Consider the following 60,567-nt stretch of genomic DNA (forward strand, 5'->3'; position numbering starts at 1 on the left):
AGAAAAGATAGTTGTTTCCTACACCACCACGGACTACTTCCTCCACTCTTCCATTCTTTTTTCGCCCTTCAGTAATATTTAATTATTGAGATTAATTTTCACCAACATTCCAATACACCTCCACACCCCACCCCACATCCGTCAACAGGTGTCTAGATCCGTTCAACTTTCCCCTCTTTCTTTCCACGGGATCCACCATTAACATTCATCCTACTTAGTCTTTCCACTGCATAGGAAAAACACATGCTCTTCTTCTTAACTACGTACAACCATAGATTTTCTCCCTTAACAAGCACACGTAAACCAAGGTCTTCTCTTTATCTAACATCCATGGCCCCACACAAAGAACACACACCTACTAATTCACAAATTCAATACACATATTGTTTACTACAAACATAATGTATGTCCAACACAATTGACCTCGTTAGTGTTTAAATCTTCAACAATTCAATTAATGCATTCTTATATATGCTTTCATCTCTGACGCACATTTCAACCCCTTCAACGAGAATGAGAGAAAGGGAAAGTGGGGGTGGACCTGCAGAGAAATATCGAAAGGGAGAGTGAGAGGTGGGGGTGTAGTGAAAGAGAGAAAGTGAGAGAAAGAAAGAAAGGGAAAGTGTGTGGGGTGGGGGGTTGGAGAGAAAGAGAGAAAGGAAGGGAGGGGGGTGTGAGAGTATTGTTGCTGAGTAAAGTGAAAATGAGAAGTGGGAAAAGGATTAGGATTTTAACATAAAAAATTAAAAGGGTAAATAGTAAATGTAAAAAAGAGTAATTTTGGAATGAAAGAAAAATTGGAGAGGTGGAGGGATCATTAGGGGTGATGGAGGGAGCAACTCATATAAGAAAAACTAGCTCAAAGAATTAGATATTTCTTCCTGCACCCCATAATTCCTAATTACACTACATATTTTAAAATGATAATTTTAAACTGGCTCGACCCAGTTTTATTAAAAAGGTTCGATTGTTTTATAAAGATTTGTGCAATTCATACACAGATATCTTTCAACAAAGTTTCACGTAAAACACAAGAAAAAATGAAATAATGTAATTATCTTCTCAATAAACTAAAACTAGCTACATAATTAATTTGTAGAAACTATTATATAGCTTTTCCAAATTTTATTTCTAATTCATATGCAAACTAATTTCAACTTACGAAAAAAAAATTAATTTATTTTTTTATCTAGTTCAAGCCTAACAGCTGGGCATTACCGATTCGAGGTTGGGACCTGTTAATTATCCTTGACAAGAGAGATTCTTTTCAAATTTTGATTATTCACAATTTTGTTCTATTTTGGCCTTATTAGCTTTCATCAAATTTGATATTATCCTTGACTAGAGATATTTTGGCCTTGTCTAATGTAGTTAAACTATCAGCTTTCATCAACAACATTGATTATAAGCAGAAACCAAAAACAGAATTAACGCGGGGAAGAAAAAGCTATATTTTATATCATGTGTATGCATTACAAACAGTAATCCTGTGAAGCAATTTACAATACTGACAAAAGTGAAGAGTAATCATCTGATTCTACATGGCAACAGAATCACCTGAGGATAAACTGAACAAGCCTATTGTGCAGAGAGGAGGCACAAACAACATTAAACTTAATGTGGTCTTGCCGATTGTGACAAATATATACCGGCAAAAGAATGTGCATATGAAAAAAGAATATCTCTTACAATGTATATAAATGCTATAAGAATCCAAAGCAGTAAATTAGTGTTAGATGCACAAGGAAAGCCAAGAACCCTGTCTTTGTCAACTTAAGTCCATCGCGTAAAGAAATGCTTCCACCTACCTCTCCAGCATTCACAAATTCACTTCTGCCGGTGCCAGTTGTTGCAGAGACATTCACTGACAAAGAACCTACGTTGTTGAATTCGAAAAGAACAGCATCAGAAGCTAGTCATAAAGACAAACTAAAACAAAGTTGGCTCTTGTTTTTATGCTGGTCCCACACCAGCACAACAAAACCAAAAATATTGGTTGGGTGGAAAAGCAAGAACTCAAGAACAACCTCAATGATGATAAAAGTAAATTATGCCATCTACTATATGCTTTTCTGGTAGTGTGGCTCAAACTTACAGTCAAAGTTAGCCCATCCAATGCGTTGACCAGCCAGATCATAAACAACAATTTTGTCTTTTAACACGAGATCTGCCACGGCAGAAAATTATGTTAGTCGTATTCTTGAAGAAAATATCCTAATAGAGGGAGGATTTGAGGAAGGAAGAAGGTAAAAGAGGAGGGGATTATGATATGACACTTTGCTACAAGTGGTAAAAAAAATCTAACCAATATAACAATTTTTTTTCAAGCTTCAAACTTTTGAGTTGAGCCTAATGAAATGCAAAAGTTGGTAGGAATGTATTATACCTCCTAGAATTGTTACTCCTTGACCCTGGAGTTTTTGAAAACCAATACACCACACTGCTGCACCACCCTGGAACATGCATAGATTCACCATATTATTCAGTAAGATCAGATACATACAGTATATAAAAGTTGGACAATACAAAGCAGTAAGATGTACGTGAAGAACAAATGAATCAAAGCTATCCGCAAAATTGCAACTCACTCTGACTTCAAATGAATATCTTTGGAAATGTTGTTCTTAAGACGCTCAGAAAATCTAAGAAACAGCAATTGAAGTTTGAATACTTACAATAGAATTCTGCTGTATTAGGTAGTCCTGTGGTCTTAAAAGCATAGATGCCCCACCGGCAAAGTTCAGACTTACTTGAGGAAAAACGTCAGTGACACTAAACACAGTACATACAAAAGGATTTAGAGAAAGAAACTATCAAGATGATCCACTTTTTAGAACCCAATTATCAAAAAAGAGAGGCATGAAATACTCAGCCTGACCTAGTGGTGAGTAAGTAACACTGATTTCCCCTGGAAACAACAGTGCGTACAGATTGTGGAATTGTAGCTGTGATCTGCATTAATGAAAAAAAATACATTTTTGCCATCAATAATTGATAAACTGAATCACGTGAAATTACCTAACTGAAACTCACCGCATTGACAAAGGGATCATAAGCCTCTTCAGCAAGATACGCCAAAGTTGTTCCAGAATCAACAATGGTACCTCTGTTGTTTGATGTTGAAAAAACTGAAGAATCAATTTGCAACGTCTGGCCATTGACAGAGATGCTCTGTAGATTTAAGTTGTAATGAGGCCTGAAATATTTGCAAAGGAAGGAGTTAGTCTAAACACTTCTACAAAAGGACGTTCTTTAAAGCCACCTCAGAACAGATACCTAAGCTCAGTAATATGTTTAAACTCCCCACTTCCTTATCCAGATTCTGTACAAAACTTTGAATATAAAATAATGAATCTGCTCACGGTAGAATATATTTCCTTCTGGGTTCTTTCAACTTCTTTCAGGTTTAATCTTTTTTCAGATGGAAAAATGACTAACTAATAAACCACTGACTAAATATTATCAACCTTGCACAAGGTACTATTCGAAGAGCACTCAACAGAGTAGATGACAAAATCCTAACATACCATCCCTAGTTTCATAGCCATAATTTGGTGTCAACTCTATATCTTCGTATAAACATTCCACTCATCACAATCACATTCCGAACCAGTAGACCAGGAAGCGATTGCAACATTCTAGATTGACAGAGGGAAAGTATATTAAATCTTGGTGAGATGGATGATCAGAAGCTTAGTCAATCAGTAGTGCTGAAACTTTTATGCAGACACTTTACAAGAGAATTTGGATTACCCCCACATTGCAAATATTGTTTACCAAACACTAAACACTTGTTTTTTTCCTGATGAAAGGAACTTACTGTGCTGGAACAAGTGAGGTGTAAACTATGTTTGGCTCCACAATCTCACCAAGAACCAATATGCCACCTCCAGTGCTATCTCCTTTCAGACAATGAGAGAATACTCTTGGAGCTATCCCCTGTGAGGAGAGCTGGGAGATGACAGACATTTCCTGTTGCCCAAATCCAAATATTCCATCAACTGCTCTATCAGACTTTGTCAAGTCCCCACTCTGCTGGTTGCTACAGCTGTTCCATTCACAAATCAACACTTCCCAAGATTAAACCAACTGACACAAAAAAAGAGGAATAGTATGAACATTTCAGACTAATGAAACCTCACCCAAAAACTACAGGCGCTGTAGAATTGGTGGTCACAGAACCCTCAAAAATAGTGTTCAAATGCATCATATCTGACACATAATAGCCTGATGTCCCACTGCCATCCCCATACTGGAAAGTGTATGAGCACTGGTTGTTCTGACTGGAACAGCTTGCATCTGATGACTGTATGCCACTGTTGCACCTTTGGTCAGAACAAGCGATCAGTGAAGATGTTGACGAACTCCCCGGGTCAAAAAAATTTAACTGAATCTGTTGCAAAATCCAACAACCACGATATTCAAAACTTGTAGGTGGTGTATTTTGTTGACCTTACTACTCTACAAACATAAATTAGGTCACAGAAAATTTCTCAACAAGTACTCCAAGACGAAAATAAACATGCAAAATGAATTAAATTGCACCACATGTAAAAATTAGTTCATCTAGAAGTTAAAATCAACACAAGAAGCAGGCTAATTTAAAACTTAAGAGAAAATTAATTCGTTTAAGAATCTTATTTTCTTCTTTTGCGAGCGTTTGATAAGAAGTTTATTGAAACCGAATCTCGATAAATGGAAAAAACTGCATTTACCTGAAGCCCACTTGTCTGAGGACAACCACTGCAGGAGTTACAACTAACCCAGAGAACATCACTGCCAGTATCAATCTGCACATAAAATTCCACTGGAGGAGTACCCAACTGTACCTTTGTAAAGTAAAGCCTGCAATAACCCATTAATTCAAAATTTAAAAATCAAACAATTACTACATAATTCAAAGGAAGGCCACAGATTAATCAAAAGTAATAACACATAAATTCGATGTGAAAAGTACTTATTCAGAATCCAACACAAATCCAAAAGCCTCTGAAATTGATTCAACTACACGAAACCAAAGAAAAAAAAAAGAGAAAAGTACAAACAGAAGAACCGACAAAGTTTACCCGACTTGGAAGGGATCGTAGGTGCCTTGGACGGGGAAATCAACGACGCCGTTTGAAGACTGCAACATTCTGCGATGCCTCAGCGCATCGCGAGCTCTCAGCTGACTCAACTCCACTCCGTGATTCGTCGGAAACGCTCTTTCCAGAGGCAGACTCACCGGCGATCCGGCATCAACTGCCGCCAACAACAACAACAACGCGACGGATATTGCAAAATCCGCTGCCGCCATTCGTATCGTAATTAATTTTTCACTGTATGTAGCTTACGTATGTACGTATATATGTATGTGTAATATGTGTCGGAGAGAAGAGTAAAGCGAATTGGAATTAAGACACTAAAGAGAGAAGAGTGTGTGGATTGGAAGATTGAGGAAGACGAGGATGTTTTTGCTTTTGTTCATTGTAATTGAAGAAAGAACGTTCTTTGCAATGAAGTTTGGTTTTGGAACAGAGAAGATAACAGAACAGAGAATTTGGAGTTTTCAACTATGGATTACGTAAAGTTATGATTCTTTGTCTATCATTTGCTTTTATTAATGTTTTGTTCGTTTAATTCAACAGAACATCATCCTCCTTCGTTTTATAAACTAACACTTCATGTTCATGTGCGTCCTTCGCACGCGTTTCTATTTTCATTTTAGGCATTTTTTTTAGTTTTCGAAGTTTCTTTTCTGGTCAAAACAGATGCACTAAAACTCCTTTCACTGCTATCTGAGCATTGGGTTTTAACTAAATTACAAAAAATACAGTTTAGCTTATATATCGTCTTTTTCCGGTAAAACCAAAGATTTTCTATTATGATTTTTATAAAAAAAAATATGTTTATTTCTAATAAATTATTTATTTATTTTATAAAAGTCAATAATTTAAAACAAGCGACACGTGGAAAAAATTTTACGACAAACAAAATTCAACAACTAAAATATAATATCTAACTAAAATATAATATCTACATCTTGTAAGAAGGAAATATTTTATAATAATTTAATTTAAGACTACTAAATATAACTTTTCATTAGAGCTGTCAAAACGGGTCACCCGACCCAACCTAGCTCGGTCCACTACGGGTTGATCATTTAGTGAGTCAACCCAACCCGACTTATTTATTAGTGAGCCAACAAATTTTGAACCCGACCCGACCCACCATGGATTGGTGGGTAAACAGATTGGTTCACTGGCTCACTTAATTACAATTTTTTTTAAATAAAAAAAATTACAAACTTTCAATAATTCAAATTTAAATAAATTAGTTTAATTAATTATGAAAATAAATAACTTAAATAATTTTTTCAAACAAAAACAAAAAAGATAAATATTTTTTTATAAAATTAAAATTAAATTTTAATAAAATAAAATTAGGTATGTGGGTTGATGGGCCAACCCGGCCCATCATGGATTCAACCCGCATGAGCTGGGTTTAAATGAGTCGGGTTGAAATCTGACTCGCATAAAAAACTACATTTTTTTCAAACTCAACCCGGTTCAAACCCGTGGTGAGCCGGATTGGCTCTCGAGTTGTGACCCATTTTGACAGTTCTACTTTTCATATATTTAACTTTTTTCAATATTATATGATACTAATTAATATTTGTGGCACTGACTAATATTTTCAAAATCTAAATAAATGTTATTATTAGCTATCTTAAAACTAATGTGTCGGATAAAAATGATAGTTTCAAAAATTAAAAAAATAATGAAAATAAAAATATATGTTTTATAAAGACTAAAAAAACATGATTTACTTATATTATAAAGAAAATAATCCTAATGACTGCCTTTTAGTTTTTTAAAATATTTGAATTCGATAATCTCTTTTATCACTTGATATCTATTCATGATTTTTAACTTTCATCAAATTAAAAGAGAGATAAGGTTTATATGTGTGTATATGGAAATAAAAAATTAAATTCATTCATTTAAAATAATAGAACCAAAATCTAATTTGGTTAAAGCTATCAATGTTTTCAAAGTTTTAATATAAATAATTACATTTCCACTGTTTTACAAAATCAATTAAATCTCCGTTGACAAGGAAACAACAATTATTCAGTTTCTTCCTCTAAAAAAGTTATTTTGTACCAATAATTTCGCGTTTTTTACTCGATTTTAGACTCAATCGTCAAACACGAACATACTGTTGTCATATTACCGAATCAGAAAAAGCAACAATACAAGTTGGAGCATAATAATACTTAAACTTATATTAAAGTTTATGAACATGCTATCGATGTTAAACTTCCATATTTTAATTATTTAATATCACCATGGAATCTAGAAGGTCATTAATGATAAATTATTCTATATATTACTATTAATATAAAACTAAACATATAAGTAATATTAAAACACAACTAGATAAGAATAACACTAAAATAAAGCACTTTTATTATATCTAATGTTTATTTATTGCAGACAAAAATTAAGTCTGGTAAAGGATAATACTGATTGTGTGAGATCTGAATCTGTGTTACAAACAAAGTTTTTTTATTTTTTATTAATTCATTATTTTAATTATTGTTATTATTATTTTAAATAATTTTCATATAAATTTTACTATTTTATATATAATAAAATATATACTTATAAATATTCAATATTTTCTTTCTAAAAAATATTCTTGTATCACACGAGTCAAATACTAGTATACATACATAAATGGATTTCTTTTGTTTCTATCAAAATATTTGTGATATCATCTACAATTATATAATAATAATCTAATTCTAATATAAATATTATATATAATCAATTATGTTTCAAAAACATAACTTAAATTTCCACACTAAAAACACAAACACAACAATTACTACTTAGATGTAAAAGTTATCAATTGTTGCATTGCAATTATTCAAAGCATTTTGTTATACTTGATATATTAACATATAGTTCATCAAAAACACCAAAACACCATTAGTAAAAAATAAATATTAATTTATTGTATAAGGGTAGTTACTTACGATTTTTCTTCACTTAATATCTCATTTTCACAATTACTTTCTGTGCTTGATAATATAAAAATATCATCATAATTATACATAATCATACATTCACAAAAAAAATCGTAATATAACACTAACTTTATGTACACAACATACATCATAGTGCATATCATACTACGGCATATCATATGCATCCATCAATACATTAGAAATTCTTAATACCATGAAAAACACATCATATTATTACAAATAAGTATATAAACACGAGTTCCTTATTTATAAAACATTGTCTAAGCAAAGATTATCCAAAGAAAATATTTTTTTTTGTCTCTTTCCTGCACGAATTAGGAATCTCTCATCTGAATAAAAGTTATCACATAAGCGAAAATTATTATTTAAAAAAAAAAACTTTAGAAAAAACAGATTTTCATTTGAATAACCAATAATAAAAGAGAGTTTACTGAAATAGTAGTTTAGCTCGTACAAAAAGTATGATATAAACATGTCTTTGAAAAGGATAAAAATAGATCAAATAAATTTATCATCCATAATTTCACAGTAAAATCAAGGATAATAAGAAAATACATTAAATTTATCATCCATATTTTCACAATAAAATCAAGGATAAGAAGAAAACAATTAATACAGTCAAAGATAAAAATGAATACATTACTAAAGTTGCATCTCAAAAAATATTATAAACTACAAAAAAAGGTCATTTATTTAACACAATTAATACAGTCAAACAAGTGTTTTAGCTTATAACAAGTTTGCTAAAAATACTTGTCAATCATATTCGTACACCAAATTATTTTTCAAAATTGTTAAGTCTTTTGAAAGTCATTTTAAAAAATTGGCGGTATTTAATCAACGTGATTTTTTTTTATATTGTGTATTCTGGTCGATTACAGATTTGCTTGATTTAGGATGACAAAAAAACGTGCAAATTTTTCAGATAAAATTTATAACACATAGTAAGTATTTATCGATATTTATTATTTTTAGATAACAGATATTTTAATATTCATTTATAAACAAATTATTGTATCATATTATATGTATTTATGAATATTTATTATTAATAAAAAATTAAAATAAAATTTTAATTGATATTTTATTAAGTTAAATTTAATTAAAATTATAAATATTTTATATTTTATTAAATTAAATTTAATTAAAATTAAATTTTAATTTATATTATACTTATATTTTTTTGTAATTTTATTGAAAAAAATTATAAAATATTTTTTAAAATATTTATAGGTATTTATAGGTAATTGTATATTTTAAAATACTTCCAAATATTTTTTTAAATAAATATTTAACGAATAACAGAAATAATTAATAGATATTGTTCGACATCATTTATCTAATTCTTTTAATAACTAATTTTTGGGATGATTAGTTAAAAAAATTATTTATGATAATGCCATGGTGGCTTATTCAACCAAATTTCAAATACGATTAAAATTAAATACCAAATTTCTCATCACATAATCAAGTTTTGGACGTGTAATCACATCCCCGACACTCTTATTGATAAATATTTGTTCTTCACGTGATTAATTAAAAATGCATTATATTCATTCGACGACAGAAAAATCCTGCGTTCGTTTGTACATTCATGAATGGTGCTTTCCTTAAAAAGCATAGGGAGGAAAATTAAAATACTAAGAAACAGAAGTGCTTTGAGCTTTTGCTTTGCAAATTGCACAACATCAAATCAAAGCTTTAGCTAAACCCAATGCACAATTATTTCAAATCTCACCTTTAGACGATTGATTTTTCAAAGAAAGTGAATGCAGTCCACATCCACAACAACCCAAACTTCTTTTACTTTCAATTTTGTATTGTAGAAACGGAAAGATAAAGTATGACAAAAGCCAAAGTCTCAACTTCTCTATTCCCCATTTCACCCTAATTGCTTTCTTCTGTTTTTTCACTTTTTTGTATAGCTCTCAAGATGGATCACAAATGCGAGTCAATTTGTTCATCATGGATTCGAACCGGATTGGGTTTGAAAAGATTATATTTTTTTTTATATGGGTCAACTTTTAATCTGATTCATTTAAACTTGACTCATGCGGATTGAACTCGTGGTGAACCAGGTTGGTCCACCAATCCACCTAATTTTATTTTATTAAAATTTAATTTTAATTTTAAAAAAAAAATATTATTTTTTTTGCTTGAAAAAATTATTTAAGTTTTTTATTTTCAAAATTAATTAAGTTTTTTATTTTCAAAATTAATTAAACACTCATGTTGAGAGTGAAATTTAGGAGTGAAATTTGTTTAAATTTGAATTATAGAAAGTTTGTAATTTTTTTATTTAAAAAAATTGTAGTTAAGTGAGTCACTGAACTAATCCGTTTACCCACCAACCCGTGGTAGATCGGGCTGGGTTCGAATTTTTCTGGCTTGCTAATAAATAAGCCGGGTTGAATTGGCTCACTAAGTGACCAACCCGTGATGGACCGGATCAGGTCGGATCAGATGACCCATTTTGACAACTACTTTTTTATTATTGCCAACTCACAGGAGAAGGGTAGAACTGGGATTTTCTTGGGTTAGTAGGGCTTTTTTTTTCCATAATTACGTAAATAAATATCAAGCTTTTCATCATTATAAAAAAAGAAAAATTGTTGGAGTTATGATAAATTTATAATATATTATTGAGTTTAAATCTTATTTTACAAATCATCTTATAAAGTTAAATTATTTTAAAATTGATTTTTATTAAAAACTTATTATTTATTCAGTCCATCATATTATTTAAATATTCGGTCAGCTGTCAAAGAAAACCATGTCTAATTTAAATTAAATAAAATAAATAAATTTATATTCCTTTCCACCACCCACATATCAATTGACAATCACTACATTGAATAAACATTAATAATTGATCCACATTTAAGAAAAAACACATTTCTGAACGTCGTATCACATTTTCCCTTACAATTTCGTACAAGTAAATAAATTGCTTTGAATTGATGCACGAAAACGATGTCGTTCTTCTTTTGTTTGGTTATAAATGTGAAAGAAATATTTCAAAAGGATGATGTTATATTCTAGAAGAAAGAGATAGGTACACCTTAACACCGTATACCAACTCCAACTCTTTTGTTGTCAAAACATGAGACCTCGTTGACAAAAACTTTCCCCTACAAAACTCAATCCCAAAACATTGACTTAGTTTATTTCTATTTTTATTAATATAGAAAAAAATACACTTAGAAGCAAGAGTTTAGCTAACGTGTATTCACGTCAAATAATCAAAACAATATTTAATGTAATGATAAAACACTTTTTTTTTTTTTACAAACTTATCTCTTGAATTCAACCCTAAAAAGCAAACATAAAACCGTCGTCACCATTATTTATGAGAAAAGAATGTTGACCACGTTTTGTAGTAAGAAAGTGAATAGGTCTGCGTAATGCTGATATTTTCTTCATTCCTAATTAACAAGATTGACAAAAGGGGTTAGGTTAGAAGATTGAGGTGAATGAAGGTTTATAGAGTAAAGCACATATAACTTGTGCACCAGATATACCGACCTCTTTTCACCAACTCAAATATGCCCAACTTTTCTTGCAAGACATGTGGTTCCAAGTCCATAAACAGTTACATCAATAATAACCTTAAAATCATAAACTCTTTAGGTATTAGCCATGAGTCACATCTAAGTTCTAATTATTTTAAATACTTTCTATTTGTCATATACTTAATATATTAAACACCAACTATTCTCATATATCATTATACTGAGAAGAGTTTGGATGAATTTAGAAAAGAAGATGGGAAACTCTTTTCACTACTAACAACTAACATTATCGATAAAATAACATAAAATCACATATGAGACGTGTCATTATAAAAAAAAAATTATAAATATTTTTTTCTTCCCAACAAAATTCTCAAACCAAAATAACACATTGAGTATTATAAAGAAAAAACAACCAAAACAATACTATGAAAATAAATAATTGTATTTAAAGTTGTTATCATAAGTCACTAAATTACTCGAGTGTATGGATCTATAAAGAATTGTAATTCCGTCTTAACAATAACATTAAATTCATATTTTAGTATGGTATTAAAATTTATCTTAACAAAAACTTTTAGACATATAATATTACCTATTATATAGTTTCGTCCATAATTAATATATATCAAGAACAAATTTTATTTTACATATCAATTTTATTTAGATAAATTAAATTTATATTTACTTTCTAATATTTTAAAATAAAAAAACTATATAAAGATAAATTTCACAACCAAAAATAAAATCAATTTAGAACCTTTAAATAAGAGTAATTTCTCACCTTACAAACTTTGTTAAGATAAAGTAATTAAACTCTTTTTTTCACAAACTTTTTTCGACTTATAACATCATCTAGTTTTATGCATAATAAATATAGGTTTAATTGATTCGGAGGTTCTTATTGGTGCATTTTTGTGTCAATTAGGTCCTTGTATTTTGAAGTAGCTCAATTTGTTCCTATTTATGAAAAATTGAAGCAATACAGTCTCTGCCGTTAAATTATGTAAACAGCGTCCAAATTGTTGCCTGGTGGCTAGCTGAGGTGGCATTTCATTTGAAAAGTACATGGCACGTGTCATTCCTCACCCAAAATTAGGGTTTGCCAAATTGGGGAAAAAGAACTTGCGCCGTTAGGAAGTCTCTGCATGAGAGAAGGAATTCCGCTGATGGAGATAAGGTAGTCACTCACAGTGCTTGGCTGGTTGCAGGTTTGGTTACGCGATTGGGGTTTCTTCTTCATGGCGGGGTGATTCCTGAAGGGTGGTTGTTGGGTCTCTTTGTTGTTTGGTTGTCTTCTTAGGTTTTCCTCTATTTGCAGATGCGAGGCAGAAGCTCGTGGTGGTGGCCTCTTGCGGATGGCGATTCAAAGTTCGAAGGGTTTCTTCGAATTGGGTCTCTGTGTGTGTGATGGTTGTTGGTCCTCTGGTTCTTCTGAGTGCAGGTGGTGAGGATGGCGGAACGAAGCGTCAATGGAAGATGGCCATGGTTGCGCGTGAATGAAGAAGCGGCGCTACTCATGGTGGTGGTCCGATGCGAGCTTGGAGGATGACGAGGTGTTGGTGGTGACCTCGCGATGATGGTCTACGTGAGTGAGGCTCGAAGCTTGCGCGATTTTGGGTCGTGGTGGCGGAGTGATGTGGCAGCGTTGTGGTGGTTTTGCTGGAGAAGATGAAGGTGCGAGATGGTGGTTCTGCGACGGCGGCTTGGGCGTTGATGATGCGTTGGAGAGGACGGCTGCCGGCGAGGATGGCGACGACGACGCTTTGGGCTGCCATGGTTGCCGGATGAAGAAGCTTGCGTGTTGATGGTGATGAGCGTGGTAGTCGCAGCGGCTAGGGTTTTGTTTTTGCGAATTTGTGTGCAGGTTGGGGTGGCTTTGCGACGACGGCTTGGTGGTAGTGCGGTTTGAGTGTGGCGATGCTAGGAATTGTAAAAGGTTATAAAAATATTGTAAAAATATGTGCCACGTGCTTTTCAAATGCTACCTCACCCTAGCTACCTGACAACAATTTTGACGCCGTCCACAGAATTTAAGGACAAGAATTGTATTACATCAATTTTTCATGAATAGGAATTAAATTGAGTTATTTCAAAATACACAAACCTAATTGACGCAAAACTGCAAGACCGTCCGAATCAATTAAACCATAAATATATAATGAAAAACATATATGATCTCGCTGCCGGAATTTATTGAAATAAGCTACATTTACATTTCCTTCCTAGTATTGTAATTAAAAGAAAAAAGAAAACTAAAGTTAAAAGAAGTTATTTTATCTAGCAATCAGATACAAGTGTTGGTCCAACGAAATTACAATTTTTAAAACAAACAATAGCATATAATGTTTGGATTTCGGGTGGTATTATTTTGAATTCAAACAGCCATAGAACGAAACCAACTTTGACCTCTTTTCATGTTAATTCCCTCCTATCATCTTTCAGATTCCTTTTTCTTTCTTTTTCTCAGACACCACCATCCACATCCCTCCCAGTCATAGTCACTGGATCCATGCACATTCATGAATCGGTGAGTGTTCAGTTTTGTTTTGAACTTCGTGGCAATATAAAAAAGAAAAAAGTATTTTTAATTTTTTTACAAATACAAGATGTATGTTATTTTTCATTAATTTATTATTTATTTGTTATTATACTAACATACTTTAAATTTATTAAAAAAATAACACATTTATTAAAATGTTGTAAAAAGAAATCTATATGTTAATATATAATTGCTATATTACAAATTATTTCTTCTCTTTCTGGAGAAAGAGAGTGGGACAATACTTTGGAAATTCCAACAGATTATTTTATTTTATTTTTCCTCTACTCTTTACGTTGGTCTCTCCGAACGTTTTTTTTTTTTCTATTCTACAATGTAACGTAAGAAAGTAATGAACTAATGAACAACAATCAACAGCATCTTCGTGTTCGTATTATAGTTTATACATTATACATCGAAAACATCATCAAAGCAATATTAACAAATATTCTATTATGTTTGTCCCTTCCCCAGAAAGCATGAACCTGTCTAAGTTTTGAAAAACAACGAACAAGAAAGTATGCCGTTGGGTTGAATATGATTATAATGAGTATAGAAGTATTCTTATTTCAAAGCAATTGTTGCCGGCTTAATAGTTTTGGAAATACTTTCTTATAATACCAAATGAAAAAAAATAGTTTATCTATTTCTTGATATCTTGATATTGGTCGATTATTTGAAAACCGATTAGAAATCTTGCTATTAAAATAAAAACCTTTTAAAATAATTTATTTTATAAATTAATTTAGAAATTTAAGTTTAATTAAATGTGTAAAATATCTTAATAGTTTATTTAAATTTAGTATGGAAGCCTTTACGACATGGGCCTTAACGCAGTGTGTAAAATGAAAACAAGGCAATTACGTTTTGCACCCCATGATTTGTTTTTCACTCCATGAGATGTTGAAAATGTCTAAAATGTCTATATCTAAAATATAGCAGTTGGAAAATTTCAGATTGTGTACACTAAAGATTATATAACTTTTAATATAATATCAAATTTGGATTTGAAAAACTAAAAATGTAACTTCTAAATTTTCAAGATCAAAATAAAAGTTTATATTACATGTTTGTTTCTAAGCATGAAAAGATAGTAAAGAAAAATGCAAAAACAAGAAAAACTAAAGTTGAGGATTGAAATATACAAAAATGCGTAAAACGAATTTTTTTTAACAATTTATGTTTTTTCTCACAACCTTCATTTGTTTCTAAGCACGAAATAATATTAAATAAAAATACAAAAAAAAATACTAAAATTGAGGATTAAAAAAACATTAAAATACGTAAAACGAAAGTGTTTTAACAGTTTAATTTTCCCATAATCTTACGATAATTTGCGGATAAACTAAGAGTTTGATGTTGTTCATTATTATTATTATCTACGTTTTCTATTACAATAAAAAATAATAATTTAAATGATAAATGAATTTAATTAAATTAAATTATAAATTATTTTGTAATTATATTAATATATTAAAGTTAATTTTACATATATTGTTTATAATGTTTATTTATTTATTTTATCTTCTTTTAATCTAAATAATTTAACTTTCTATTATATATATTTTTTTATTTTCTTTCCCACTCTCATGTCAATTCAAACAAAGCAACCTCTTTTTCCCATCTTGATATTTGTGTATTTTAATTTAATAAATTGATATTCTAATAAAGACTCATCCAACAGCTAACTACCAAATCGATCTGGTGTCAAACATTTGGAAGTACCAACTTTACCTAAATAAAATGTTTATGTACCAAAATGATTGCCAAAATGAAATATCACTCCAAATAGCGAAATGACAAAACAGTAAACTTACTCAGATCTTCTGAATCTAAGATAAATAACATAATGTTCCTACCTATTAGCAAAAAATAATACTATATGATATATATCTTTTTTAATTTTATTCAAATTTGACAGTGTTACACTTCCATGCAATAGTTATATATATATATATATATATATATATATATATATATATATATATATATATATATATATATATATACTGGAATTTTGTAATAATTATTTTAGAAATTATGATTTCTAATAAATTGACATTTTAAATATTTTTACACTGTATTAACATTTAAAGTGTGTTATTTTTATTGTAACATTTTTGTAGAACTACTAAATAAAAGATAAGCATAAGTAAGATATATAATTACATTATTATATTGTCATCTTTAAAACAGACAGTGAAGTTCATGGTAACCATTGTATTACAACAATCCCAGAGCTCATGGAGAGGGTTATTTGACAAAAGTTCTAATAAGGTTCCATTAATCAACTTCAGTTTGTTAATGAATTTAAGCGCAAGAAATATTATAATTTTTGTCATCCAACAAATAAGAGTCAATAATAAAAATTGGATTTTCATGGTAAATGAAAAAAAAAAAAAGAGATTTTAAGATTTTGTGTAAAAATCACTGTAGACATGAGAAAAGAAAGAATAAAAAAAAGAGAAAGGGAAATCAAACATTTCATATTATTTTAGTCTTTAGACTGTGTAAAAATGATCAATATATTAACATAAATAATATATACACAAAAAAAAATTTATATAAAACTGTGTAACAGAAAAAACTGGTCAAATTGTTATAACTGCAACAAGGAAAACTATCTAATAAGAGCAAATTTTTAGACTATTGAATTTGTAATTTATATCATCTTTCTCACTTTAACATTTTATATCCCATATTAAAAATGTTATTAAATAAGAAAAGTATAAATTTTCTCCAACTTAAAAGTGTTGATAAATAAGAAAATGATAAATTTTCTTAGTCATCTTTAAAAGTTTATCTTTACTAAATATAAAACATTTTTTTTTTAAATTATTTTGTGATATTTGTTATTATTTTCAACAAAATGTCAAATATGGCACTTAGAGATGTAACACTTTTAAAACTTTTCAACTTTTTAAAACAAATACTATTTTTTCATGTAAAATAAATACAAATTGTTAGAATTTTTTTAAATCTCTAATTTTGTGAACTGTTTGTATTAATTAATAAACAAAATGTTAAATTTATATATTTTAAGATATACATTGTAAAGTTTAATAAACTTATCGCATGTAATAATTTATGATTGAGTAGTCTTGTAAAAATGTGTAGTCCTTTACATTATAATTGCATGTTTTTCTTTAAAAAATTGATAGTTTTTTTAAACGACGACTTAATACAAATTTATAAATAATGAAAAAAATGCAAATTATTTAACTGGAGAAATAAACTATAACATCATATGAGATAATAATTTTTTAAACCACATGGTTATCTCTTTTTTTTACAAAATTTGAACTAATAATACTGAATATAAGTAGCTTTACATGTTATTTTTTTAACAAAACTATATTTGTCTATTTTTCCTCGATACTATTACGCAAACAAAAAAAAACACATTTCTTTACGTATTTGTATTTATTAAGCTTAAATTTAATAATCTTAATATTAATGTATCTATTAGTTTTAATTTGAATATAAGTATTGCAATATTTATTCATAGAAATTTTATGTTATTTGTTTAAACTTGATATATTATTTAATATATTTAAAATTTAAATAAAACAATTTCAAATTATTAATTAGAAAAAAAAAACCTTTTATTACCAAGGAAAAAAAATGAGATAATAAGAAACTTGAAAGTTATAAAAAAAAACAACTTTTCATTACATATATTAAATAATATATTAAGATGTAAAATATGTAAAAGAAAAGAACATAAATACTTTAAGTTATTCTTTCTAAAATTTACTTTTTTCAATTTATTTTTAAATTAAATTTTAATATCTTTTAAAATATCAAAACTCAAAATAAAATTTGAATATATTATAAACTGTTTATCATAAATTTATTATTTTATAATATTTAATTGCAATATAATTTATATATTAAAAATATTTATTTACTATAACTTGTAGTTATAAAAAATAAGCATTTATCTTTTATATTTATTTTATTTAAAATGAAAACAACGTAACTTATGTATGAATTCCCTTCTTAGTTCTTATGTTGTTTTCCCGGCAACAACACCAACTCAAAAACCCTAATTTCCCCACATTCACCTTTCACCGAATTCAAGGCCCTCTGTCGCCTCCTTCTCACCCCAATATTTCTCTTCATTGTTCAAATCCATTCATATTCGTTGAAATTTTCCTATTTGTCTTCCTCGATTTTTTTCTTCTTCCGTCGCCGTCTCAGAGCGGGTTTGTGTTTGAAGGTCCTTCAATGGCGGAGGACCGGAGTGAGGTGAGTGATTACAGTTCGGAGGACGAAGGAACTGAAGATTACAGGCGCGGAGGGTACCATGCGGTTCGAATTGGTGACACTTTCAAGAATGGGTGCTATGTGGTACAGAGCAAGCTTGGTTGGGGTCATTTTTCCACTGTGTGGCTCGCTTGGGACACTAACAAATCGGTTCGTGCCCTTTTTGTTTTGTTTCCTCGCAAGATGTCAGAAACGAATGCTTTTGACAATTTACAATTAGTTAAGAGAGTTTAAGTTTTGTTTTTTAGTTTGGGTTGTGAAGAGTGTATGTGGTGAGGAGATTTGGACAAATTTCTGTTTATATTTATCACAATTTTTTGTCTATGAAATGATAAGTTAAGTATAGAAGTTGGTTTTAGCTTCTGGGGATGTTATATAAGAAGAATAAGTTAAGTATAGAAGTTGGTTTTATCTTATAGGAAAAGTTCAATTATTTTTTCTCCTCTTATAAAGGCTTATAAAGAAATTTATTCAAATAGAGTACATGTTATTCTTTATCATTTTAATGCCTAGCTAACATACATGTAGCAATCTATAGTTTGGAACTTTATTAGTGATGGTTTAAATTGTTTTGTTTGTAGCGATATGTTGCCTTAAAAATTCAAAAGAGTGCTCAGCATTACACTGAGGCGGCAATGGACGAGATAAAGATTCTCAAACAAATTGCTGATGGGGATCCAGATGACAAAAAATGTGTTGTAAAGCTTCTGGATAACTTTAAGCATTCAGGGCCTAATGGCCAGCATGTTTGTATGGTTTTTGAATTCCTTGGTGATAATCTTCTTACCCTTATCAAGTATAGTGATTACCGAGGTGTTTCGCTTCCTGTGGTCAAGGAAATTTGTTTCCATATTTTGGTGGGTTTGGATTACTTGCACCGTGAGCTTTCTGTAATACACACTGATTTGAAGCCTGAGAATGTCCTGCTTCTGTCTCCCATAGATCCATCTAAGGATCCTAGAAAATCAGGTGTTCCACTTATCCTTCCAAACACGAAGGATAAGGCTGTGACAAAAAATGGGATAACAATAGCCAATAAGAATGTTAATGGAGATCTAACCAAGAACCAGAAAAAGAAATTACGAAAAAAGGCTAAAAAGTTAGCCCAGGGCTGTGTTGGAAGGGAGCATGCCGAGGAAGCTGAGGAGGATTCTAAAGCACCTGATGAGCAAGATGATTGTAGTACTGATGTGAAGCCAAGTGTAGAATTTGGTGACAATAAACCTAATAGCCCTGGTAGTAAAGATGAATCATCAAAGACTTCTGAAAATAAGGATGTTCCCCAAGGAAGTCATGGGCACAGGAGAGGTAGCCGCTCTACAAGAAAGAAGTTGCTTGCATCTGTCGATCTTAAGTGCAAGCTAGTTGATTTTGGTAATGCTTGTTGGACCTATAAACAATTCACAAATGATATTCAGACAAGGCAGTATAGGTGTCCTGAAGTTCTTCTTGGATCTAAATATTCAACCCCAGCTGACCTTTGGTCCTTTGCTTGCATTTGCTTTGAGCTTGCCAGCGGAGATGTTCTTTTTGATCCTCATAGTGGTGACAACTATGACAGGGATGAGGTAAGTGCACCTGTTTGAACTTTGAAAGAACTGGTTGGCTTCATTTCATGCCATAATTATCTAATACTTGCTGTTACTATTATATTACTATTATTGTTATGACTATTAAAACTGGCTTGCTATCATGTTTGTTCTGAGAATGAAACTTGTCCTTGACCGTTTGGGTTGTTGTTTTTCAGTGTTAAAATTCAATTTTCTACCTTACATTTTTGAATCATATCTGCATTAAAATAACATTTCTGCTAGTTTTGTTCGTTAAATAATTGTTAAAAATTGATAAGAACCTTGGGAGAGTCACACCTTCTATTGCAGAAGGCTATGATACCAATTGATTTTGAATCTTGAGAGGCCCACACCATAAAAGCTAGTTGTATTTGGAGAGCCCAAGGCCTTATAAATGTCTAAGCCATGGATGTGGATACGGCACAAACACTAGGATACGGATAGATTAAAATATATATATGACATGAGAACACAACATGCACACACATATGAATTGTAAGTCTAGTAAGTCGTACTAATCATGCTTCATAATCAAACAAATCAAGAGAAACAATCATAAACAAGTCTTCTAAGTTTGGGTTATCAAGAGATAAGCTAACAATCTCCAAAATCCCATTGCCATCCAATGAGAAGTCATCTCCTGCAATATCCCACAACTTTGTTATAATCTTGTTTGTTCATTCAATTGAACTTTAGAATTGATGCTTCACCATGCTCCTTTAAGACCTTTTTGAAGTTTGGACTTATTGAGGTCAAATAACTTGTTTAAAAATGAAAGGGGCTCTAAGCTCTAAAGCTTCGTTCATTTAAAATAATGTACATTATCGGTGCGTAATACTAACTGAAAATGTCTTCATTTCCTTTTCTTTTTAAACAAATATATAAAATTGTGAAATACTGCTGTGGTTATTTGGACCTGGATTTCAATCTATGGATTGTTGATAATTTGGAATCTACTCTGCAGGATCATCTAGCACTGATGATGGAGCTTCTTGGGATGATGCCTCGCAAGGTAGGCCTGTTTTTCCTTTTTGGATGTTCAACATCAGAGCTGTTCTAATAAACTTGCATGTTGATATGATCAAGAACAAAAATTTTCAACATATTTTAAACACTTTTTTCCTGATGCTATTTTATTCAACCATTTTTCTGTTTCTGTTTCAACAAAAAAAAACAAATATGGTAGTTTACGGCAAAATGTTATTCCAAAATCTATGGATATTTTATCTGTTCTCTTTTATAAAAATTGAACATCTTTACCTTCAGATTGCACTTGGTGGCCGCTATTCCCGTGATTTTTTCAACAGATATGGCGATTTGAGACACATCCGGCGATTGCGTTTCTGGCCTCTTAATAAGGTGATGATGGAGAAGTATGATTTCAGTGAAGAAGATGCTAATGGCATGGCTGAGTTCCTTCTTCCATTACTTGATTTTGTCCCTGAAAAGAGGCCAACCGCTGCACAATGCCTTCAGCATTCATGGTTCAGTGCTGGTCCCCGGACTCTTGAGCCCTCAGTAACTACTTCACAGCATGCTGCAATTGACGGGGAAATATCTGAAAAGATGCAGAGGGAAAAAGAGCAGGAGGGTGTGGAAGTTGGTATGGGGAATATGGCCATAGATGGAAATTCAAAACAACTCTAAGAGTTCCAATTTGGAAAGCCATAAAAACGGAAGTTAAATTTGCTTGTTTAGGTGGGTATGCCATCTGTTTTTGTTTATATGGTAAGCCTTGGTTGTCCCTGCTGCATGATGTTATAGTTAACTGTTACATGCAACAAGGTCATACATGAGGTGGTCGTTTGGGAAGAAACCCTTTATGGGGAAGCTAGTCACACTGATATAACCACTGTTTTATCTTTTTGGAGAATTTGTATGAAGCTTCTCCCTAGGTTAGATTTTCATCTTTTTGGAAGTGCTATATTTGAGGGGTTCGAACTGTACATTTGAACGAGTTATCATCATCATTATTATTTTTTTTCTTATGCTTTATTAGTATCCATATATCAGATTTGTTGCAGTAGACTTTACTTACTGCATCTTTTGTGTCCTAGTTTTGGTTTGTTTTTTATCAGTAATATCACGAGTTTTAACCTAAAACTGAGCTTTGATATGACATGATTATTTAAAAAAGACAATTTGTTATTGTTTAGCAAAGGAAAAGAAAAGGTTTGACGAAGCTATTTTTAAAAAAAAATTAGATTTTTTGATCCAGTCTTCCAAAGTCATACCTGTCACTAAGTTTTAGTAATCATTTTAGTCTCTCAAATATTTAAATCTTCCCATATTTCTCTTCTAAACATTTTGTTATCACATCAGATCTTCAAAGACTTAAATTGCAGGCCGGTCTTTCATAATCGAAACCACTGGATTAAATTGGCGGCAAAGTTTTAAAGGAGTTAACTCGGCAACAAATAAGGACTTTTAAAGACTTAAACTATCTTTATTCACAAATGATAAGATTAGACGTGTTTCTATAAGATCTCTTATCGGAGTACGTTTACACGAGATAAATAAAAAAATGAGATTTCCTAAATAAAAAAAACTTTTCTATCTTGAAATAGACATTTCTATCAATAACTAAATAAAATATGAACAAGAGTATGAATCTTGAAAGATTCAAATAAAAATTGTAAGAGAATCTAAAAAATAATATGATATAGTAAAATTTACAAAAACTAAAGTAGTTATAAACTCGTATTACGTAACTTCATTGATAATTTCAATGATTAAATTTATTGTCTACTTTCTAAAAAGCTTACGATCATAACCTTGGTTGAAGAATTAATTCTTATCTGTCTTTAAAAAAATCTACAAATATAAATGATAGTTTTTGAGAATAGAGGTTTACTAAATATGTTTTAACCAACTCATACTTCCTCGTAGAACTTTAGTAATCAATGCACAATAAATAATTAGGAGTAGAGTTGTCAATTTAATTTATTTATGATCCATAAATCAATCATAACTCACATTTAAGATAAGTTTTCTATTATTGGTCCAAAGAACGAGTAGGTCGAAACACTCCAACCCAAAAAGCCTTTACACAAAATGGATTAGCTATTTCCAGAATTCATTTTATGGAACACATTAAACTAAATTTGGAAAATTTTTTCCTCTAGACCATCATCCCATTTCTATTAAGAAAATATTTTTTGGAAGTTCTATAGTATGATCGTCCGATAAACCTAAAAGTTGAGTTTGTGGTCCCATAAGAACCTGTCGAAAAATCGAGTAATAAGATTTAAAACAAAGTTAATCTTAAGTTAAACCATTACCATTTGGATCATAGTTAGATTAACATTAATTAAAAACTCATTTCGAAATTTATAAATACAAGTTTGTATTATTTAGGTTGTTGGTTACCTTAATTACATATTTATTGATAATACTGTAGAATATTTACCGATTTTAGGATCAAAGTGTCTTCTATAATTAGTATCCGGTTCGACGTAACGGTGACTAACGTGTGAAATGGAGAAAGAATACTGACCTCTGCTTAGAGTTTGGAAAACACTGTGAGAAGTAGACTTCACCTGCACCCCTTAAATCTGATGAGGTGCAGCAAGAAATTTAATAGGGTGCAGAAAGTCCTTGCCAAATGGATTAGGATTACAATAATTTGGCCCACAATATATTTTATAAAAGTCTTAATAATGAAAGAAAGAAGAGGATATTTTGTGTCTTGAAATTCATGAATGTAAATAATACTTAAGAGAACGAAATCAGCGTTCGTGGAGAGATATTTCGTACGAGGTCTTAGAATTACGAATTCATATTTGTATTGTACTGCTTCTACCTATCACTTTTCTTAGTTGATTGATCACATATAGTCTCCCTAACGGCTCAATCTATGGTAAAAGTTTTAATCTGAAGATGCAATGCCTTGAACCTCAAGATAGCATACAGTATTATAAGTTGAATAATGTTTTAGTGTACACAAGACTCACGCCTACATTCACAACAGCCAAACGATGATCGCTTCTGTCATGACAGTCATTGCCATATCCATTATTAATTCAACCAAAAAATATGTCCCCCTCTCCACAACAAGAATGAAAATTAATGCTCATCACAGCTCAGTAATGTGAGTACCATCATGCATACGTTCAAAGTCATTTTGGATGATTGATCCTCGTGCAAATCACTGCATTTGTTGGGTGCTTACAATGTTCACAACCTGACATTACCTTAAAAAGAAATTAGATTCCCTTCAGGTTCAGAGTAGTTAATATAGTTATTTTTAAAATAGACTTAAGGTCCAGGTAGGTGAAGTCCTTGTTTTTACTTCCAAAAAAACAGACCTCAAAATTGTTTTTAGTACTAATTGATGTAGCCTTTCAAGAAAAAACCACCTTAAATTTTTTTTAGTATTAATTGTTTTAAAAGAAAAAAAATGTCTCAAAATTCAATTTTTTTTTAATTATGATAGAAAGATATTATTTTTAAATTTGTTTTAGACTTCCTAAATCCTTCAGTCGCCCCTAGTCATTGGCATGATATCATGGATTATAGGTGTTACATTGGCAATATCATGCTAATAGATTCAATGACGGATGAAAAATGGTTTAGAGATGCATTGTAGGGAGACAGAGACAGGTTAAAATTACCTAAATATATGAAGCTTCTTCCAATCAAAATATTTTTCTCGCCCTGAGGTAGGAATACATTAGAAAGAAAGCAATAATTCCACCAACAATTATCCCCGCTGTTGTCAGCCAAAATGCCAACTGCATCACGTCCAAACACAAGGTTATTAAAGACTGATTCCAATAAGAATCAAGAAAATTATGCAGGGAAAAAGACTTTAGACGCCAATTCACATACCACATGCTCCTCAAGATAGGACTTCAGGTTCATGCCGAATATACCTGAACTCACCAAAATATATCTTAATAAAATAAGGGAACAGTTATAATATCCTCTCAGATAATAAACCAGTCCTTGCAGTTGACATAATTATTGATGCCATAATATGCATTGATTAGAAAAGCGAGTATATCTTTCTATCTCCTTATATTGATGTAATAATTATTAGTTATTTTATCTTAAAATATTTGAAGAAGTCACTTTTTATGATTGTTTATACATTTTTGTTTTGCAAGTTATAGACGACAATCTTATGGATAGACGACATTTTGTCTATTGTAAAAAATGTTCTAAGATTTGTTGAAAGTATTTCAAATATCAAATATCTTGTTTATAAGTCATTATATAGATAATAATATAACTCTTTAAATATATGCTATTAAAAAATAGATTAGCACATCTTAACAATTATATTTTTGTACATTACTCGAATAGTTAATTTATTTTCTTTAATTAAGTTTATTTTTCATAAATATTTTAAAGCAGTAAAATGGAGCCATGATCATAATCGTGCCACATTTATATAGCACACACAGTGACCAGGTGGCTTGATGGTAGAATCATGTATTTGGCCAGACTTCAGAACTAAATTGATAATGATTTATTAAATTCTAAGACATGTTTTGACTGCCCTCTATCACGTGATATGGCCATGCATGGGCTTTCTGTTATATCAGTTTCTATTGTATATCAGTTTCCTATATAAATCTATATTTGTAATATAACAATCATCTATCTCTTCATTCATAATAATAATTCTATCATCTATATTTGTATATCATCTATATTTCTATCTCTTCAACCTCTTCTCTCTCTCTTGCTTGTACATGGTATCAAGAGCTATTCCTTTGCTCAAAGATTCATCATGACTTCTTCCACGTCTTCCTCTGTTGTATCTTAACCCTCTGTTTCACCCTCCCTCCCTCAAACTTTAACAACTCCCATAACTCTAAAATTAGATGATGAAAATTATCTTGTGTGGCAACAAGTGTTGGCCACCCTTCGCGGCTTCAATCTTGAATACTTCTTGGATGCGTCTTTCACTGATATCAACGCCACAACTCATGATCCAGTTCTTCATCGACGCCAAGATCAACTCATAGTTGCTTGGTTATTGGCGTCAATGACGATTCTCACTAAGATGGTTGGGCTCTCCACTACTGCTCAAATATGGGTTCGTCTGCATAGGTACTATGCAACTCAAACGTGCGAAAAGGTGAAGAAACTTAAAGTTCAACTTCGTCAACAGGAAAAGGAAAGATCGGTCACTACATACCTGCTAGATATCAAGAAAATCGTGGATACGTTAGTTGCGATTGGTGCTCCTATATCGACAGAAGATCACATTGAGACCATTGGAGGAATATGATCCTTTTGTAACGTCCATCATCTGACGGAGCCTTACACTGTTGAAGAGATCGAAGTGCTCTTCCTCTTCCAAGAAGAAAGACTCGAGAAATACAGGCTTCTTGATTCTGCAGTCGTTCAAGCAAACATTAACACACCAAATCCTGCTTCAAGAAACAGTTTTCGCAACTCCTCTCAACACAATCGTTGCAGTAGACCATGGTTCTCTACCAATCGCTCTTCCAGAGGATCTGTTTGCACAAAACGATCATCTACTCTTCACTCCAATTCTTCGTATATTCGTATAAAGTACTTCCTGATTATCAATTTTTAAAGGTGTTTGGCTGTGCATGCTATCCTTTGATACGTCCTTATTCATCTCATAAGATGTCTTTGCGTTCTATGTTATGTTTGTTTCTGGGGTATGATCCAAAATTTAAAGGATATGTATGCCTTGCTCCTTCTGGGAGAATTTATATCTCGCATCATGTGATTTTTAATGAGTCTTGTTTTCCATTTAAAATGCTGCCAAACCCCTTTTCTACTAACCATACAGGTGAAGTTACGAATAGTACTCACACTACCCCCTTGTCAATACTACAGCTCCGCTCAACCTCCACCACCAGAAGTGAATGATCTTGCCTCACGAAGTCCAACCCAAGATCTCCCTGAATCACAGAATCAACTCGTCTCAACATCATATCACCTCCAACACCTACACCAGTGAAACACAATGCTCACCCAATGGTCACTCGTAGCAAAGCCAAAATCACCAAACTGAAAATATATCAGTCCATTTTTGTCTCATGATATAACAGAGCCTTTGATAGTCAAAGAAGCTATACAGAACCTTGAGTGGCTTAAAGCGATGCAATCAGAATATGATGCTCTAGTAACCAATGACACCTGGACTCTTACATCACCTCCTCCAAACGCTACAATCATTGGCTACAAGTGAGTGTTTAGAAATAAGTTCAAAGCTGATGGCACTCTTCAACGAAGGAAAGCACGTCTGGTCACTAAAGGGTTCCAGCAAACCTATGGCCCGGATTATACAGAGACCTTTAGTCCTGTCATTAAACACATCATCATACGTGTTATCCTCACAATAGCTCTCTCGTCAGTGGCACATTCGTCAAATCAATGTTAATAAAGCATTCTTCAATGGTGAGCTTGTCATAACCGTATACATTATCAACCTACAGGTTTTGTATCATCTAACTCTACTCTTGTATGCAAACTAAATAAAGCTATCTATGGATTAAAGCAGGCTCCCCGTTCTTGGTTTCTTAAACATAGTTCTACCTTGCTTAATCTTGGTTTTAGTTCCACTTAAGAGTGACACATCTCTGTTTGTTCGTTTTTTATCTAAATGTACTATATTTCTATTAGTGTATGTTGATGATATATTAATCACTGGCAATGATATTAGTGATATTAATAATCACGTTCATATTCTTCATACTAATTTTTCACTCAAAGATCTAGGTGCCCTTCATTTCTTTTTTGGTATAGAAGTAACTCGCACACCCGTTGGCTATCTTCATGTGTCAATCCAAGTATATTCATGAATGTTGGACGCCAAGCCTCAACCAACCCCGACGATGTCATCTCTTCGTCTCACCAAAGATGCTTCTACTGCTGTTGAAGACCCTTCATTTTATAGATCTATTGTTTGAGCTCTTCAATATATTACTGTAACTCGTCCTGAGATCTCATACTCGGTCGATCGTGTATGCCAATTCATGCAAAACCCTCAGGAACATCACTGGAAGGCTGTCAAGAGGATTCTCAAATACCTTGCTGGAACAACAGATAATGGGGTCATTCTACGACCAATATCAACATTCTCCATCGTTGGCTTTTCTGATTCCGACTGGGGCACTGATTTGGATGATCGAAAGTCAACTACAGGTGGCTGTGTTTACTTTGGTTTGAATATAGTGTCATGGACTTCACATAAGTAGAAGGTCGTCTCGAGGAGGAGTATCGGCAAATTTAAGTCATATATTAAAAAAAGAAAAAGTAAACAACATATATAAGAAATCATAAATTCATTATTTTAAACTTTTATCTTATTTGATTCAAATCTAGATAAATTTTTTGCATAATAAAATTAAAAGACTATCTTATATACTTTAAAATTATATTTAACAGTTAAGGATTCAACATTCTTTGTTGTATAAAATATTATATAGTTATTTGACAAATTAAAATCACTTAGATTTGTGACAATAAAGAGTTAACTATATTTTTTCTTATATTCAAAACAAATATTTTTTTCTAAAAAGAAAGTCCATAGATTCAGGGTTTTTATGGATATTTTAGTCCTGTAGACTTTTTCGATGTGAGTTTTTTGGTCATGTGAGTTTTTCTGGTTCAGTCCATATAAAGGACCAAACTATTTGAGGGAGGCCAAATTGACCAGTCTAGTTCTTAAGAACATTATCTGGCTTTCTTCATTAAGTGACCTTAATTAAGGTTCAATATCTTCATCTACTCAGACAATCTTGGAGCCGTGTTACTTGCTGCAAATCCAGTTATACACACTAAGTCAAAGCATTTTGAGCTTGACCTACATTTTGTACGTGATCGCTTTCAATGTAAACTGCTGGTGTCCGCATCTCCCACCATCAGTTCAAGGGGGGATATCACGTGATATGGCCATGCATGGGCTTTCTGTTATATTAGTTTCTGTTGTATAACTCCTTTCTTCAACCTCTTCTCTTTCTCTCGCTCGTAGACCCTCCAAAAAATTGATAACTAACCAAAATTGAGTTCACTTCAATTACTGGTAAGTTTTAATGTAATTGATGTGAAATAAGTTTTGTTTCGCTGGTCGATGAGGCTTTTAGAGTGATTAATTAAATAATTTCTGGTTAAAACTTTGGTTGTCTTCTTTTTTGGCTGTAAAACTATGAGTTGTTGAAGCCCATTGTATATTGCTGTAAGAAAAAAAACCATTGTATATATTGCTGTAAAAAGAAACCATTTTATATATCGCATCCAATAATCACCCAAACTGTGTACCTGCTACAAGGGCACCTACTGCCACACAGAATGTTCCAACCTGGAGAAGGAGTTCTACTCTGCTAACCTCAAGTCTTCGTGAACTGTTGAATGAAATCAATTTTATTAGAAGGTTTCTAATGATAGATAGAGTTAATGACGTAAAAAAATGTTTTTTTCTGAATGGGATTTAAATTTAACCTAATCTATATCATAATGTCTGATTAAATGCACAATGGAAGACTGTTGCGAGAAAGAATTGAGATGGCTCCCTTACGTTTACAATAACAGCATCCAATATTACATGCATTCTTAATTGTGAGATTTGAATTTTGAAATTCTTGATTCATCCCTACATGGTTGGCATATTCATGGCTTCGGAAGAACACTAACTTTCTAACTTCAAATTATGTAGTATATCAACGCAGTTATTTCTAATCAATTATCAAGAGATAAAGATATCCAAACCTCAAATTGACAGCTATAGAATCTTCCATTTCCCTTGCAGAATCAAGAAGCCTTTCAGCTTGACCATGACAGGATTCACATCTGTAAGTGCATTTAGAGAAATCATTTCTGTGATGTAATCATTAGAAATGGTAGACTCACAAGCAAAAAGAAAGCAAAGGGCATTTGCTAGACTAATAAACTAATGATTGAGTTTGAAAACTTTATATTGGAATTAAGGAAGAAAAACAAGTTAGGATAGAAGGAGAAACAAAATATGACAGAATATTTTGAGCTGAAATCAATGAATCTGATATTTTATTGATCAATATCGTTTATATTTATAATAATTGAAAAAGTAAAATATACTGACACATTTATAGATATAGTGATAGGGGTTGGAAAGTATATGAAAGAAGAAAGAAGAATAGAGGGGGATAAGGGAAAAGGGGAGCTGTATCTGGTTAGGAAGCATAACTGTAATAATAGTTAATCGGAGGGAAGAACATATTATAAATAGAATAATTGTCAGTTTGTTAGGATGTGATTAGTCGTACTTGTATAGTCAGGACATATGCCTGAGGAGGGGGATTAGGCTCCCGCAGTTACCTATACTTGTACATTGACTCTTGATACTGTTAGTGTGTAAATAAAGAAATATTCTTCTGTTTTGTGTTCTTGTTGTGAATTGCGAGAGAAGAGAATTAGGTTTCCAATTACAGAAACCTAACATATAGTAATTATACAGACTTGCTCCTGAAGTAAAAGTAGTAACTGACTGATTTGCTGCTCAAGTAAAACTGGCAATAACTTATACGACTATGAAATTATTTAGAAAACTGAAACAGAAAATTAAAGTCACGTGTAATACACAAAGTAAATACTTAACACTACTCCTTGCTCTAAGGATTACAAACTTCAACCGTCTATCTTAAGAACTTGAACTTGTTGATGGTTAGTGGCTTGGTAAAGACACTTGTAACCTGGTTTTCTGTTCTATAATAAATAAGAGTAACAATTTCATCTTTCTGCACTTCTCTTAAGAAAAATAACTTCATGTTTAAAAACTTAATTTTTATATGAAGGATGGTATTGTATAACTATTGCAACTTTTTTTTTTATCAGCAAAAAATAAAATTAATAGAGAACACTTGGGTGCTCTAACCCTTTTACATAAAACACAAAATCTTATAACCTAAAAGACCCGATAAAATGTTCTAAGATGTATGACAACAAACCACATGCAAACAGAATTTTGCCTAGGAAACCTTCAGCACAACCAGACCATTTATGTGGTCATCCAATAAGAGTGGGAGAATAAATACACTGATTTGCAGTAAATACTAAACAAGTCAGCATTTGGTCTGTGATGGATAAACATTAAAATTACTACCACCATAACACAACATCTCTTGTGCTTCGGCCATAGGGTACACTTTATCCTCATAACTTGTTTTAGGAGTATCATCATCCTCATTGCACTGGTACTGTCTAAAATCGTCTTTTGCTTATTCATTTTGTTACCGTCGTTGGTTCAATCCTTGCCCCTCCCTCTTTCTATGTCATTATTTCACTGTTGCCCTCTGCATGGTTTGGTAGACTCATCATTTTCTTTGATAATCAGATTTGTCGTCGTTGCAACTTTGTTGTCAACAAAATTCTTTATGCTTTTCTTCTGCTCTATGTTAAGGTCAATTAAATTTCCTCAACCACAAAGCTTGGCTATCAGTAGTGGTAACATAAACAAACTTCAACTTCAACTTTTTTTGTAGTTTGAGAGACAATTTCTTGTTTTTCCAAGCTTCATACAAAAGAAAACACGATCCAAAGCCAAAATAGTACCCCAAAGTGCTTTTCATATCATTAATTGAGCCACCTAATCACTACCAGAGAAGTCTAGCTTGAAATTTTCAATCTTCTGGTACTTACGGCCAAAATTGCATGTGCCTTCAACATATCTAAACATCCTTTTTGTAGCTTTGAGGTGCATTTCACTTGCACAATGCATAAACTGAGACAATATGCTTACATAATTTATGATGTCAAGCCGAGTGGTTGTAAGATAAATCAAACAAATCATGCTTTTAAAATATGTTTGTCCTATCATCTCTGATCCATCTTCTTCACAAAGTTTTTCCATATGACTCATCGGAGTATTCATTTATTTATACTTTTCAAATTTAAATTTCTTCAAAATCTCCTTAGCATACTTCTATGGACAAATGAAGACTTCTTTTTCTCCTTGTTTGATCTATCATCTCAAACAACATCATCATCTCTTTCTTAAATTTTTCCACAAGGTTTGAGCTGTTTCTTATGACAAGAACATCATCAACATAGAGTGAGATGATAAAAACATCAACTCTATCTATTTTGACGGATTATGTTGACCCTAGCAATTTTATTTCCTTGTCAATTTATTTTGTTGCACTTATTCGTATATTCGTTAGTCTAGATGAGTTACTAATCGTGCAATTATCTAGTGTTACACGAGTCTCTTGAAAAACGATATTTGGTCTTACCATTTTATATTACTTGAACGATTTATTACACTTGCCAATGAGCTAACCCTAATGATATACTTTTTTGTCTAGTTTATCTCACTTGCTACATGAAACGTAAGTAAAACACAAACAACCAAATATTTTAACAAATTTCAAGGATGGTTCTAAACTACACCAGGCTTCAAATGGTGTTTGATTCATCAATGTCTTTATGGGAAGTTCATTTTGAAGAAAAATCGTTATACACATTGTTTTTGCCTAAAATTTCTATACTAAATTCTTCTCATAAAACATGCATCTTAACATCTCCAAAATAGTTTTATCGTCTCACTATCCTCGATTTGTTGTGGGGTATAGGGAGCAGTAAGTTAATAATCACGATTATAATTTCTTAAAGATAAATTTTTTTAGTTGTTTGAGTTCAAAATCTGAAGTTTGAGACCACTGTCATTCTCAACCATTGCCAATTCTGACGTTGGTGAAACTGGTTGACCTCAAATCTCGTAAAAGTCTCATATCAAAGGTCAGTGATTGGGAAAACCACCATCAGTCAACCAAATTTCACTTAAATCACTACACAAGAAACAAGTGGCTATAAACATCCTTTTGCTCTTTATTAGAAGTTTAAGCTCCTTCATCGTGGTGATTTTTGTTTTGGAAAATTACATATTCATGTCCCATCTAGTTGTACTAGTTACATTTTGCAATTGATCTCTTCCAACATTTGAAAGGTGGATGATTTTTTTGGCCATAGTTTTGACAAGGTTGATAGTTTTTCTTTATTTCCTTGTCTTTAATTTGATTGTTTGCTAAATTTTTATTGGTGCTTGATTCTTCTTTATGTTTTTCTTTTTTTTTCAACATCATTATGTTTGGCTCACAAATCTCCTTCAACAACATGATCTAGTCTCATCAATCTTTGTGCTCTTGGACCCATAGGGCATGTAGCACTTCTGCCAAATTGATATTAGACAAATCCTGTACCTCTCTAGACCGTTACTAGAATTTTCTCAGCAATTCTAGGATCAGCAAAATCTTTCTCCAGTAATTTGTTAGATTATTCCTTGACCTCTTCCATCTTTTGTTACTCAAATTCTGTCATTAAATTATGTACTTGAATATTTTGTATTCTTTCCTCTTCAACATACTCCTGCTTTAGATGATTCCAATTTCATTTTACTGATATAAAAGTCACGATTCTTGTAAAGATGGTCTAAAAAACACCAATAAAAAGACATGTTTTTGCATCCCTTGTGCTTTTTATTTGGGGCACTAGTAGGATTATGCATCATAATCCTCTTCCACAACTTCCCAAAGATCAAATATCTCCAAGTAAGGCTTCATTCTTATTGTCCAAAGGTCATAGTTTTCCTCATCAAATAGGAAGAGTTGCTTAGGAGATACCAATTGTTGGAATTATGGTGAAAAAAGAAGATTGGGAGAAAAGGCAAATGGATCATATAGGGATATTTTGAGCTGGAAGCGATGAATATGATTTTTTATTAACATTCATATTTAAAATAATGGAAAGAGCAAAATAGAGTGACAAATTTAGACATATAATTATCGGTAACTTTCATACTCAATCTTCAGGTAAAAGTGGTAACAACTAACTATCTTTCTTCTCAATTAAAAGAGCCAATAATTTACTATTAAGAAATTATTTAGGAAACTGAAACAAAATATAAGTCACAAAATCACACGCAATTACATGCAATACATAAAGCAAATATTTAACACCTTATGAGACTTATTTCTAAATGCATTTTCGCTTTAGATATTCTAATATGGATCAGAGAGTAATAGAAGTATAACGTGTCTCACTCAACTCTAAAACCTGTTTGGGTTGAACAATTATATAAGGACCACTTGGACTACATCCCTTGGCTACGTGGGACAACTTGGAAAAAAAATTTGGGTGTACATGCGATTTGTAACATTGAAGTTTCGTGTAATAATAGTATTAGTGACAGGTGAAGGGTTAGTGTTCTTTCTTTGAATTTGCCTTTTTTCATGTTCATTCAGTGACTGCAGCCTTCTTCTACAAATGTCAGATAAATCCTCAACACGCTAGTGCACACAAAAAATCAACTATGAAATGTATTGCACATATTTGGAATGAGAATAACCTTTGAAGATAATTTTCCAAAAGCATTTCAATTTCCTCCTCCTCCTCTGCATATCAAGAGGAAAAAAGAAATGAGAAGCTATGTTACAGCTCTACTACTGTGGAATGGAGAGATCCATATTGATGTAAGCAACAGAAAACACCTTTATGATTCAAATAGCTTACCCTCAGCATTCTGCTTTTCAAAAGGCACTGAGCATTCCATATTATTGTTTCCTTTATTAAGTGTGCAGTTTCTTCCCATGATGCACATACGGCGTATTTCATGAGGATCCTCCAAAAGGTCAAGCAGCATCTGTCTGAGAGCTCCTGCCTTGGAACCTAACTCAACCTAGCAATTGGGCAGCAAGAAAATAATTTTTTAGTTTTATCGAGAACAACTCAAGATTGGTTAAAAAACATAGAGACAAAAGTACCAAAGTTTGTTTGCTAGTACGAAGCTGCTCCAATATGTCACCAGTTAACCTATTTGGCAAGGCCTCAAGAAGGGCTTGTACCTAGGACCAAAAGGGAGAGGGAGAGAAAATTCCAATCGAGTGAATTCAGAGATAGAGGGAAGCAGTAAATGTACAATCTGTTATGGTCTCCAAAACCAAAAATCCAACATTGTTCATCAAATATTAAAAGAATAAAGAATAAAGTTGTCTGCTTCTGGATACAAGCCATGTTAAAAGTAAAGCATCATGACTTGCACTTTAGGATATGTTTAAAGATCGTGTAGAATGTCTGCTGCATAGAGAGCGGCTGGAACACATTACAGAGAAAAAATAAACTCTTTCCTACCAGTTTTTACTCGGAGGCAGGTTTACAAATAGCCACTTGTGAAAATAATAATCAAACAAAATAGACAAAAGCATCAGCAAGCAAGTATACACATACAAAGAATTAACATAAATATACTCAGTTACTCACTATGTTCCCATACTCACACGAGGTTCTAATTCCATCAATCTTTGCTCCAATCGTTGTATTCTTGAAAGCAATGCTGCTTCAACAACCTGAAAATTTCACCAAATGACTAAGGTGAAGAAAGTTCACAACAGTATGAGTAAGATGGCAGGTCAAATGATGACAAAACTACACCCACGATAACCAACTCATTATATGCATCCTCACCTAAACAGTCATATTGAAATTCCTTATGTTGATTTTGAAGAGGGTATTTACCAAAACGAGCAAGGGCCCAATTACTTGGAAATTGACTGCCGAAAGTTAAAAACAGTTTTTAAGAGTTCCCTATGTGCTTTCTATTTAAGACACACTTTTGCATTCGTAATTGTCATCATGATTAGATCCTGCTGCCTCATATTTACACTTGATACATTTTGTTTTTCTCCTATTTAGTAATCAGGATGCTAAATGAATAAGAAAATTTGAAAGTCCAGACTAACCTCAATTTCAAATGGCATCGATGGTCCTCCATTGCTGTTCTTGGGGTTCAATCGAGGCAGCAATGTCTCTAGAAAAGCTTTCCCCCCTATGCTGATAAATATCAACAAAAGTTTTAGTGTATTCTCTTTAACAAAGAAATAGAGATAGTAATGCATCCCATATAATTTATGAATTATTTCAGAATTAGAATAATACCGATTATTGTCAAATATAAGTACACAATCTTGCATTGCTATTGCTCGTAGTGAACCCAGATTTAGAAGTATAGCATACTCCCGGACCTAATACAGGACAAAATTAATTGATGAAGGCAGCAATCTATACTCAAGTTGTATATTCATCCTTAGCACGTATGGGGTAAAGTTTACAGCATAAAAAGGTTTGTGTATGTGTGTGCATACATACATCCATCCACACACACAATCAACCATAAATGAACTCATTTTGAGGCTGAATTTCTATTAACATTGTAATAATAGCTCTACAACAACTTATCTATTAACTTTCATAATAGGTTGATTAAATTAATATTTCTAAGCGATGTCTCGTAGTTTTTACTCCCATAAATTTTAGGGCAGAAGTCTAGTTTTCCATTTAACCTATCCACACACTTGATTACATTGTAGCTAACTCTTTACCACAATTTGGGGAGGATGAGGATGAAAACCAAGATCAAAATATATTTCTTAAACTAAGTAACGAAACATACAATTTTTCACGAAAAAAAATGTGGAATTCATTGTTGACAATAACATGGTAACGGGGCACTCATCAGTGGATATATTCGTTAACTTGAATTCGTGCGCTCATTCATACAACGAGGTATTAAGAAATGATAGGGGGAAGAAGAAATTTACCAGCAAAGCAGGCATTGAATTTGTCATAAACAATGAAGGATCCACACTTCGAATGTCCCGAGGACGAAGACCTGAATAATTAAACAGAAAATTAAAAAAACGACAAACAATATAAATATATGAACAGTATCATTGCACAAAACGAACAGAACGCGATGCAGATACATTGCACCATTAAAAGACAGTTGTTGCACAAATTCTATTGTAATCATGTTTATAAGCAACTCATTTTAAGTTTAGCTCATCCAAAGTGAAATAAGCGTAGCACGAAGAACAGAATGTGATAAGATACTAGAGGAAAGTATTCTCAACTTCAAATCTTAGGACATAGATGCATTTTACTTACCACTTGACTTCAACAATTGTCTCCTGTTGATTTTTCTAGTTGACACTTTCCCATTAGACTTCACTTCAACTACCTTCGCAATTTATATAAACAAAAAGAGGAAAAGAAGCAAAATAAACTAGTGAGATGAAAGAAAAACTGCTACTAGTTAATAAAACTGGAGAAGGTTCAATCACTTTATTAAGCTGCTAATTTAGTTGCAGGAGTTCCAATAAGATAAATTAGTTAATGTGTTACTTAATCAGAGGGATTATCCCTCTAATGAACTAATCTTTTGGAGTGAACTCTTCTCTTGTATAAAAATTGTAACTATTGGTTTCGATGAGAGTTGAGCTACCAAAATGCCTACTTATAAGCTGGATTAAGTGAAGCCGTCAACGACATAAGACCTGAGGTTTCAGTTCATATAACTGGAACAGGAGAATTGCCTGAATTCAACGAAATCTCAAAATAAAATAAAATAAAAAGAGCTACTAAGAACGAACTTCATAAACCGGTTCTCGAACTCCGAGAGAAAGAGAGTCGCCTGAAAACGTGGTGACAATCCTCTGCGAACCAACACGACCGTTTGCCAGAACGGAAGTTCGGTTCCGGTCATCTGGTTCATCGACAACTTCCTCGGAGTCGGACAGAGTGGTTTCGGTGTCGCTCTGCTTCTCCTCCGTGGATCTGCTGAGACATTTCACCGGTTTCAGCGCTGTTGGAGACTGACAGGAGATCTTGCACCGACGAAGCAGAGCGAGGGAACCAGTGAACGACAGTTCCACAGAACGGGATTCGGTGAGATCGGAGAAGAAGACGAAGTTAGCATGTCCGAGAGAAGGTTGAGAACGAAACTGCAGCACGTGTGGCCAAGTTAACGCCATATCAGTGTGGTCCAATTCAGTTGCTGTTATGGTTATGGTGGTGGTCGTGCATGCCGTTCAGGGAGGGGGGTGAGGTAGGTTGTTGAAGGTGTATGTGACCGTAACTATCAAAACTGAACAGGTGAATAATTTATCCGAATTCAAGTTTTTTATTACTATAACATGTTTCTTTTATTATAAATAATAATAATAAAATATTTAGCTTAACTCTATAATGATAATATTCGGATGATGTTGACGGGAAGAGAAAAGTGATGAACTGATGATGGATATTGGATAAGCACGGAAAAGGACCAAAGGCGAATTTGTCCATAATTCCCGTAAGAAAAAAACACTAAAAAGTTAACCGTGTGTATTTTCTTTATTTAAATTTAAATAAAAAATAAACTAAATACATTAGTTTGTGACGGATAATCTTGTTGCACGTTATGTGTGGTTGATATTCGTGGTCTTCAACATTCTAACAGGAATCTCAGTCTCCTCCTTTAAAATTATTTAATTAATTTGAAACCATGCTCACGGATAGTGATTTAAAAAAAACATTAATTAAAAATTAATATAATTATTATTATATTTTAAAAAATTATTTTCATAATTATATTTAAATAAAGAGTTTTGTAATTATTATATTTACATAATTATTCTATACTAAGTGTAATTATTCGGTATGATTATATGATTAAATTTATAATTAAATTTTTTTAATTATATTATATTAAAATAAAATGTTCATATTTGAGTCGTTAAAGTAAAAAATATTGTGTAATATGATCTCATATAAAATAAATATAATAATGAAATTGATATTGACATTGACCTAAATTAAAATAATAAATTATGAATGGTAGTAATATTTTGATATGAATTTATTTGTATTAAATTATAAAATTGACATAATAATTAATTATTGATATATATTAAAATATGACGATTATACGATTAAAGTTTTCTAATGAAATATGTATTAATATATTACGATTATATGATTAAAGTTTACTATTAAAAAAAATATTTATGTATGAGTTGTTATTAAAATAAAATGTAGATATAATTGATATATATTAAAATATTACTATTATATGATTAAAGTTTTCTAATGAAATATGTATTAAAATATTACGATTATATGATTACAGTTTACTGTATGTATGAGTTGTTATTAAAATAAAATGTAGATATATTATGAGATATGGTAAACATGTGTAAATATCGAAACACAAATATATATTAAAATATATTTACATATATAATCATATATATTATCGTTTTTTTAATAATATATTAAGGTTAGAAAATAACATTGGTTTGTACTAAATTATTGTAAAATTAGTATAATAAATTATTGACTATAGTCATTTGACTAAAATTTTGAATTAAATTTTTTAGTTAAATATTATATTAAATAAAATATTTTAATTTGTCTTTTGTTAGTGTTCTTCGTAAATTACTAATACTAATAATAACGCTAATAAAGTTAAATTTAATGTATGTGTTAATGTTGATATTAATAATAATAATAATAATAATAATAATATCTACAATGTTAATAACTATTATAATAAAATAATAACACTACTATTAAAAATAAAAATAATTATAATACCAGTATTAATAATAATAATAATGAGATTAAAAAATAATATTTGAATATGAATTTAATTGTATTAAATTATAAAATTAACATAATAATTATTTATTGATTTGTAATAAAATGATATAGTTGTATAATTAAAGTTTTTAATTATATATTATATTAAAATAAAATTGCGTGTGTATAGATTTTTGTTAAAGTAAAATATACGTATGTTTTGAAATATGGTTCAATCTAAAATAAATAGAATAACTTAATGTTAAAATTTACAAGTAGAAACACATATAAATATAAACACATAAAGATATATTAAAATGTATAATTACATGTAAGGTTGTTTTTCAATGATAAATATCGAGAGTAAAATATAACATCTAAATGTAAAAAATTGTTTATTTTAAAATATAATATTAATATAATAATTTATTAATAACTTGCAGTAATATGACTAAAATTTTGAACTAGACATATTAAATGAATGTTTTAACTTCTGTTTTGTTGGTATTATTCCTAATGCCAACTTCTAATATTTGATTATACCGATAATAACAACACAAAAACTATTACGTCTTTCTAATAATATTAATACTAATAATAATAAAAATAATACCAAAAATAATAGTAAAACAAAACTTTTAATACTTAACATCCCAAAATATATAGTGTAAACTATATTAAAGAGAAGCAACATGCATGATAAAGTAATACAGTTATCCATCTAAAGCATAAAGTGATATCTTTACAGTCATCCAAAAACAATTATAAATTTAAAACTTTATACATAGACTAAAGTCTACACAAAACTATACACAAGATTCTATTGAACTAAGGCAACTACTCAGCAGCATCACCTCCATCCAAAGCTTGCTCCAGGGAAAACTCTTCCTCCGCTGCTCACATCCAAGGGATGGTCATCGCAGAAGAAAACAACAGAATCATACAAAACACAAGCATACATGAGGGTAAGCTAGTTTAAAACAGAATTAATCATACATCAAATCAATTAAATTCATACAAGCATATTATTCATTCACATCACTTAAATCTTTCACACATAACACCACACTGACTTTGACTGTCCGGACTTAGAATGATTGCCGAGCTATGGCGGGTCGTGCGTTCGTGGTGGCTTCTACTGCTTTGCAAAGCCGTTGTCAATGGGTTTCACCCTACCACACTCACGAGGTTAGTCCGTTATCACTCACCTTGGGTCATACTGGAAGCACCCAAGACTAGGATCTCCTGCTACTCCTCACGACATGGATAGATCCTCTCTACTTGAGAATGAAAGACCATTGGAGTTTCAGGATAACCCCCAAGACTAAGCTCCTGCATCCATTCTAAACTTACATGAATCTCAACTAGAGATTTTACTTTGAATCACAACATAGAGCACCACCATGTCTCCTCTCCTTGAGGATCATGGAATTACGTCCATTAATCATACTTTGAAATACAACATACAACAATAGCCACAGATATTACATGCTACAACTTCACTTTACTTCATACAACCCTCATTGATTCATATACAAACAATATAAGATCACACAAGAACTTGAACTAGAAATGCACCTCTCGCACATCGCACACCTTCGCATAGCGAGACTATAAGCTTCTCGCACAGCGACCTAACTCGCCTTGCGAAAACCTTAGATAGAGACCAACTACTATTGATCTCTCGCATAGCGACTAAACTCGCTATGCGAATAAACTGTAAAATGCAACAGACCTCAACCCCTCGCATAGCGTCCCAACTCGCTATGCGAGAACCTCAGACGGAGACTTGACTTCCCAAACACTCGCAAAGCGAAACCCACTCGTTGTTCGAATAAAAAGAACAATGGTTCCAGATCCCAGTCAATCGCATAGTGATTAGATTCGCTATGCAGATTTACAAACAGAGAGCAACCCTCTCACTTTACTCGCACAGCACACCCATTCGATATGCGAGCCTTGGCAGAGAGCACCTCGCCAAGGTGACTCGCTATGCGAATCCATTCGCACAACGAGTCTGCATAATCTGCAGAACGAAATTCTGCAGAATTATGCAACTCAACCACTCCATACCAATTCCACTCAACTTTCCCAACTTCTAACACTTCTAATTCGTTGTATATACTTATTTAGACTTGATTAAGTGATTCTAGACCTTCCTAACCTCCATCTAAAGTATTTATGCATCAAATCCCACTCTAAAACCTCAATTTCATCAACTTAGATATCCAGATCCTAATTGACCACTTTGAACCTGATTTTAACTAGTTTGTTGATTCAAACAAGTCACAAATAACCTGTCTAAACTACCCCAGCAGCCTCTAACAACACTTGACCTCTAATACTCAAATTCACCACCTCACTTCCTATGAATTGACTTAAAACAAGCATAATTTACTTCACTTCATAATTCATCATTATCACAATAGATTACTCACATCAACTACCTCCAACATACTCAATTACAACATTTAGAATTCATCCAAGACAGTTCATCAACCACACATTACAATTTCATACATTCCACATTCCAATACATAATATTTAATTACTCAGGATACAACCAGGAACACAAAACAACATACCAATTCAGAATTTATCATACATGCATATCATATAATCAATTGAGATAAATTTTCTAGCTCCCCTTACCTCAGAGATAAACAGCCCCAAACACAGAAACACTCCAACCGTACCTTGCACGGCAAGGAAACTCAACAAAAACCTACAACTCACCAATTGGTGATAGAGAACAACACTTAGAACCTAAATTAAGCTAGCAAATGGAAGGAAGAACTGTTAACCACATGCAAAGCTGATACAGTGCATGTTCACAATCCACAGAAAACGTATAACAGTGGAAACCACTTACCAACTGAAGAACACGAAATTGATCGGTCCAAAACGAAGTCCTCAACGCCAGGATCGCCTAGGCACCTCCTGATCGTTGAACAAATAACTCAGTGGAGAGGAATTGTAGAGAGAAGTCAAAGAACTCTGAGGAATAAAGTTCTAGAGAGATGAAGTGTTCTTAGAATAATGAGAAGTGTGTTTATAAAAATTCAATTTATATTGTAAGATTATTTTAAAGTAAAATAATTTATCTCATTATTTTAATTCACCTATCTGCTCTATAACACTCTATTTTTCAGGTCTTTACATATACTACTAATATTAATATTACTATGACTAATAGTAACATTAATTCAAATAATATTACTAAAACTAATACTAACAATCAAACTAATTATAATAATACTATATAATAGTATACTAATAATAATTATAATAATCTAAACAATAATAGTAAAAAAATAATAATAATGTCACCAATAATAATAATTGTAAGGGCCTCAGAATCATTAGGCCATTGGGCCCTATGTGGGGCAGCTGGCCCATCTCTCTAAGTCAATCTGACCTTAGGAAAGAGCTCAATAGATTCTAATTTTCTAAGCTTCTCTCTCTAAAAATTTCAAGCCCTAACTCTCTCTGTCTTCTCTCTAAATTTCCAGCTCTTTGAACCTTTCAATCTTGGTTTGAAGGGTGCTCAGACGTTCATCTCATCGAAGGCTTCCTTTTGAACCGATCGCATTTTCGATTGGATCGGTGAGTCAACTTTTCCCTTCTCTGTCTCTATTCTCAAACCTAGAACATGCAATGCTACTGGTTGTATGTTACTAGGGGGTTTTGTTTATATTTTTTTTGTTTGTTAAATCAAGCTCTAAGAGCTGTTACTGTCACCCCTTGGCAGTTTATAGGGTTTGGTTGAGTTTTCATTTGGTGAGACACCGTAAAGGAGAGTTCTTGTGAGCTTGGTAATTCGACTCTGAGGTAAGGGGAGCTAATTATTTTTGTATGAATTTATTTTATAAAAATATATGCATATGAATGTTGAACTGGTGTGCTCTTGTGAAATTGTTTTATGACTTTTATTGTATTTGGTGTTATAACTGAAACTGTGAAATTGTGCATGTTGTGATGTGATGAATTTAATATGTTTTGAATGAGTTTGTTGGCTGAAATTGATCTTGTTGGAAGGTCTGGAGTAAGGGTTCTGTAATAGCATGTATATGGGTATTAAATAGATGTACAGGTACTGTTTGAGGTTGCTGTGAGAGGAAGTGAAAATATTAAAATTAGGCATTTCAGATTTAGAGCATAAGAGAACAAGGTAGATAATTTAAATAAATTAATTGTTAATTGTTGAGAGCCTTTCTTTGTTGGTAGTACTTGTTAAACTTTTGGCAAGCGTACCAATAGTCAATTGTAGTATAATGATTTTTAAGTAAGGGTGTCGAACCCACGAGGAACAGTTTCGATTAAACAGATAAATTTTTATCTCAAACAGTATATATACAAGGATGTTCAATTTGATTCATGATTGATGTTGATAAATAAAACTACCTTGCGTGAAAGTAAAATAATAACAACAAATAACTTAACGAAGATTAATATGAGAAGTTGGGATTGAATTCGACTATCTCACTCGTCTGAAATCTGGATCAATACAACATATAGCAACTGAAATTACCAATATTGATGCAACACACAAAAGTCATTTATATCGATTCCTCGCATATAAAATTCTTAAGATCAGTTCCTTGAATATTGATTTCTCACATATCCAACAAATTGTCCAGCATTATATTCAAGTGTTATAAGCAATTGATAAACTGAAATCTATCCCTAGCATCACAGAATATCAAGTATTCTTGCTCAAATCAGGGTTTTAGAAATACTTTCCAGTCAAGTCTAAAATCCACATTCATGAAACTATTGATCAGGTAGAATCAAGCATTAAGAGCAAAACAAAAATACCAATGTTGAATAAAAACAGAAATGCTATATATAAATATCACCAGATTACATCCGAGTTCGAATCGATTACATTCAATCCCAAGAGAAGAGATCAGCCACTCATGGTGGCCATTGACATTCTAAGAGATGAAGATGAGAATCCTAAAGCTAAAATGGACGAAAACCTCTTTGGGTCGCACTGTGTCTTCTTTTTCTCCGTAGCTTTCCCCCCTTTCTTTCTGCTTCGTATGTATATAAATTGCCCGAATTCTCGCTTAAGCTAAATTATTCTCGCTTAAGCGAGAAGAAACTTCTTGGAGAAGATAATCATTCTCGCTTAAGCTAAAATATTCTCGCTTAAGCGAGAATGACTTTTAAGGTAATGGCTTCCTGGACAAGTCTAGCTTAAGCGAAATCATTATAGCTTGGGCGAAATGTTGGAGGATTTGTTATTCTCTCTTAGTTTACCTGAAATGTATACAAACTAGGGATCAAATGATTTCCTTTTACTTAACAACTCAGAAACATGTGATTACATTTCATCTTTCTTAGATTGGGGAAAATTGATACAAATGTACTCAATTCAAAACATAAGTGCTAAAATTCCATATGAAAATTAACTATATTTTTGCACTTATCAATAGAGGAACCTTAAAAACCTGAGTTGGCACATCCCTGATCATAGAGCAGCCCTGGCCTGGTCTAGTCAGTTGTGACTAGTCATATGTGTTGGCGTCGAAGGTGAGTTTGATGCGTTCAGACATCTGGGTCCTCTCCGATGACTAATTGGGGTAAAGCAAGATCTCTACTAGGATGAAAATAAAATAAAACAAGTTGATTGTAGATGCATAAAGTTATCATGTGTTAATTTCTAGTCAATTATAATTTTAGGAAATCACTCACTGTGTGTTTGGAATTTAAAGTAATGATCCATATATAAATATATATATATATATATATATATATATATATGTGTGTGTGTGTGTATGTATATATATGAACGTAAACTGGTGCATGGAGGGGATCTCACTCATTTTTCTTCTTCTGTTTGGATTGATTGATGTTGTTTGACTGCCAGGATGTATGTATGATGTTGTTGAGTGGTTGTAAAACATATGAATGTGAACTACAATGATGTAATTGAGTATGAAGTGGACATCTCAGGGTGAGATGATTGAAAGTGATGTGTGGGGTGTTGTTGTTGTTCTGTATAACTGTATGTAGCTTTGAACTGGTATGTCTATCCCTACACTCGAAGCACTGTTCATGCTCAAATAGAGGAGAGCAGTGTAAGTGGTGAGAGTAGAGGGAGGTTCTCGTCTATAGTCTTAGAGTTTAGACATAGACAGATGGGGGATTTACCTTGCATAGTGTTGGGGAATGCCAGCTGAACTACGCAAGTGCAAAGACGACCAATACTTCGACAGTTATACTAATCCGGATGAGTTGTGTTGAGTGTTAGAGTCATGGTTTAATGTGTTATGTATTAACCGTTTTATATATACCAAGCATGATGATTATTATTTGATTGAACAATATGATTACTGCATGTTTATCTAACTCACCCTTGCTTCTGTGTTGTGTGCTGTTTGTGTATGTTTTTCTTCGCGATGATCATCCACTTGGATAAGAGCAGATGTGGTTGAGGAAATACCTCTGGAGCAAGAGCTGAAGGAGAATGATGTTGTTGCACAGTCTGCGTAGGATTTAGATATCTAAACTCTTGGATGTTAAATACTTAAAACTATCTGAGTTTAAAACTCTATATTATATTTTGGATGACTGTAATTTCGTACTTAATTGCAAGTCATACTCTAACTGTTCTCTTTATTTGGATGTTGACGCCTTTATTATATAATTGTGGTTATTATATATTTGGGATGTCACAATAATAATAATAATACTGGTAATAATAAAAATAATACATGTAATAATAATAATAATAATAAAACTTTTAATATTCACACTACTAATACTAAAACTAATATTAATTCAAATAATAATGCTAAAATTATACTAATACTAACACCAACAATAATAAATATAATAATAATAATAATAATATCAATATTAATACTAATACTATTAATAATAAACCAATAATATTAATAATACTATCTTTAATATTAATAATCATAATTACAATAATAACATCACAAATAATAATAATAATAACAACGATAATAATATCAATATTAATACTGGTACTATTAATAATGAACCAATAATATTAATAATACTATCTTTAATATTATTATTAATAATAACACCAATAAAAATAATAATATTAATAATAATAAAAATAATACTAAATAATAATAAATAAAAAGAACATCTAATACTCATACAACTAAAACCAATACTACTAATACTAATGCCAGTATTGATTCAAATAAAAATACTAGCACTAATACTAAGATTGACACCAACAATAATACTAATGCTAAAACTTCTAACACTAACATTTTTAAAAATATTAACAATCATACTAAAACTAATAATACAAATAGCAATAATAGCAATAATAATTATAATAACAATAAATACACATGCTTATACTAATATTACTAATACTAATGCTATCATTAATATAATTAATAATACCAATAATAACAATAACGCTAATGTTAATTCTAATACCAATAAATAATAATAATAATAATAATAATAATAATAATAATAACCATAATAATATTATTATAATAATAATTACAATATTAATAATATTATCATTATAATAATATTAATACTAATAATAGCAGTAATAATGCAATAATAATAATAATTACTATAATAATAAAATTAATAATAATAATAACAGTTATAATAGTATTATTACTATTAATATTAAAAATAATTAGTATAACAATAATAATAATAATATTCATAATAATAATAATCATTATTATTATAATCATAAAAATAACCACAATAATAATTATTCTTATAATTATAATATTATTCTTAATAATATTATTAATAATTATAGTGTAATTATAACAATAACAATAATAATAATAATTATAATAGTAATAAAAAGGATATTAATAATAATATTATTATAATTATAATGGTAATAATAATATTAGTAGTAGTAATAATAATATTATTAATAGTACTAGAAATAGTAATAGTAATAATATTAAAGAGTGACATTTTTATAAATAATTTGAATAATATTTTTGTAAATAAGGAAAGGTAATAGGTATTTTTTGAATAGTATTATTGTATTCTTAAAAAGGTAATAAAGATATTTGGGTAAATCGAATAATAATTGAGTGGAAGATGACTGAATAATAATAAAAAAATTGTATGTGTGAAAATTATAAATCGGGATAGATTCATTTTTGTGTGATTGGTGTAATTGACACTTGGCAGTGAGAGCGATAGACTTTTCTAGTTTAGCTTGGACCCATTAATAGTGACTTTTGGGCGGGGCCTTAACACAGGCCTATTGGCCCATGATATACGCAAGGAGTTTAGTAAAAAAAAAAACAAAAAAACAAGAAATGCCTTTCGCTAACTCTTTTTTCAGATTGAAGGCACACAATCGATATTTTTGATAAAAATTTAAAATTGGAGGGAACAAGCAAAGTCCGAGAAGCACATGGCGGTTCCGGCAGATCCAATAACTGCAGAAGAAGAAGTAGAAGACGGTAGTCCAACGCACCACCCTTCTGCTCCGTCACACGAGGTTCTCTTCTGTTTAAGTTACATGCTGAAAGATATGCTTGCTATATTTTTTTTTTCTTCAAATGTTATTCAGTGATTGCTTTGAATGACTACTCCTCCTGATGCAGTTTTTTGATTTATCGACGACAGTTGATCCGAGTTACATAATCTCCTTGATAAGAAAGCTTCTTCCGTTGGATTCTGCTTCTCGGAGTACCTTTAGGGAAGTTGCTTCTGAAAACCCTAATCGAGGAGGAGAAGAAGAAGAAGAGGATGCGCCCTCTGTGTCTGTTTCAAACGATGAAAACGTTAAATCCTCTAGGAGCAAATCTGAGAATATGGATGTTGATGTTTCTGCTGAATTTTTGCGTGGGGAATGTGAGGGTACTGATGTCTCGGTATGGGAGAGTGCCTGGGAGGAATACGGTTGTGTTTTGTGGGATTTAGCTGCCAGTAAAACACATGCGGAACTGATGGTATAGCAGTGCTGGTTTGGTTTTTTCTTTATTCGAGTTTCTTTCTTTTTATCGTGTACTACTTCATTTCAAAATATCTCCAAGCCTGGGCGAGATTGTTGCCACTACCTTCCACTCTCAAATAATTAGTAGGTTGAGTTCGATGTACTGTGCAGCCATAATTTGGTCCAGGTCCCACAGAACCTTTTCTTCGATTTGGTTTGATATAACATTTTTTGGTTTTCATTTCTTATTTGAACAAATAAGAAAGTCGCCTTGTTTTATATTGTTTCCTTTAAAAAAGAAGTTGTGGTGGAAACAGGAAAAGGAAAACAGGAAATGGAGGAACACTAAGTGGCTTTTTGTTATTATGTGCAGAAATAGAAAATCTTTTCTTATGCAGCTTGGCCACAAGTCTCAAATTTCCCTCATATAATTGTTGTAATAGTACAGTGACTGATAATTTGAATGTTCTCTAATGTATGTTTTCCAACCCTGCCCAATTTATCCATGTACCACCAAGCTCATGATCATTAATGTTACAGTGATTGTTAAGACTTTCTCTCATTTACTGGAGATCTAAATTTAGTTTGCTGTCTTTCAAGTTTCAGCCATTCAACTCTTTTATAGATGGAAACGAAATGTTTACTTGGTGTAACACTGCAGGTGGACAATCTCATACTTGAAGTTCTTTTGGGTAATCTGTTAGTCTGCAAATCCGCGCGTGTAACAGTAAGTCAATGCTATTCAGATTGCATAAAACTATCAATTGATTAAGAAGCTCTTATCACATTTGTATGGATTGATTTCGTGGTGTAGGAAATTAGTATAGGAATTATTGGGAACCTTGCCTGTCATGAAGTTCCAATGAAGCATATAATCTCTACAAAAGGACTGATGGAGATAATAATTGACAAATTGTTTCTGGATGATCCTCAATGCCTATATGAAACATGCCGGTATGACAGATTTTTAACACCCATATTTCTTGTCAATTTCGGAATTGAGATATATTCAGTTCCCTTCCTTTTTGTTAAGTACCAAATTAACATGATTAGTTATTATATTTCTATTGTATGCCTTCTTGTCATTCCTGCTATTTTCATTTTCTGTTTCCATAATGCATAAATTCATTGCAAAGGAGGAACTCTGCCAGTATAAATATTCCTTTGTCTTTTCTTTCAAAAGAAATAACATGTATTTGTTCCAAGCATATCTATTTGTTATTTGTATATTGTATCCATTTCATTAATTTTTCCCTTCTTTATTTGATTTTCATTATTCCTTCTCTGCTAAGAATTTTCATCGGTACTTTTCACTTGACATTGGCTCGCTGGAAGAGGCTAATATTTTGCAGTATAATCTCAGTGAATCTTTTCTATTTATAGCCAGAATTTTAAATGTCAATTTCTTTTACAGTAGACTTCTTTTGGAAAAGGTTATTTTTGGAGAACCTCTGGTGTTAAGTTCATGTTGTTTCCAAAAAGATTGGTGTGTATTCCTACATGATTCAATCACATTGGCTATAATTTTTCTCATTTTGTTTTTCTAGAGGATGCTTCATCCTCCTTATTTGTACTATTGTCTTATTGAATAAATTTCCTACATTAGAGTGTGTGTCTCTGAGTAAGAAAAAAGACACATTGATTTACCCACCGAAATAGATGGATAGAAGAACGACATACTTTTTATTTATTTATCTCAAGAATGTTATTTGTGTTATGCTGTAAATCAAATACCACACTACTTTTTGACGCTAGTGCCTTTATTTTACAAAATACAAACCTTTGACATTTAATTTTTGGAACAGATTATTGACTGCAGGTCTTCAAAGTCGTGAATGTACTACATGGGGTGAGGCATTGCAGTCTGAACATGTACTCTGCCAAATTTTATGGATTGCAGAAAATACGTTGAACCATCAACTTTTAGAAAAGGTGATCAACACTTGGTGCCAATCCAGGGTAGTTTCAATTTTTTTATTTTTTTATGGAGGTTACAATTTGTGAAGTCATGAGACTTTGTCAAACGCTTGTCATTGAATATATGCACTAGAAACTTAAATAATTTCAGAGGAAAATAATGTATTTTTTCTCTTTTATTTTCACCAAATGCAAACTTTATCTGTTCAATTACTAACATCATTCTACTTTTTAAAAGATCATCGGGCTTATTTTAGTTATATTAGAAAGTCAACAGAAAGTTATGGATGCTCTCCTTCCACCTATGATGAAGCTTGGTTTGGCAAATATCTTAATCAGTCTCTTAACTTTTGAGATCAGCAAATTAACGAGTGAAAGAATACCTGAAAGGTACTGTGATTCACAATCCTCCATTCTGCAATGATGTAATTACAGTTCCTATTATCCTCTTATTTTAATTTTGGTATCACTGGCAAATGGCTGTAGAATATATTGTCTTGCAATTTGTTTCACTGTCACGTTTATTTTGCAGATAACTATTCCATTCAGCTAACTGGTGGAATGGGTATCATAAAACCTAATCTTAATGTTTCAGGTACTCTATTCTTGATTTAATTCTTCGTGCAATTGAAGCACTTTCTATTTTGGATGATCATTCTCAGGAAATTTGCTCTAGTACAGAGCTGTTTCAACTAATATGTGATCTGGTTAAGTTCCCAGATAAAGTTGAGGTACATTGTTATCGTTAACACTTTCAATACTGATACATATTTCAACATTAACTTTTGATATCAAGGATCTGGTATGTTATGGTATCTGATGACCTAAAGTCAGAAAAATTATATCCACTTTACTCATGTAAATATCTAACAAGTTCTTCAACATAATATCTTTTTCTTTCTGCCAAGATGTTTAAAACGGGCTTTCATATTTTTAAACTACGAAGCTTTTTCTCTATCAGTGGATATTATTGATGAAAAATTGAAAATTTTGTTAATATTTCATTTTGGGTGAGAATTGAATTTACTGTTGCTTGTGATTCACTCCTGCCTCATTTTGAACGTAATTGAATACAAGGGGCTTTTACTATTTTGTTATGTAGGACCTTTTCCCCATATAGATAAATCTACACTTAGTTGAGCTGAGAGTTATATAATGCAGTCAACTCAATCAAGCTATCCAAACTTTTTTTACTGATGGATTTTGTGATTAAGAGCTGCAGGAGTCTGACAACTTCTCAGTTTTCTTTATCTTTTCTAATTATTTGATAACATTTTCTAGACCATTTTATGACTAATAGCAAACTTGTAAGTTTTGACTAGGAAATAAAGTATTTGGCTAACTGAAATCTTGTGAATTGGTGATTTCTTCTGCAGGTTGGGAACTGTTGTGTTACTGCTGTAGTTCTTATTGCAAATATGTTGTCTGATGTTCCGGGTCATGCTTCGAGGATATCACAGGGTAAACAATGTATTCACTATGTATTCTTTCACGAGTCTCTGGATTATTTAATATGATGGTAAATGGTATTGGGTTTTCTAGATTTGAACCTATTAGGTGGTCTGCTTGACATATTCCCTTTTGCTTCGGATGATGTGGAAGCAAGAAATGCGCTCTGGAATGTAATTGCTAGGATATTGGTTAGAATTCGAGAACCTGAAATGAGCCTCTCAAGAGTACATCACTATGTTTCGGTTCTTGTCACAAAACTTGATCTGATTGAAGATGAACTTCTCAACCAACAAGTTGAATCTGGTGATGAACAGCATAACTTGTGTTCTCCTGGCTCTGCAGCAAATGCTAGGAATGCATCTGTATCCTTCTCTTTTAGTTAGTTCAATCTGTTCTTTGTGATTCTCAGGCCCCCTCTGGATGACATTTTTTTAAATCTGTTCTGCGATTTCAATTTCTTCGAAGAAAGATGTGGAGTTTAATTTCACTCCTGTCCATGTTTTCATGATTATGTATCTATTTTTATTCAGTCTCTAGTGCAGGGAATTTTTCTTTTTCCAATTTACTAATGACGTTATATTAAAAGGGTTTTCTTACCAAATCAGGTGCAAGCCTGGCAAAAACTATTATAATGTCTTCCTTTTTCTTTCACTAACTGATGGTTTGTATCTAATTTTGTAGAATCCACTCATGGTGTTAGTGATTTACAGTGTCAATAAAATTTCCAACGGACAATTCTTCAGCAGGGAACAAAAACACTCAAGAACTTTTCATATTTAGATTGTTTGTCTTTAATTTTGTACCATTTGACCTTTAAACCTCTATCTAGACATCCAAATGTGTCTAACTACAATGCCAATCACAGCTACTGACAGTTAGGTTCACATGCTTATTTATCCACATGCCTGCTTTGCCATTTATTTGTTGTTTCACTTTACCATAGCAATCATTAGCTTGGGATGATCATCAGTATTCTGAATAACTGGACTGCAAAAGAAGAGAATGCCAAGAATAATCGGAATGCTGAAGTTCCTGTCAGTGAGACAGATGTAAAAAGATTGTTGGATTGCTGTCATAAATTCTTCAATTGCAATTGATGTATCGTGTAAGCTACAGCTGTCTGGACAATATTTGAAGGCTCTGCACCTGTCGATGCTATTTTGTAAATTACATTTAGTTATTTATGGTACAAATTTTAGCGCTGTCCGCTCATCTTTTTAGAAGCTATTGGTTGTCGGAGGAGTTTTACAACTGGCTTTTTGGAGTATTAATTTTAGTTTATTAGATTTTTTTTATGTTACTTTCTAATCAAAATTTGACCATTCAACTTGATAAACTGTGTTAATCTTTATGAAAACTCTAATTTTGATTTCTAAATAAAACTAAAAATACCCATAGAACTTTTACATCAATAATTAATGCTGATTTCTGACGTAAACTTTTTGTTAAGTACTTTTAGGTAAAACTCCATTTTTGTATAATTGCAGAAAAGAAAACCATCTAAGAAGACGTTATATAAATTGTCTTAAATATAAGCGGACATTATATTACTATTATAAAGTGAGTCTATATGTAAATTGGCAGCCTTAACGACCCAATGAATCTCTCACTCAAGAGCCTCACCGCATGTGATTTTATAATAAATAACAAATGGTAGGATTAAATGTGAAAATTAATCGTTTCCTATTTTCACTGCATTGATTTAACTTATAGTGTGACTAATCTGAGTTTATCTGTCACATTATACTAAACTTAAATAATTGAACTGAAGACAAGCATCTTTGAATACTCGGTAGAAGTCTTGCACGAAAACTCATTAGAATATTGGTTTTATTACACGAAACTTGAAAACATAGAATGAACATTGTAATCTAATACAACAATAACCTCACAATTCTTAAAACTATGCATCCAAAGTAGATATGATGCGGGATTAGGATATGAGAGAGATGCCAGCAGCCAACAATTCACCGGACAAAACCTTGTTTGCAGCCTCAGAGGGATGAAAACCATCCCAGAACACATATTCAGATGCATTGGCACACGTTCCTATGGATTCTTTATTGCACAATATAGATGTCTCTAGCAAGCCTGTTCCACAACAAGCCTTCCTTGCTTCAGAAAACCCTGTGATAAAAAAGAAAACTAGTTCATGAGTGATGCATGATAAGATTGCTTTCTGGGCTTAGCAGAGTTAGAAACTTAGAAAATGTACCATTTTCAGAAGGCTTAGTGACAAGGTCATACAGAGGTTGATAGATATCAAGGATGACCAATTTCAGACCAGAAAGCGATTTTTGCAAGCTTTGAGACGTAGTGTTTAGCTTCTTGTTGAAGTTAACAGCATCAGTGTTTAGTCTAACCACACATTCGTTGCTACCAGAACCAAAGAGAGTGATGGCTGCTGGCAAACAACCCATAGGAGGTAACGTTGTGACGCCAATTCTCCTTGCTCCAAGTGCATACAAATTCTGTTGCAGGTATATTTGAAATTTGGAAATGTAAGTCAACATCAGCAAACAAAAATAAGTAGCCTTTTTATTTCTTTTTTAACTTCTTATCATTGGTAACCCTTCTTTAAGTGCAACGTGGTTTGTTAAGGTTGACAGAGACATGCCTGAATGAAAGTGGAGTAGTGTTGCATGAGAATATCTGAGAATTGATCAGCAGAGTAAAGTTTGTAAAGCAGTGGATTTATATAATAGTTCTGAATAAAATCACTGTTTCCAGCGCTGACAAGATGTATAGCACCAGATACAATTGACGAAGCATTCGACTGCCCTACTATTCCCACCAAAATGTTCTGGCTCTCTTTGTAGTGTTCCAGCTGTTGGCTCAATGGAATTGTATGCTAGTTCAAAAGGAAACAAATAAAAGAAAAAGCACACATTCCTATATTAGGCTTTATGAATAATCATGAGAAGTAAAAAAAAAAGGATTTTTAAACTTGCAAGTGTATATTTACATAAAGCTGAGCTGTGGGATCGTAGTAGCCAGAAGCAGCTGAGGCAAAGTTGGCACCGTTCAAGAGATTTCTTCCTTTAACATTTAAGTTGAGGTAAGCTGGTGGGTAGGAGGTAAATCCAAGGTTTTCAGCTGCAGTGAACAAAATAAAGATCAAGCATGCAAAACGATGATGTGGGTGAGAAAATGGTGTTTCATTAAAGGGTGATTTTGAGCAATACCTGTGTAGTCTGTTGCAAGCTTCCCATTGCAAAACCTCCCTGTTGAACTGTGATTACTGAAGTCTCTTCCATAAGGAGGGAAGTTTGCTTTAACAATGGTTAATAAGTCGTTATTATTGCCCACATCAACCACAGAGTCCCCAAATATGAACAATGCAGGAACCAGAGGCTGCCCTTTTGCCACATTCAACACCACAACCAGAAGAAAGGAAATCAAGATATAACTCGCATGCGCCATGATGCTTTTCAGTTTCTCTTCAGAGAGAGAAAGGGGTAGTGGAAAGGCTTTTAAAAAGGGGTATTATAGTATTGGGAACTGATATTCTGAGCAATAGCCGCCTGATGCATGCAGTGGGACTGGTTTTCCAAGGTTGCAGTTCCGACAATCTTATAAATGTCTGAACTTGTTAGTTAAGATGCACTCGTCAAAATAGACATCAAATCTCAATAATTATTATATTGAAATATTATCTTATGACTAGTTATTTTATTATTGATTAAGAGATATACTTTTAATTTTTGTATATATATATGATCATATTTATAATTATATTAATGAACATTATTTGATAATATGTATTTATATCAGTGATAACAGATTTAAAGTCTACTTCTTACTGCATATCACTGTAACGCTTGCTTCTAAGAGTAACAAAAATTGACAAGTTGAGGTGGTGCAATTTTTAATTAGAAGTAGGTAGCATAAACGTTCTTAGCTGTAAGATCTTAATGTTGCAGAAGTATCAATGAAATTATTATGATCATGTCTTGAGCTTCAAGATATCTGTTAAAACATAATCAAAGAGAGCTGCTGATAGCAAGTTATGTGGTGTGGCTGGATGCAGTTATTTTCAGCATACATGAACTGTGATTTGATAAGCAAATAAATGGCCTTTTTTCTTAGTCTGTTTTTACATTTCCCAAAACCAAAAGTCTGACTAAAGTTAAATATACTAGTAAGAAAGTACGTTGGTTACAAACACAATCTTGCACGAGAAATGAAATTACGAGCTTCTTCAACAAGCACACTTTTCAACCATACCAGTTTTACTGCACAAAAGGGACAACTTATATGAAAAAAGAAAAGAAACAAGTGGAAGAAATTAAGATAGACGTAACAGCACTTGGATTTTGGACACCTTGATGTTCGTGCTTTAACCATGACATAAAGCTTGATGCCATATTTGATTAAAGATTCATAAAAAAAAATAGTAGGTGACATATTTTTATATTTATTTGACACATCATATAAAAAAAAAGTAAATTTTTATATTTTTTAAGGAAAAAAAGAAAAAAAAATAAAAAAAAATAATATCAATTATAAAATATTTATGAATGGTCAAAGTATATTTTTTTTAAGAAAATTACTTTAATTTCTTATATTGCTATTTTAATTTATTTGAAGGGCAGAGCTGTATCATCCTTAAATTACATAAGAGGCTGATGTGAGAATAAGATAGATTAGATAACGAGTCTAAATTTAGAACTATTTATTATAATATCACTACTTTATGTTTCTTTTAAAACATTTTGCTACATTGATGTAATTGTTCAATGCATTAATGAAATTCTTTAATTTTTTTTTATAATGTTATAATTTGTTATATTTTTTTATTTGTCATTATCAAAAACACAATTTATTAAATTACGAAAATATTCTAAATAATATAATATTCCAATTACATTTAGAAATTAGGATTACGTATAAGAAGTTATTGGAATAATGACAATCATAAATTTCATTAAAATATAGATTTATGACAATTACATTTCAATGCGTTAACATGAAAATTATTTTTCAATAAAACATTTATGACAATTTCATTTGCCATTATTTATGTTTCTTTATATAGTGTAAAATAATGGGCATTATAGTGATTTAATTAAGATCATCTTATAGTGATTTGATTAAAATAATTATATTATACTTTCTGACAAAAGATGCATGATGTTTTTTAGGGTGTTGCTCTCTCCACCACCCCAAGTGTTTCTGTACCTTCCCACATTCCAAAAATACTTTACACATTCCTACTACTTTCTTTTATTTCAAAAATACCCTACATCTTCTCACTATCCTCAACAATCTTTCTCTTTCTCTCTGCATTAATGGAACATTTATATGGCTTAGATTTAAACTTGATATATTGCAAAATATAAAATTCAGAGGAAACTTCAATATTAGTGCTTTTACCACTTTCATTTTATAAACTTAAAAGTTAGATGCAAATACAAAATAATAAACATAATAATATTAATAGTAAATAATATATTATTATTATTATATACTAACTTTATAATGACGAAAGAACTAAATAAATTCCAAATCTTTAACAAATAATTTTTCTTTTATATTTTAAGTATTTAATAATATTTTTATATTATTTATCTAAGAAATTAAATACTTTATTCAAGTTATTTGAGTCAAACATGTCGGTAAGATAAAACATAATATAATGTTAAAAATTATAGATATTAAATGTAAAAAAAACACACATATATATAAACATTTTTCTAGAAATTTAGAACAAAATTTTAGCATTTATTAAGTAATTTGAAGAAAAAAAAATATATTGAACAATGAAAATAAGATTGAATCAAACTTATTTAAGGGAAAGTGTAAATAAAAGTTTGCAATATATCACAAGTTTAAATCTGAACCATGTGAATGCTCCATTAATGTGGAGAGAGAAAGAGAAAGATTGTTGAATATAGTGGGGAGGTGTAGAGTATTTTTGAAATAAAAGAAAATAATGGGAAGGTGTAAAGTATTTTTGGTATAAAAAAAAATAGTGGATAGGTGCAGGAGCACTTGGTGTGGTGGAACCTGTTTTTTAAAATGGATACAGGTGTATATTATGAAGTTTGAAACCCACAAAATATGAAAAAATAACCAACACCACGTACACAAATTTTTATAATGAAAAGTTTTCCAAATTTTGATAAGGTTATAGAAATTAAAAAAACCTTAGAACTTTAAGAGTAAAAAATTAAAAAAAAACAAAAGAATATCATTGTAAGGTAACTACATACAAACTCGCAATATAGCTTTTGTTGTTGGCAACACTTAACTGTTTCTTGTGACCTTAAGTTTCGACCATATGCCATGTTCGGTTGTTGAAATAATGTTTTTTTTTTCATAATACTGGTGGTGGAAAAGAAACTTGATACAGAAAGGAAGAAACAATAAGAAGAAAAAAAGGTAAAAAAGATAAGATAATTTCTAAAATTGTTTGCTATAGAGAATAATTCAAAGAAAAAAAATGAATAATTTATTTTTATTTTGTTGTATACAAAAGGAAAGAAGAACAAATTATAAACTGATATAAATACCTCAAATAAATAATAAAATTTGATATAAATGAGAATGTTTTTTTTTTAATGATTCATTCTCCCAAGATGATTATTTTTTATCTCCCATAATTTAAAATGTAATTTCACATATGGAATCAACTAGTGGAAAGTATTTTTTTTTTATATTTATCTTTTCTTTGGATTTCTTTTATTTTAATACTGAATTTAGCATTCTACATTTATTTCTTTGAAATAGAATCATTCTACTTTTCTTATCTGACAAATGTTTTATCCGTATATATAAACAGTTTTGAATTCACGTATATCCTTTTATGCGGTTTGATCTTTCTTCTTTTGTTCATTCTTCTCATCCATGTTTAATGATTAGCCAATTTAATTCTTAGGGTTTCCAATTTCATCTTCTCTGTATATAATTTAAAATATTTCTTTTGAAATATGTCATATTTGCTTTTGAAATTAATACCATAAAAATATATAATTATTATTATCTATTGATTAAAAATAAGAAATAAAATTATCCTCGATGCCACTTTGAACCTCTCTATCAACTGAATCCACTTTTGAAGGGAAAATAAAAACGATGAGTCTCAGCCGCAAGGTAATTTAGTAAGAATCAAACTTACACATTTTCAAAATTATAGAGATTAAAATTACACATTTACTAAATTGTAGAGCCCAAAATGATGTGCTCCTATAGTCTGTCATTAACATGTCCATTTTATTGCAAACTGTTTAAAAATTAGGCTTTTACTTCTTGCACCCCTTTTATGGGGATCCAAATATAATTACAAAAATCATACCTGTAAAACAAAAAATTGTTAAAGTTTAAACCCAGCAAAGCAAATATAAATAAATCAATCTAAGTAGAAACTTTCTTTAATCTTAAATCATAAAACCACATCAATGTTTTTCACTAATAATATTTTATCCATTTTGAAGGTACTTGATTCTTCATATTTTTCATAAAATGAAAATTTGTTTATTTCATCCACCACTTCATCCCAATACATCAAGTGTTGTTTTTGTATTTTAACAAACTGTGAAAGAAAAATGTTTTCTTTTTATTATTATTTATCTTCAACTAATAAATAAGCAAAAAATTATTTATAATATGAATTTCACATTGAAGAATAAATTAATACAAATTTAAAAAATAATGTAATACAAAAATTCAACAATCCAAACAGATCATTACTAAATAATAATAGTCAACAAAAATATAGTTGTATACTATATTTGTGGAATGTAATAATCTACTTTTTCAAGTATTTTCAATTACAATGAATCAAGTTATTTAGTAGTTATTAATATAAATAAATAAAACAATATTTATTCATTTAAATCTTAAAAAGTTATATCACATATTACAATAAATTAGATATTTATTATTTAAGATTAATTTTGAAAAATGCTGTAATCAGTTATAAACTGAGCGCTAGTAATTAAATTAACCAATTTTATTAATAGATATGAATTATTAACGATTTATGTATATTTAATATTAGTTTAATAGTATATTTTATCGTCCATCTACCATTATTTACGAATTTTATCATTTACTTTTTTTTTGCCTGATTTTATCTTCAAACTTTTTCATTTTCATTCATTTGTTCATTAATTTTTTTATAAAGTGACAAATTTTAACAGAAGGTTTTTGGTTTTGGAAAAGTAAAAAGGGATCATGTTATACTTTATTCAAAAAACGACACTGTTAAAACCATTTTTACAATTTTTCCCAGCATAATCATATTTTATTAAATATTTAACCGAACATTATATATATTACGAAAATTTAAAATTTTGATGGTAAAATAATGTGAGACAAACTAGAAAGGCAAGTTTATAAAACAGTTACATTAGTGTACTAAAATGGAAAATTACATCTCTAAAATTTAAAGAATATTTTTATAGTTTATTATTTAAAAAATAGAAATTAAAGTCCTGACAGTTGAAGGAGTAATTAATGCGAATAAAGTTCACACAAATACTCGAATTGGATTGGTTTTGGTTTCAGTAGACCTTAATTTTATGGGTAAAATAGAAGGAGGTTTAGTCAAATTTCAAATTCATCAAAAAAATTTATATTTATTACATTCTCCAAAAAATTTAATATTGACGTTTAAATGATTTGTTATTGTGCATTTTAAGAAATAATATAATAATTATTAGTTACGGATATCACATGTCTGAATTATTTGATGATAATAAATAAAGTTAAAAATATTGTTAGACTAAATAATAGTTACTTAAATACACAAATTTAAATTGTAATAAAAAATGTGTAAAAAGCTATACCAATATTTTACTTGTATTAACTATTATAATTATACAATGAAAATACTTTTACTTCTTATTATCAATTTTTTATATATCATAAAAACTAAAAGGTTAGTTAATAAAGACGAGATAAAAAGGTCAAACACATAAAAATATCCACATAAAACTATTTAAAGAAAACAGTTTTTATTATTAATTGTTATAGATAAA

General features: G+C 31.2%; 5 protein-coding genes across 8 annotated transcripts; 2 read left to right on the plus strand and 3 right to left on the minus strand.

Annotated features, from left to right (window-relative positions):
- Positions 1-1,427: 1,427 nt before the first annotated feature.
- Positions 1,428-5,614, minus strand: LOC108333105 (aspartic proteinase 36). Its single transcript, XM_017568440.2, has 10 exons — positions 5,067-5,614; positions 4,716-4,845; positions 4,143-4,393; positions 3,821-4,048; positions 3,034-3,196; positions 2,879-2,952; positions 2,676-2,772; positions 2,387-2,453; positions 2,096-2,167; positions 1,428-1,876 (listed from the first exon to the last, which is right to left on the minus strand). The coding sequence occupies exons 1-10, from the start codon at positions 5,294-5,296 to the stop codon at positions 1,704-1,706; spliced, it is 1,485 nt and encodes a 494-aa protein (XP_017423929.1). The 5' UTR covers positions 5,297-5,614; the 3' UTR covers positions 1,428-1,703.
- A 12,466-nt stretch (positions 5,615-18,080) lies between these two features.
- LOC108334371 (uncharacterized) lies at positions 18,081-21,917 on the plus strand. The gene is made up of 4 exons (XM_017570171.2): positions 18,081-18,508; positions 18,940-19,926; positions 20,894-20,941; positions 21,196-21,917. Exons 1-4 carry the CDS (start codon positions 18,101-18,103, stop codon positions 21,574-21,576), a joined length of 1,824 nt encoding a protein of 607 aa, XP_017425660.1. The 5' UTR covers positions 18,081-18,100; the 3' UTR covers positions 21,577-21,917.
- A 1,901-nt stretch (positions 21,918-23,818) lies between these two features.
- Positions 23,819-37,840, minus strand: LOC108334028 (magnesium transporter MRS2-11, chloroplastic). Of its 2 annotated transcripts, none has more exons than XM_017569610.2 (14): positions 37,317-37,840; positions 36,832-36,904; positions 36,486-36,556; positions 35,824-35,909; positions 35,628-35,718; positions 35,166-35,234; positions 34,653-34,733; positions 34,402-34,567; positions 34,238-34,283; positions 29,626-29,706; positions 29,179-29,261; positions 24,760-24,803; positions 24,543-24,662; positions 23,819-24,122 (listed from the first exon to the last, which is right to left on the minus strand). In XM_017569610.2, exons 1-13 carry the CDS (start codon positions 37,695-37,697, stop codon positions 24,567-24,569), a joined length of 1,368 nt encoding a protein of 455 aa, XP_017425099.1. In that variant the 5' UTR covers positions 37,698-37,840; the 3' UTR covers positions 23,819-24,122; positions 24,543-24,566. The 2 variants fall into 2 exon arrangements, with proteins under 2 accessions (XP_017425099.1, XP_017425098.1); XM_017569609.2 differs by having other exon boundaries at positions 23,819-24,112; positions 37,317-37,839.
- A 9,737-nt stretch (positions 37,841-47,577) lies between these two features.
- LOC108334463 (uncharacterized) lies at positions 47,578-52,878 on the plus strand. 3 transcript variants are annotated; one of them, XM_017570325.2, is made up of 10 exons: positions 47,578-47,776; positions 47,883-48,230; positions 48,876-48,941; positions 49,029-49,168; positions 50,020-50,146; positions 50,370-50,521; positions 50,727-50,862; positions 51,508-51,592; positions 51,674-51,945; positions 52,537-52,878. In XM_017570325.2, exons 1-10 carry the CDS (start codon positions 47,690-47,692, stop codon positions 52,678-52,680), a joined length of 1,557 nt encoding a protein of 518 aa, XP_017425814.1. In that variant the 5' UTR covers positions 47,578-47,689; the 3' UTR covers positions 52,681-52,878. The 3 variants fall into 3 exon arrangements, with proteins under 3 accessions (XP_017425814.1, XP_052726774.1, XP_052726775.1); XM_052870815.1 differs by having other exon boundaries at positions 47,617-47,776; positions 47,905-48,230; XM_052870814.1 differs by lacking the exon at positions 50,370-50,521 and having other exon boundaries at positions 50,794-50,862.
- A 521-nt stretch (positions 52,879-53,399) lies between these two features.
- On the minus strand, positions 53,400-55,143 carry LOC108333482 (GDSL esterase/lipase At5g22810). Its single transcript, XM_017568946.2, has 5 exons — positions 54,769-55,143; positions 54,549-54,679; positions 54,201-54,434; positions 53,799-54,054; positions 53,400-53,710 (listed from the first exon to the last, which is right to left on the minus strand). Exons 1-5 carry the CDS (start codon positions 55,004-55,006, stop codon positions 53,517-53,519), a joined length of 1,053 nt encoding a protein of 350 aa, XP_017424435.1. The 5' UTR covers positions 55,007-55,143; the 3' UTR covers positions 53,400-53,516.
- Positions 55,144-60,567: the final 5,424 nt, after the last annotated feature.

This window comes from Vigna angularis, chromosome 11, assembly GCF_016808095.1.
Source record: "Vigna angularis cultivar LongXiaoDou No.4 chromosome 11, ASM1680809v1, whole genome shotgun sequence".
NCBI classification, from domain to species: Eukaryota; Viridiplantae; Streptophyta; class Magnoliopsida; order Fabales; family Fabaceae; genus Vigna; species Vigna angularis.

What these genes read in the sequence shown, in the direction of transcription:
- LOC108333105 (XM_017568440.2), bottom strand. Translation starts at nt 5,296, where the DNA reads ATGGCGGCAGCGGATTTTGCAATATCCGTCGCGTTGTTGTTGTTGTTG. An exon ending in TACGATCCCTTCCAAGTCGG is followed by an intron (nt 4,846 to 5,066) that starts GTAAACTTTGTC and finishes GGGTTATTGCAG; the next exon opens with GCTTTACTTTACAAAGGTAC. An exon ending in ATGATCCCTTTGTCAATGCG is followed by an intron (nt 2,953 to 3,033) that starts GTGAGTTTCAGT and finishes TCATTAATGCAG; the next exon opens with ATCACAGCTACAATTCCACA.
- LOC108334371 (XM_017570171.2), top strand. Translation starts at nt 18,101, where the DNA reads ATGTTGTTTTCCCGGCAACAACACCAACTCAAAAACCCTAATTTCCCC. An exon ending in CTTGGGACACTAACAAATCG is followed by an intron (nt 18,509 to 18,939) that starts GTTCGTGCCCTT and finishes TTTTGTTTGTAG; the next exon opens with CGATATGTTGCCTTAAAAAT. An exon ending in TTGGGATGATGCCTCGCAAG is followed by an intron (nt 20,942 to 21,195) that starts GTAGGCCTGTTT and finishes CTTTACCTTCAG; the next exon opens with ATTGCACTTGGTGGCCGCTA.
- LOC108334028 (XM_017569610.2), bottom strand. Translation starts at nt 37,697, where the DNA reads ATGGCGTTAACTTGGCCACACGTGCTGCAGTTTCGTTCTCAACCTTCT. An exon ending in CGATGCCATTTGAAATTGAG is followed by an intron (nt 35,235 to 35,627) that starts GTTAGTCTGGAC and finishes TGAAATTTTCAG; the next exon opens with GTTGTTGAAGCAGCATTGCT. An exon ending in CCTATCTTGAGGAGCATGTG is followed by an intron (nt 24,663 to 24,759) that starts GTATGTGAATTG and finishes GACGTGATGCAG; the next exon opens with TTGGCATTTTGGCTGACAAC.
- LOC108334463 (XM_017570325.2), top strand. Translation starts at nt 47,690, where the DNA reads ATGGCGGTTCCGGCAGATCCAATAACTGCAGAAGAAGAAGTAGAAGAC. An exon ending in GCAAATCCGCGCGTGTAACA is followed by an intron (nt 48,942 to 49,028) that starts GTAAGTCAATGC and finishes TTCGTGGTGTAG; the next exon opens with GAAATTAGTATAGGAATTAT. An exon ending in TGCTTCGAGGATATCACAGG is followed by an intron (nt 51,593 to 51,673) that starts GTAAACAATGTA and finishes TGGGTTTTCTAG; the next exon opens with ATTTGAACCTATTAGGTGGT.
- LOC108333482 (XM_017568946.2), bottom strand. Translation starts at nt 55,006, where the DNA reads ATGGCGCATGCGAGTTATATCTTGATTTCCTTTCTTCTGGTTGTGGTG. An exon ending in GCTTGCAACAGACTACACAG is followed by an intron (nt 54,680 to 54,768) that starts GTATTGCTCAAA and finishes TGTTCACTGCAG; the next exon opens with CTGAAAACCTTGGATTTACC. An exon ending in ACTACTCCACTTTCATTCAG is followed by an intron (nt 54,055 to 54,200) that starts GCATGTCTCTGT and finishes TACCTGCAACAG; the next exon opens with AATTTGTATGCACTTGGAGC.